This window comes from Larus michahellis, chromosome Z (genome assembly GCF_964199755.1).
Source record: "Larus michahellis chromosome Z, bLarMic1.1, whole genome shotgun sequence".
NCBI classification, from domain to species: Eukaryota; Metazoa; Chordata; class Aves; order Charadriiformes; family Laridae; genus Larus; species Larus michahellis.
Window position 1 is genome coordinate 51,055,789 of NC_133930.1, and position 60,948 is coordinate 51,116,736.

The following is a 60,948-nucleotide window of genomic DNA, read 5'->3' on the forward strand; positions in this document are numbered from 1 at the left end:
CCTCTGCTCCAGTTGTTATTTAAGCACCTTCTCTAATGTTTCTTTCATTTGTATTAAAACAACTGAGAATAGCTTTTGTTAAATTCTAAGCAGGAAGACCTACGAAATTTCTAAGGATAAGAAGTATGTTGTGCTTGAAAACAGCAGAAAATAAACAGAATATGTCGATATGATCAGTAGATTTCATACAGTGTTTAGTACTTCTGCAAGCGTAACCATGTCAGTGCCATATTCCTGCAAAATGATTTTTCTTTGTGTGTTATTTGTAAAAAAACTTTCTGTAACACTTTGCTTTGTTTATTTTTTAGCAAAGCCCTTCTTGTTCTTACTTTCAAAAAATTTAATGTGTAATTTTCTTCCTAAGCATGAATTTCAGAACGTATCAGTTTAAAAATATAATCATAAATTCTAGTAATGCAACCTCACATCTTTAAAAGGAAAAGGCAAAAGAAAAAAGAAAAAAACTTTGACAGACCAGCATATTGCTAGGTGAAGACAAGCTAATTGTAGTGGATTGTCAAGCTGAGGTAAAAGTCACACAACTATCTCTTTGTCTGAGATTTTTTTTTCCCAGTGAAATTCATGCCTTTCACTCTGGTTTCTATTACCTAAGTAATACACTTCAGCATATTGGATTTTTTTAGAGGTGGGATGGTTTTGTGATCTGAAAGAGCTCTGCATTTGTGACCAATCCTGGACAAACTGCTATTCTTTAGCCCAACTACCACATTTCTTGTTTACTACAACTACAGGAATAGGGAATATACAGGGAATAGGGAATATACAGGGAATAAGGAATATACTGCTGTTTTAGCCATTTATTAGTGCAAGGACTATAGAGTGTCAAGAATAATTTTACTGAGCACTATATGTATGTAAAAAATGTGAGCTCTCAGATCTGAAAATTTCATAAAATTGAACCGACGCTGCTTTTGAATTGCACTTGGGTTAATGTTATAACTTATTTTGTTAATGGCTTCTTTACATTTTGCTTGGCATTATTTTCCACAACAGATAATACCCTTGCCCATGTTTCTAAGGAGCACAACAAATATAGCTCTACTTCCTCTTTTTAATTTAATGACAAATAGAATGAATAACCCCTGCAGAATCCAATTATTTAAGGCTTGCTCATGGGAATTCAGCCAATAGAAGGAGCTTTAACTGAAAAGGACTGGTTTGAATATCAACTGCAAGAAGCTGATGTTGTTACTCTGTACAAAATGCTGGCTATTAGATATTGCAAATTGTGACAAAAAGGCCTTTCTCTTTCAAATGAGACAATGTACCTTTCAGAGGTAGTCGCTATGTATTACAAAGCAAATCTTACATTTCTGCCTACAGTGTCATAGTTATATGATTTTACTGATGTCCTCAGGAAGAGGGACAAATAGAAGAAAATGAAGGTACTTCTAAACAGCTATGTTCAGCTCAGTGGGTATACTCAGCTAATTGGTTCAGCTTCTGTGATAGAAACTTATCACCACTGAAGAGTTTCCACTTTTTTGCTAGCTGAATCTGTTTGTACGGTTTTCTGAAGGACCAGGCTAGAAAGCCCGCACCTCAGCTTATGCTGACAAAAGAAAATAATGGTTCTGGGGATGTTGCTATATAGTCCTCCTGAAATAACAGCTCCAGGAACAACAGCCTAATCCTAGGATTTAACCAAACATATGCTACCATTTCCTTCTCCACTTACGCCATTTTCTATGCCACATACTACATCTTTTCACTTTCATTTTTCCTTTCTTTCATTTTATTCATTTCCCTTTAGTTCCGTATATCTTAACAGTCACAAATCAGTAGATACCATGTTGAAGGTCATTTTGGAACAAAAGCAAAAATAAAAATGTACTTTAAGTTGTCATTTTACATGCTTCTTTGGATTATTTTCATTAAATTCAAAGGCTGTCTAGCATTTCCTGTTGAATTATTTATTTATGTATTACATAGTTTTACTTAATTTGTAAGTAGTCACTCACATAAGTAGACACGTTTAGCGCAATTGATTATCAGAGGTTTAAATGTGATGTTTGTGAATATACAGTTACAATTAGCCTGAGTGCAAATGCAATTAATGTGGTACCTTTATTTTTTAAAAGTACTTTTGTCTGTACAGCCTTAAAAATATGGGCAGAGCTTATGTCCCTGAGAACAGGATTTCTCTGTACTGTGTATATTTTAATTAAATATTCCTGTCTTGAGAGGGTATTATACACAAAGTATGTAGTGAAGAGAAGAGTGTGCATTCCATTTCCAAATGAAGAATGGAAACTCCTGTATTTCCAAATTACTTTTGTATATGATTAATCATACACAAACAACACAAAACCCCTCAACGGGAATTACTCCATTTACTAATCTGACTGTAACTTTTAGTAAAGAAAGCTTCAGTGTTTCAGATAGGAGTAAAGAAAGAGTAGCACAAATGAGCTTAGAGAATACCATCAGGTGTCTGGGCTCAGACAAGAATAGAGTGGTTTTACAGTACAACAGAAGTGGATGACGTATGGAAGTGGCGGTGTACTGCTGTGGGTCACACACACTGCGACACTTGTGGTTCCACAAGTTAGACTCGAGCTTCACTCCTAAAGCAGGGGATCAAGCATATGACTGCATTCAAATGTCATTGAAAGATAACATATTCAGAATTAAATTATTTACTGGTTTTACCAAAGGTTAAATCAAACAGATTTATTATGGAAAAGTAAAAGATTGGTTTCTATATGTTTATTTTAAACAGACATATGTCTTTGTGTGTGTATCTGCCTTAAGCTTTCTGGACCATTCCTTTGTTTCTTTTAGGAAAACAGGTACACGAATGTCCGTGAAATCTTTATAACGATCTTTTCCATGGAAAAGAGCACTTGGGAAGAGCTCTATCATGTTAGTTTGTTTAAAGTTTGAGTGATCTTTGTCTGTGTTTGTTTTTTCTTACATACAATGCAAAATTTAAAGAAAGGTCAGAGCCACAGATACGCCTTCATGCATGATTTTCACTGATCTGTTAATCCTGAGGCACTGGAGGCTTAATCAGAGGCAGGGGGAAATTAGGAATTATGAAACAGAAGGGGTTTCAGTAAAACACCCAGTTTCAGGTCACTTTCTTCTTTTGTCCAGCAATAGTCATCCTCGAGCTACAGAGTTGCTGGTGTCCTAAACTGGACAGTGGCAGAATCTCACAGTACTGACAAAATCTGTCTAACCACAGTCTTGTAAACCTATACAGGGGTGTCGAGGCAGCTTGGATTTCTAAGTTCTCTAGGTGCTTTTTTTAATGGTGAAGAGCCTCTATCTTGCTATGATTTCAGGAACCTTGTTACTTTTCAACAAGACACTCAGCAGTGTTTGAAAGCACTGCTGGTACATGTGATCTATGATTCAAACAATGGGCAGAGGAGAAGGTTCAGTTATTCATTTGCAATTAGTTTTGGCCAGAAGCTGTAAAGCTGACCTTGGGTCATGAGTTTCAAAGGAGCAAGAAAGGATGTTTGCACTGACTTTTACCTGAGTAGAGCACCAGCACTCAGAGCTGGGGGAGACCAAAGGCCTTTTTATTGTTTTTATCTCTCCAGTTACTTACTCTGGAGATATTTTGAGAAGAGTGTATTGAGATACTTTGACATATCCCTACTGGGCCTGGACAAATTCCAGAGTTGGGGATGCTTAAAAAATGAAGATTGATAGGGAATAAAAGTTAACCACAACTTTTCAGATCTCAGATATGATTAATTTTGAACCTGAGTCAAGGGTAGGGGACTTATTCTATTCAAGATTGCCTATCCTTTAATACTCCTCTACCTAGATTTATAGAGCTATACCTTGTAACAGTGTGATAATCTTTTAATGTTTCTTTTCTCGTCTTTGCCTTCCCTTCTCTTCTTCTCTAACAAAATATTAGCTGCCCATCTGTACTTTCTATATTTTAAAAACTGTGTCCAGAGATTTTACTCCATCATATAAATTGTCACTACATAGATGTGATGCTAGCTGACTTCAGTGATACTGCTTCAAGGTAAAACTTGTGCGAGGAAGAACAGTCATAGAATCATGGAATCATCAGTTCAGGTTGGAAAGGACCCTAAAGATCCTCTAGTTCCAACCCTTCTGCCATGGGTAGGGACACCTCCCACTAGACCAGACTGCTCAAAGCCCCATCCAGCTTGGTCTTGAACACCCAGGGATGGGGCATCCACATTTCTGGATCCCTGGGTCCCTGGGTAACCAGTTCCAGGGCCTCACCACCCTCCCAGTAAAGAATTTCTTCCTAATATCTCATCTAAATGTCCCCTCTTTCAGTTTAAAACCGTTAGCCCTCCTCCTATCATTCCACTCCCTGATAAAGAGTCCCTCCCCATCTCTCCTGTAGGCCCCCTTTAGGTACTGGAAGGCTGCTATAAGGTCTCCCCAGAGCCTTCCCTTCTCCAGGCAGAACAACCCCAACTCTCTCAGACTGTCCCTATAGCATAGGTGCTATAGATGCCCTCTGAACATCTTCGTGGCCCTGTGCTGGACCCTTTCCAACAGGTCCATGTCTTTCCTGTGGTGAGGACTTCAGCAGAACTCTTTCTTGTGCTGAAGAGAAACCTTCACTATCTCTTACACAGCAAAAGGCCTATACTGCCTCTTTTGTATTCCCAAAGCCTTCTGTATGACCAGATTTACATATTATCTTAACCAGACTATGTTGCACTTAGGAAAAAAACCAATAAAGTTGATCTGTATGGAAAATAATGTTGAGTAGAACTTGTCTTCCAGTAATGACTTTGCTGTATGGCTGACATGATTTCAATGAATTAAACCCGCTCGAATTTGTAGCTGGGATGTGACTTTATATGACAGTGTTCTCTGACATGGCCTTTTCTTATATTCTGGTTTATATCTTATCAGATTTTTGTACCTTAGCTGTTCAGGGGGACAGACTAGCACTGTTTAACTCAGAAAGCCTAATTAACTGTATCAACCCAAAGTCAGTGCTTATGACTTGTTAGAAGTGTTAGATGACAAGAATATACACACTGTCACTAAATATAAAACCTTGAGGAACAGTCTCTTTTTAGAGCACTGGTTCCCATGCAAAAAAATAGAGGAGAAGAATTTTCAGGAAAGAGGAGACAAAAAAGCCTGTTCACATTTCATGTTTTACATTTACAGTGTTTCTTTTAAGCAGAACTAAGGAAACGTTTCTTTGATCCCACCAACCCAAATACCTTAATGAAAAAAAAACCAAAGAACAAATGGGAAATTTTATAATATCTTGCAGCATCTTCAACCTGATTTATTTAATGCACTGTACAAAAAGCTCATTTATTCACAGGGAGAGGATTTGCTTTCAAGCTGCCTGGTATTTACATGCCTACCTTCAAACAATTTATCATTTGAAAATACCATTATGAAATTTGCCCAATAGGCAATGATTTAAATTATCTTTGCCTGTATGCAAAGTAGCTTACTCAATTGACGAGAGGAATCCTCTCAATGAGGCAATGTTTTCTTTTCTCTCTCTTTCTGAATAATGTTACAACTTAGAAATTTCAACTCACCTTCAGCTTTTGCAGTCATTTCCAGTATACATTAGGAAAGCAGACACTGTGCCCAGCAGGCAGGCATACAGCATGGATGCTGTTTTTGCTTCATGTTGGGGTTGTTCTCCCAGTAAGCATTCTCCAGAAGGAACTCTTTGACCATATGTTTAAAGGGAGTCACCAAAATGAGAAGGGCATCTTCCCTGGGAAAGCATTTTTGTAACTTGGAGTCTCTAAGAGGCATCTGTTTGAAGGACAGAAGGTTTAGGAGAAAAGAGGGTCCATGAGATCCCTGGAGGACCCGATATGACGAAATCTAAAAGATTTGTTATAGCGATGAGTGAACTGAGGCAGAGGCTGAGATATGGGAGCTTAATATAAAATGGTTCCCAGGCTGGTAAGCATGAACTAGGTAATTGTAAATTCTAGGGGGAATCCAGAGTCTCAACAGTTATGAGATTTCACCATAAGTGAGATAAAGAAACCATATGCCCAGAAAGCCAAACTGGAGGTAATGTTTAGGTTGCAATCAAACTCAATCCAATGGGTGGTTTTGGGCTATGAGTCCAAATGATCAGTGACAGTCCAGTGTTTGGATATGCTCCCTCTGCTCATGACCCATCAGAGTTCTTCGATTGACCTGACAGAGGCGCTTTGTGTGACAGAGGCATTTTTTGCCCTCTTCCCCTGTTCGGGATGCCTTGCCACACGCTTTAAGAGGTTCAGTCCCGATCCAGCCTCTCGGCCCCAGTGGGGCTGGGCATATCAGCTGCTTGCAGAACAACATACTGCTCTTCACAGACTTTGGTGCTTTTTTATGCCGGGAGTCCCACTTATATGGAAAGATCCCTTTCCTAAGCAGATAGACATAAATTTACTCCTTTAACAGAAGGGAGACGTCTAGAAAGGTAGGGACATGGCATTTGCAAATAAAACTGCCGTTTCTATTTGACTCTAAACTAGTCAAAATTGTCAACAGTATGCATTGACTGCAGCTATAACCATCACACTTACAATGTTTTTCTTACGGTCATAAAGCATTAGTGCTACTCAAATTAAAATGAAAAGTTACATGAAAGAACCACAAGCACTCTACCTCAAAGCTAGCATTTCTACGAGGATGCCATATGTCTACACCTTCTGCTCTTTCTAGGGCAAAAAAATAATCATTAGGATTTATATGGCATTTTAATCTTGCAGTATAAGGAAGGAAAATAGCTAGAAAGCTTCAGCTAGGATGATCTATTAGCTTGTGAAACTCCTTAAAAATACAACAACAAAAAAAAGACTTAATTAATGAGGCTGGATGATTATTTTTCATAATTCTGCTCTAAAAGCTTTGAGTCTGCTCAGCAAGAGATATTTTATTTATTTTTAATGATTTTTCCTAACCTTGTATCTCCTAGCCTGCATTTTTTAATAGTTCTTTCATAGAATAGTGTCCAGATTTGCCACATATTCTGAGTTCACTCATGTTTTCAAAGGATAATTAATGGTAATGATTGGCAATGAAACAAGGTACCTCTGAGTTTAAAAGCAGAAGGAAGCATAAAGAGAGAAAGTATTAACTTTTTGCTATATTTTAAGTAATTTTCATTGTTTTTATTGCTTTTATGTAGATTCCTATCCAAAATATTTAAAAAAAAATCATCTCTATCGATATTTCCGGTTTTCCTCTTCCACTTTCTTCTCTTCACATTTAACCTTTTCTTTTTTCTTGCAACTGAGGAGAAGATGAATACTTTTTTTCCAATTTAATCAATAAATGGTACTTTGAGAAATATGCTTGCCTTGTTTTCTGAGGAACAGAGCACCAGGGCCTTAGTTGCTGCAAGGAAGCACAGGGACATTTTTTAAACTCACAGCCACAGATCAGGGGGCATGCAGTTATAACTGCTGCTTTACAAAAGGGGACGGGAAAGATTAGAGAAAGAGTGTGAAAAAAGTAGAGGCAGAAGACGTCAGCAGCTGGGTTTAGAAGGAAATCTTTCAGCAGAGGCCACCCACAATTTTCCTGGCAGTGCCATGGGATGCTCCAGGTGGCACCAGCTGGGGCATTATCCCAAGGTCTGGGAGAGTGTTGCAAGAGTGGGTGTCTCCTCGAAAAAGGACACTGTGCATGGCCCCAGTCTGAGGAGAAAGAACTTTGTACAAACGTTTAATTTCAGTGGCATGAATTAACTTCAGAATTACCAAGTTTTCTTACTTTGGTTCTCTGTAAAATCTCACTAGGTAGAAACATTTTTTATGAAATAGTTGCTAAGCTGCAAAAAGCCCTTAGTCACCTGATATAAGTGCAAAGAGCAGAAAAAGATGTCGCTTTGCAAATGAAAATTATGCCAAAACATTGAACCCCAAGTTCCCCTTTTATAATACACATACTTATAAAACTTCCGAAATACAGATGACTCTTTTAGTAAATAGACACCAGCAACCTAATTTGGAACTGATAATGAAGTGAAACAGTAAAAACAGGACAGACTTCTCAAGCTGTCACTGATGTTGGTAGATATCCAGAATAAAACAAAATTGATATTTCAGGCAATTATTTAGTCTGTCTAAGAATTAGTAAAAAAAGGTCTTTTGTTTTTTATCTAAGGAGAAACAGTTTATTAGCTGGTGAACTTGTATCACTATGGTTGCAAGATTCCCAGGCACTCAAGTTAAAGATAGCAGCTGTTTCACCATTTGGGCTGCTTAAAATGTCATTCCTTAGTATTGCATCCAGTGTAAAGCAGAACAGTGGAAATGCTCTTCCCTTGTAGGGTAGCTACTACATAAAACGTTTGCAGCCTTAATACCATATAAAGAATGCAAAGAGTAAAGCGGCACTTACTAAAAAAAGAAGAAAGGAAATCATATGTTCAGTTTCACCAACCATTTCCCCCTCCATGATGCAGTGAACATTTTCTAATGTATGCAAAATGAATGTGTTCTCACTCTTATCAAACCTGAAGGCAACATTTAGCTTGGAAAAAGATATAAAATCAACAGCAAACAAAAATAAACATGAAACTAAAGAATTTCATATCGGGTAAAATAATATAGAGTATTTGATTTTGCTAGATTTAAATATAATTGAACTATTTTGTTACTAGAATATGTTTATTGTTCCACTCAGTAATTTATTCATTCTTTATCTCTTTAAGGACTTATTTCTTTTTATGGCAGCAAGACGTTCAGTGTTCCTCATAGAGTCAGCATAGCAAGTGTACAAAGTGGCATTTATTTGCAGGTCAGGGTAGTGATGTGTTCTCTAGATGGTGAAGCAGGACTACGTTATATTACCATACAAGCTTAATTGGACCTATTTGCTTTTTTCAAGTTTAAAGTGGATGGCTTCCTAAAGACACATTGTAGGAGCACCCCAGCAGCTCTGCTGTCAAAAGCAGAGCTTTTATGCTCCCTGTTCAGGTGGAATTTCTCTGTGGCTTTTCAGAAAAGCACAACAGAATAAGCAATGATGGACAGAAAACAACAGGGTAGGTTCTAGTCATATTAAAAAAAGAAAGTGCTCAGGAGCTGATGACATGCTACATAGAGAAAGTCTAACCACAATATATCAACGTGATTGTCCTGTCTTTCTGCTACGCACAAACTTTGTGCTCATAAGACTTAAGTTCACTTGAGATCATTAAGTATACCTGGCTAAGAATAACTGGATAACTTCCACTGTACAGTCAGAATAATTTGTCTGTTTCTTGTCTCATATTTTGCATAAATGTCCTGGTGTGGAACAGGGTTCACTTCAGATACAAACTGATGCTCACGTTGCATTTTAGATTAGATTATTTAATACTGCAAGAGTATTATACAGACGGGTTTGCCTAAAGACAATGAATGGAAAGGTTTGCCCTGAGAAGTTCTCTCTTTTACTCTCTTCAGAGTGATAAAATTGTTCTAAAACTTACAAGATTTTGGGCACAGAATGTATTTCTTCAGTTTGACGTCAGTTAACTGTTGTTAATGCTAAGGGTCAGGTTAAATCCAGTGGGAACTAACACCATGCTCTGCAACTCTTCTTTTTGGTTGGGTTTTTTTTTGTTGGTTTTTTTTTTTCCTTCTGAAAAAATAAAACCAAAATATTGTAAAAACTAGAAAAATAATAAGGGAAGCTTTCTTTAGAAATGATATCTTATCATATTATTCTAATATCCTGCAATCTTACATTCGCCTATTCATTATTGCTTTGATTATTTAAATGGAGATTTACAATGCTTCTCTGACACTTCATTATGCTAACTACTTCCCCCATGGAACTGAAATATCTCTCTGCACTTCACCACACAGTCTCATGACAAAAATTAAATCTTTCAAAATAATATTTCTTTGCTTATTGTCAGAGGTCTTCAGTAGTAATTTGGCAGAAGATTGTCTGATTGTTATATTTTGCCACATCCCTTTCTTTCTCTTTTTTAGACTGTTCCTACTTTACAGTTGGCTGGTTTGTACCAACTCATTTCTGAAATGCATGGTTCATATGCCAAAGTTTATCATGTTGTTCATTGAGTTGCTATGTTCCCCATAACATTGCTGCCTCAATAAAATTGGTATTGTCTTGATGGACTCTTGTCTCAAGTAAAAATTTTGTTGGCAAATGTAGATAACACCATGTTAATGCAAACATTGATATCTAATTTCCATGGCTGTTGATAGGGGTCTTAATTTATTTATTTATATTTAGATTCAGCTATTTAGTAGAGAATATGCTTTCATGAGTCCCAGAGATTAATTTTGTGTTTGGTTGGGGGTTTTTTGAGTCAGTATATTATAATGGCTATCATGTCCAAAAGCAGTTTAAGAATAGTTAAAATTTGATGCATACATTAAGAGTATGCAGGCAGTCGATACTGTGTTGTGTACATGACTAGAATCACAGAATTAGCTAAAAAGATCCTGTTTCCCTTTGCATTCTATTGTTGGCCTTAATACATTGAGATTTGGATACATCTGGTTTAGGCTTTTAGCATTCAATTGCACAACGTGCAAGTTCTTAGAGACTAATAACAAGTAATTCTGTTAGGTAAGAGTTCATCTGTTAGAAATGCTTAAGTAAAAAAAATTCTGGCTGAAACAGTCAATCAACGGATAATTGTGAGAGACAGTTGGGGGAAAATATAGATCTTAGTATGTGTAACTCATGGGGTTTTGGTAGGTAAAAGGAAATTAAAGCTGTTGCATTAAATGCTGGTGAGAGTCCTTTTGGTATGACGTACAATTCTGACAACCCATATTTTAGAAAGTTAAATTCAAAACAGAAGAAGGGCAAGTCAGGTAAGAAATATGGTGAATAACATTTAGTCTAGAAACTCGAAAACAGTTTAAGATCTCCGAACCTGGAGAGGAGAGGAGCAGAAAGGAAAAAGGAAACAGGAACAGGAAGGGGAAGGGGAAGAGGATGGGGAAGGGAAAGGGAAAGGGAAGAAGGAAGGGAACGAGGAAGGGAAGGGGAAAAGAAAGGGGAAAGGAAGGGCAGGACAGGCAAGGCCAAGGACAAAGGGAAGGGCAAGGGCAAGGGAAGGGCAAGGGCAAGGGAAGGGGAAGGGGAAAAGAGAAAGGGAAGGGGAAGGGGAAAAGAGAAGGGAAGGGGAAAGGGAACCACAAGTGCTAGGCCTTCCCTTTAAGATACTGACTTTGTTTTTCTGGAGATTCATTGGGAAACTGTCAGTTATTCCTATTTTCTTCTCATGCTACTTCATTGCAGTTAAATTCAAGGCAGCATAAGCACATTATAGGCACAATCTCATTAAGTGACATTTTGTTCTTCTGATACAGACACTTAGATAAAACCTTGAAGCACTGTTGCATTCATTAATAACAAATCAGTTAGTCAAGGTAACAATGGTCGGACAGATGGTGATGTGAGCAGGGATGTGAATGGAAAGACAGATACTCTTTGAGGAAACAGTTTCAAAATGTGAAAAGTGCAAACCAGATACAACAGTAGCAAAGTTCTAGCCTAGTAACAGCATTAAACAGAATTAACTACAAATTCGGGAGTATCAGCTAGACCAAAGAACAACAACCTTAAACATACTTGATGCTATAGGGCAAGGTATTTAGGGAATTTTCCACCTTTAGTGGGACTTATTAAAAAAGAATTATTGAGTAAACCCAGGTACTTCTCAGAAATATATTGGGTCAGTTATTGAATAGCAGAAAATTAACCTATCTGTATTTTTTTATTCTGGCTCCATGGCATTTTTGCATGCAAAGACTTCCAGCCATGGACCAAGCAGACTGAAATCCCTGGGGACCTTTGAACTTCTGTCTGTGCCTAGAAGCCAAGGGCTGTAGTTGGAAATTCCTGGTCTCCTCAAAACCCTTGCCTCACTTCCACGATTTTGGCTCCTGGGGCTACAGTGGGCTATCTGGAAGTCCTGAGTGACCTGGATCCTTCTTGTGTAACCAGAAGACTTGTATTCCTTAGTCAGAGCTTCCTTTCTAGGGTATTTTCCTGTACTACATAAAACACAAAAGATTATAATTTTCCACCAAATTGGATCAAACGGAACTGCAAAATGCTGAAATAAATCCCTTACAAACTAGAAACCCCATATTTCATCTAACTCTATCTCTAGGAAGACTATTTTAACAGATGAGTTATCCCACTGCTAGATTAAATTCAATTTCTGTTTTTCTAGTGATCTGTTACAGATTGCAGATAGGGAAAATAATGCTCTGTTTAACAATGAAAACCATTAACCCTGAAAAACATTCTAACCCAATCATTCTAGCAAAATGTGAAATGTATATGCCAACAGCATAGCCTAATTGGGCAAAATGAACTCATGTAAAATATTTTGAAATTAAACTGAGGGCAGTGATAGCCCAGGTTAAAAAGTGTAGACCATTAGGGCAAGATGCCCCATTCAGAGCATATGGTTTGCCCATAAGCAGCATTATTTGAAAAGAAAGAAAAGGCTGTGCATTGCACCTAATCTTGAAAAAAAAAAAATTAAAAATTCTATATTTTCAGGCATTGGGCTGGGCTTCAAGTGCAATTGAAGAAAGTCTAAAAATGATTATATGCTTTGTAAATGTTGTTCTCAAATACGTGGTGTGTCTTACTCTGAATTCTGTGCTGAAAATAAACCACCCAACAGTCAGGAGGTAAAAAAGGTAACACTTACAGGATGTGAGATCACTCTCCTTATGAAACCTCCACATGGACAAATAAAAATAATGGTCTCTTTGCGGCAACTGGAAAGGTGCAAGCTATAAATATCAGAATGACTTTTGTTATGTTTTAGTGAAGACCAAGTTCTTTCCAGCATTGAAAAGCGACATTTTAAATTCAAAATCCAAATAACCACTTCAATTATAGCCTAAATCCAGTTTGCATGAGCCAAACCATGTAACTTGGAAAAGTGATGTTTCTACCTAAATTGAAACAAGTACATACATACATGGGTGTATTAACCGGTGTGGACCTACTGGGCCCAAGGGGTGGACATTCACTCCCCTGCAGATGCCTTTGAGGGCGCCATATTCCCTGGCTGCTTGGCGCACCAAGCTATTGGCACACACTCAAAGCACACAGTTAGCTGACACATTAGAAGGAAATATCTGGGTGCCTGGATTTTAATGGTATGACCCACTGCATGCCCCCACAAAATATAGGCAGAGTCTCTATCTAAAAAGCGTACGTATCCAAAAAGAGCAAGGCTGGAAAGAGCCAGCCTGGATGTATGAAGGGCAGACTATGCTTGACCAAACTGACTGCCCTCTCTGCTGAGTTAGCTGACTCCATCAATGGGAGGAGAGCAACAGATATTTTTTATCTTCACTTTAGCCAGGCTTTCAGTACGGTCTCTCATAACATCCTCATAGCCAAGTTGGGGAGATACAGACTGGATGAGTGGACTACTAGGTGGGTTAAAAACTGGCTAGATGGACAACAAATTGAATATGGGTCAGCAATGTGTCCTTGAAGTAATGAAGGCTAACTCGGTATTGGGCTGCTTTGGCAAGGTGTAGGAAGCAGGATTATTTTCCTCTCTTCAGTATTCATAATCCCTGAACTGGACTATTGCCCTAAACTTCAGGTCTCCCAGTAAAAATAAGATATTGATAAACGGTAAGATGTCCACCAAGATGGCTGGGGAACTGAAGCACAGGGGTTACTAGAGAGTAACTAGACAATTGAATTTGTTCAGTCTTAAGAAAATTAATGGGGTGATTTGCTTACTATCTTCAACTGCTGTATTGGAGGGTGTAGAGCCAGCCTTTCCAAGAGGCAGCAGAACACAGCGACAGGATGAAAGGTAGCAGGCTCAAGTTGCAGCAAGGGAATTTCCAGTCATATACTAAGAAAAAAATCAAATTATCCACTGTGGCAGGTGCCACTGGGGAACTTCTAACCTAATAGATGTGGGCAATTTGACTGAACAATATTTTGAGCAACATGATATACCTTTGAATTTTTCCTTGCTTTTAGCAGGAGGTGGGACTGGATGACCTTGTGAAGCACCTTCTAACCTAAGTTTTCTGTGATTTTGCACTAGAGCACTGACAAACCACACTCCTGGTGTTACAGCCAGTGGCTGCCTGGGTGGACCAAAATTTTGATAGTGTCAGCATTTCTCCCTCACCGTCCATCATTTCCTTCTCAATGACTTTCACACTCCATGTGCCGTTACCACTTGCATATTGCTGCCTACTTCATCACTGCAACTGCAACCAGCTGCTCCTACCAGTGTGGTTCTCACATACAGACAGACCATAGATGATGTTATTTAATCCTTTGACATGTTCCATATACAGCTGAAGCCATCACCTGCCCAGCATATCACCCTTCTCTTCCACTTAGTAGAGGATAGCCATTTCTGAGTAGACACTTGTACAACTATGTGAATTTCCAGGCTTAAAACCAAAAAGCCCTAAGAATAGAAGTCTTCATTTACCACTAAATTGTACCTTGAATTGCAGCTGCAGTTTCCTTTCTCTTTTCTCTTAGCCCTAATAAATTTTTCTAGGCTTCTCCCTTTCCTCAAGTGTCAACAGGTACAAAAGGGCAGGTTGTGCATGACCCAGGCAGCTTGCACAGAATTAGCGTACTCTAAGGCTGTTGGCTAGTTAAATCTGTAGGTGCACCTCAGAAACACATCCCAAAACAGTCTACCTCCAGGTATCACATTTTTAGGGAGATAAAATATTTGTGATACCATAGTCCACCCAGAGCTGGAGCATGGCTGTAATATTCTTTTATCTTTTTATATAGCCTGGTAAAATCAAGTTCATTGTTCAGAGTACTAGCACAGTAGCTACATTATGTCGATAAAAGTCCTTCCTCTGTTATAGATTTTCAGATTTTCTGTGTTATCTGGTCCTCTGCCCTTCATAAGTGTTCACGAGGAAGGGTAATGTTTACATGCTGTTTACATGCAATAAAACATGCTAAATATGAGGGGGTAGTGTAGTAACATGCAATATATATGTCATTGGTATACACGCACTTGTGTTTTTGCTAACAAATGTTTACTAAATTTATTTTTTTTTACAAGTATGCTGATTTATATTTTAAAGTCTCTACTTTCTCCTCTCAGAATTGAATCAAAAGCCTGATTTTTTTCACTGCAGATTATTTCTTTGATCTCTGTTCTAGACATTTAAAGATAAAGATGATGTACCACCTCAAAATATAAACAAAAAGGTAGGAAAAAGGATTTAACACTCCACACACTCATACAGAAGATACTGCCCTATAAAGCAGTAGTAGTTTTTGTCTGGAAAACACTATGTTTCTGAAGTGTTTTCTTATCTTGTTAGATTGCTTGGATTCTTCTTCAGTTGGTAACTCTAGCAAAAAGCTAATCATCTTGTGGTGATTCAACACTAGAAGTCTACTGGCAATATTCATTACACACTTCCAAACTCTATGTAAAAATTGTTACCTACATTACTGTAGTTTTAAGGCTGTCCCTGGACAGTCAACAGCATCAACAAGTTGTGCTGTCACATATGCTAACATATTTTAATCTCAAAGACCTATGAGACAATAAAATTAATCTGAAATATATTAAAAGAGGTTATTTTTATTAAACATGTAGCTGATTTATTTGGTTTCAAAAATGTTACCTTAACATCTGTATTAAGTATTTAGAAATAAATTATTCTGAAATATAGCAAAAATTTAGACTAAGCTGATTATCATGTGATTTGTCACTGTGGATTTTACAGTGTTTTTATAAAAGAAATTGGTGAAGTAAGGCAGTAAACCCCCCATTTCAAGTGTAAGAGCAGTTTATTAGGCTGGCCTTGAAGCAGTGGTAAAAGCAAAGATTGTAAAATTAAAATCTTTTAAGTTGATCTGTCAGAACAACTTTTAAACATATTTTGGTGCACACAGAATAGCGTTATTAATAAAAAAATGTTCTCTGTCTTTTTCTTCATATTACATAATATTCTGTAGTCCACAATCATTAATAATCTGGGATTATATGTATGTTGGATCATCCAACAGGTTAACTGGGTATCAAAATTAATTTTGCTGTTAGATTCTTATGTCTCATTGACAAAGATGCTGTTAAGACCACATAAATTGGTTAGCATCATTGTGAAAACAGAAATTAAACTTGTTTTTTACTGAACAGTCGCTCCTGTTTAAGGATTGACAATTTTTAGTCTGATCCTTTAAGCACAACAGGAATACCATACACCTAAGGGAACTTTTAATGAGTTGTCTCATTTTCAGACTTTTAGACACAAATATATCTGATTTTACTACAGCAATTAATGTCTAGGATATCCTTATTCATTCTAAGTATCTTGATTATATATACATTTATTCATTGTAAAATGAACCTTTTGCAAGTACTGTCTAAAAGAAACGTTCTCTTTGCATTTCTTCACATTGTGAATTTGCTTTTGATTTTAAAGTCTGCAGTTAAAATATCATAAAGATATTAGCAGAAAAGAAACAAACCAGCATAATCCATCATGAGAAAAAAAACCTAAGCTTTTACCATGATACTTGAAAAGTGCTATTAGTGGTTTTCTAACTGCTCAGATAAAGTGAAAAATTCACAATAAGAACTAAAGGAACTAATCAAGTATCCTTTCATTGGTGAAAAGATTTTACAGATACCAACAACAACTCTTACCAATATTTGTGTTCAACAACTGCTTTTGATGTTTGTGCTGAGATTTCTACACAAAATTTCATGTACGAATTTATTTCTGAAACTAATAAAAAAATTTTATATCACTGACAACTTGACTGTGCAAGTCCATTGACTGAGAAGCAAGAATTGCACCCTTAGTAATATAATAAGGCAATGGTGAAAGTTACAGATTTTGCACTGTAGATCACCATGTTTCGTATAATCTCCACCATCAGCTTCAACTGTTTTACTATGTTGTCTATGGCAAAGAAAACATTTTAACTGATTGCCTGCTTTGCCACACAGAAATAACTGCTGCTGCCTTTCAAGAACAGCAGACACCACTATTTTGCCTTGGACATAGGAAATATGGATGAAAATTAAAGGAAAGGTATTAGTAATAATTGTATCACCTCAACCAACTAAGAACAGTTGGGTAAAAATAAATCTGTAAAAATAAACTTAGGTGCATGAGAACAGTTTTTTTCACACAGCATATTTCCCACAGATTTTGGAATAGCTAACTGGATGCCCATGAATGTTAATACTGCCATTCTGTGTGATACAACAGATTTCAGTTTTATTGCATCTTTTTCCTGACATTTAGCATTATATTTACAAGCCACTACCTTCTGCATATGTCAGATGTTGTCAGCTCTCTACTTGATTTGATGGTATATAATTGACTAGGACATGACTTGAAGTGACAATATTTTTCAGCCAAAGTTTTTATGAATGCACTTATTCATCGGGCAGTAAATGGGCTCTCATAAAATAGCTAGATATAAAGTTTTCACATATTGTGAATACCTTAAGTCTTATTTCTAGTGCAGCTGTGTCTCTTTTCTACTTCTTTGCTAAATACATCACCATCCACAACTCAGGCTGTGTGATGTTTTCCCAGCTAAAGTCTCTGTAAAGCCTATTGTACCAGAGCCTAACTAACATAAAGTAACATCACTGACCAGTGTAAGCAGGGTGCTAAACAACACAAATACTCACTTGCTTCTTACCAAGGTTGGATTGGTGTGATACTATGTGTTGTATTCCTAGCATGAAATTGGGATTTGTGTGTGAATCTGTGTTAAAACTAATATTTTAAAGGATTTCAGTGTAGCATTCTTCCAAGAGCTGTTGGTTAGCTGTTGGCTGTGACAGTTGCTGACTTGTGTCATTCACCCTGTGTGCAAATGACTTGCTTCCATGTGGTGGGACATGTCAACAACACGCCATGCTGGGCAGAAAGAAGAATCTAAATTTAGGAAGATAATTTATCTAGTCAGATACAATTACTCCATCTACAATTTGTCCCTAACCTGTCAGTGCAAAAAAAACCTTTTTATGTTAAGTGTCATAGGGTCTGGGTTGTTTTTTTCTGATTTTGTGAAAGATTTTTTTTGCATATGATCTGGAGAACAGTTCTGGCAATTCTGTGCTGCATCAGAGCCAGAACACCAAACCCATATTAACCTAGGCAGAAAATCGCCACCTAAGTTATCAATATTAGTTTTGATTATCAGTTAATGACCCTTAGAAAAATATTTATGAAACAACTCCTCAGTTAATTCAAAAATATTTTATATTTTTTATATTTATATTTTTCCCCTAAACACTCAAAAGACGATGAGTTGTATTGGATATTATATTGTTTTGCAGTCTGGATCATTGACCAGAAAGTCTGAATTAAATGACAGGTTTGACTTATACTTGAAGGTGACATCTCAAGCAGTAAGTATTTCAGCAAAGTCAGATATTACCAAACTTGGAAAAAACAATTTCTATTTTCTTAGACACTTAATTGTCAGTGAATAAGAAAGCAAGAAACTTTGAACTCTCAGAGAAGGTTCTGCACATTCATCTTCCTAAACATTCTCAGCTTTGTAGCTATATATGAATTTAAAATATGATCTGACCATCTACCCTTTAGGTAGGCAGAAGAACACTGTGGATGTTAGAAAACAACTATAGCTCTTCTAAAAAGAAATCAAACCAAAATTAAACAAAATTTGACATAAATATTCTCCTGCATCATTATATCCCATGTAATAAACATAGCAGGTTGCTATTGTTCCATGTATGTTGAAGGAATGATGGTACAGCTCTTGCTTTCTTCTAAAGTCTTAGACTGTACATTTAAACCTGTAGATAAAAAAAATGTCATTCTAATAGAAACATTACTTTTTCGTGGTGAACTGGCTTTCAAAGATATTAGATAATTACACTTGAAAGCCCACTGTAATTACATATGGGCCACAGAAAACTAATTTTAATAGGAATGGATAACAAATTTATGTACTCAACTTTTATCACTTTTCTATCACAAAATTGTCAGCCTTTAATCTGCAACAGTATACGCTGCATTGTTTAATATAGTCTCCAGTGACATGGTATACATCTGAAAGTATCACATTATGTGTTTGAATGCACATACTAATTCAAACATGGAAGTGCTGAACCAACTGCATTGCATTTAAGATTTGCACTTTTCAAGTTCAACAAGATTTTTTCTTTAAAGGAGAGAAAAAAAAAAAAAGTGTAAAACCAGCCAGTTAAATCAAATATTTATTTTTCCAGTCTACAGAAATAAAACTGAATTTAAAAGAAAAAAAAAAAATGAATGTCTTCCAATTCCATCGGGATCTTCCCCGTAGGCATAGTTCCCCTTCTCAGAATGTTTTAAAGATGGTAAGGAACAAATTTATATAAAAAAATAAAGCTCTAAGCCAACCAGTTGACAGATGATCAACTCTCTAGATAGGTTTCTTTGTTGTTTTTTCGGGGCTGGGTATTTTTTCAATGGATCTATCATGATTAATCTCTCTTTGAGATTGCTTGCTGTAGTAATCGTATTGTCCATATGGCATTAAAGTAATTTATAGAGTACTAAGATTCTTATTTAACCACGCTTCAGATTTTTCATAAAATAAATCTGCCATCATTTTTGCTGGCAAACACATTTGTGTTTCATAAAATGACTAAAGCCAGCCTATTTTTCCTCACATCTGGAAACAGAAAAGATAACCAAAAAATCCTGAAAAGTAATCCTGTGCCAGATACACTTCCTTTCTGTGCAGATGATGAACTGAAAGCTAAAAAATGCAGTGAAACATAATTCTTCCAGCACCACAGAGCTTTTTCTCCTACATCACAATAACTATGTCCAAATGCCAGAAAAAGTCCTTAATCAGTCTGGACTGAAATTTCAAGTGTATATCCTAATGTTTATAGGAAGCTAGTATTTTTTTTTTTAAAGTAGAGCACAGAATAAAACAAACAAGCCCTAATATTACAAAGTCCAAATGTTAATGTTTTGACTTTCTAGAATATGTTTTTATGTCAACTTTTAGATAAAAAGGGCTAGGATAAGAGAGAATAGGTTTTATTATTGATTACATTATGGTTGTAGCTTTTCTTGTTGGATCATATATTTTTAGCAGGATAAGTAAAAGAAATAATATTTAGAATGTTGACCTCACTTGATGAAACACAAAAACCCATGAGAAAATGTTAGATGATGAGTTTTTTCTGCCACGTATAAAGCAATAGAATGAGCACTAAACTGAGACAGAAAACCTGAATTACATCTGACCATTTACTAGTTCGTAATGTCTAACAAAGTCTTTGTGTGAGATTTTCCCTGTGTGCTAAATAGCACAAAGTTTCTTATTGGTCTGTTGATGTAAAAAGTCGTAAAAAGTATTATGCTGCACATATCTCATTCAATTATATCAAGAGAAATTGCTTATATCTGATCCTCTTATTATTCAAAAAGAAGAAAACAAATGGAAGAAGTTCAGAATATAATTTTCGTTGAAGGTCATTGGTCACTGTTATTCTTAGAAAGGTCACCCTTTCAGATCATTCATTGTCCTTCTTTGAAAGCTTTCTGGATGTGTCAAAAAACACTGACAGTTTTCCTAACAGATCTCAGAAATTCTACTTGTGCCATTTGGAAATATGGCATTCCAAAAGTCAGACAAGCTGAGCTCTCCCACTAATTTTTTGGATTTCTATATCTAACCCTGGCTAAAGTCATAAGATAGGAGAAGTGGAGTGGTACCTATTTATTTATTTATTTCAAATAACAAGTCTTGATCAAAGACCAAATGAGCTACTGGTCACTCAGTGCACATGTCCAGTCAGTGAACAAATCTAAGCCAAAGCTTACTGAACTTTACTTGTTCTATTTTCCCCCTGAAGTCTCTCAAGGGTTGAATATTTCTTCTTTAGATTTCAAAGATGTTAATGGAAATGTTGTCTCTTTTTCCACAGATGGGTGATTAAAAGCAAAATCAATAGACAAACTATCACCCCCTGTAGGTAACTTTTACTCTTCAATTGCTTGCTCCCTTTCTCACAGCATGATGCAATTAAGACGTTTTGTCATTTTAGTTTTTCCCCTAGTAAGCAAAAACGGTCACATCAGTGAAAGCAAAAATCACTAGTTTTATGGACCAAATTATTGTTCCTTTCAAGGCTGAGATGAAAACTCCAAAATTATTTCAGAGGAAAGCCGCTTTAAATGAATGCTCAAGAAAGCATTCTTAAGCATTTCCTCTTTAAATTTCAAAGACAAAACCAACCAACCACTGGAGAGCTTTTCTTTTAAAAAGAAAATATCCTGCAAAGAACACATAAATTATGTTACACATTACAGAGTAAACAAAATTTCACCTCCACAGCCTGAAACAATTTTTCTAACCTCTAGGTCAGTGTCTACGCTGGTACACACATTGATGAATCCCATTACCTTAGACCTGTGAAAATGAAGTTGCTTACAGCCTCCAAAAGAGCAGTGGGGTGGTAGTGTGTGATTTATGTTAGGGCGAAGACAGCGGCCAGAGGCATCTGGGATGGGAATGCTCTCCATGCGAGCTCTGGTGCACCTCGCAGTGCCTAGCATCCTCAGTGTGAGCTGCCAGCTAACTGCCTGTGCTTGTACAGGAGCTTGTGTGTACTGGAGGCCAACATATGTGACCTACAAGCAACCAAATTCAGAGGAACTGAGGAGGTACTGCAGATTTCTTCTCAAGCAAACTCAGAGGACTAGGAATGCAGAGACACCCCTTCCACAGACACCTCATCTCCTGTGGGTTTCTCTGTGGTGGTGTCATCACCATGGTGGAGCTGCAATCATTATCAACAGTCGAGGGGCTTAGCAAATGAAGTTGGAGGGACAGACTTATTTTATTTTGACACTGGAATATTGTGAAATGAGAGAATGATACCCAAGGGGGTAAATTCTCATGTGTCCAGAGGGAACAAATTTTCACCCTGTGTTGTAAGGCTGGGAGAGATGATAGGTTTTGAAAAATTGGCAGCTATTTTATAAAACTGCATTAAAACAACATAGAGAAATTAAATTTTCAGTTCATATGTTCCATAAGTTTCCTTCATCTTTGAGAAGAAAAAAGTTGTTCTGGTTTTGTACATAAGGAATTTCGACACATGGGTATTAGTCATTTTTCTAAAGACCAAAAAAGTTTCAGTTAGAAAAAGGAAAACATTTCCTAAAAGTCCCCTTTTGTAACTTACTTACAGGTTTATTTTTCTTTTGATTTGGTAGTTCTCCATACAAAAAACATCAACAATATAACACCCTAGAGCCCAAAAAACTGCTGTTTGTTACCACACCAATTTCATTGTTACCACACCAAATACAGTGTTCTTGAAAAAATGTTGAAAACAGAGAGACATATTTATTGCAAACTAAATCAAGACTAAGTTTGGTCTCTGACACTGAGAAAAAAATGAACTTGCACATACTTCCATCTATTTGAAAGTTTAAATACTAGCAGCTCAAGCTGTTCTTATTCAAGTTTCTGGTTTGTGTTCTAAAATACCCATTTTAGTGACATTTCAAACTGTAAAACATATTTGTGTGGGAAATGAATGACTAACAATATCTTTACAAATGAATGATAAATTTTTCTGTTGAACTTCATATTCTAATTACCATTGAATGCACTTTAAAAATCTGCTGAAAACAGTCCTAATAGGAAAGTTTCTTTTCCTAAACTAACTCAAATAAAAAGACCTAGTAGAAGAGCACACATTTCAAGTTTCTGAGGAAACACAACTGACAGGCTAAAAAAAATCACGATAAACAGAATACAGTTATAACTACTAACTTGCATTAAAAAATATTATCTCATATCTCATTGCTTTTTTGACTGCAATGCAACATTGATTTTTTTAAATGAGATAATCTAACTTCCACAAGTGTAAAGGGGTGGTGTGTAACCTAAATGACCCAATGATGTTTAGATTATGGTAACTCCTGCAGACGCAGAGATGCAGAGCTAAAAACACAGCCAACAGAGCTGAAGTGTATTACTTTCAAGTCACATCCTTTTTGAATCTCTTCATATTGCCTTACTAAGTCCACAATATACAAATTTCACTTATTTATACCCCTGGACTAACATACTTTGTATACCTATCCCATGTCATCAGCTCTACAGTTTTTGACCTGGCTAGTCCAGACTAGTGGGCGAAACAGTGGTGCTGTGGATCCACTGGTTTGGTTGGAAGAAGTGCCTTTTGTACTCAGGAAATATTTCATTTAAGCAAACACATATTCTTTACCTGTTAATTGTTGACCAGATATATTTTTGTTCTTTTTAGTAGCTTCTACTTTACTTCTCTGCACCTGTTGAGGTACCTGTTAGAACTGTATTCCCACAAATTTATAGCTAGGCCACAAATGTTAACCAGAGGCTTTCAGTGTTACCAGTAGCCTGAACAGTGTCTGCCAGCACAGAAATGGTTGCCTGTGCTCTCTGTCCTCATGGCCATCCACTGCACAGGAGGGAACCCCAAGCCCCATCTCTTGTGGCAGTGCTGGTCCCGGGGTCTGTTCTTCCTCCCTTTCTCAGACAAGACTGCCCATTTAGCAGTACCTACTTCTAGAGGAGGGGCAAAAGCACATCTTTGCCTCTGGCCAAGTGGTGCTTATGCTTTTTTTCTCTAATCTATAAACCTTTTCCAGCAGACAAGAGAGCTCTTTGGCTGCAGAGAAGGCTGCAGCCAGCCTGGCTGGCTGCTCTTCCTGAGGAGAGAAGCGGCAGGAAAAGCAGCCAAATAGAGGCACTGCTGCTTCTTTCCTCCCCTCCTCTCTGTCCCCCCATCCCCTTGTCCCAGTAATAAAATGTTGCATTTGCATCCATCTGGCTATGATGGTATTTTCCAGTTCTGCAATCTGGACACAATTTATGCACTATTACATAACTGACAGGATTTTATTATTATTATTATTATTATTATTATTTTTTGCATGGGAATGATTTAACAGAGTTACCATATCCCTCTGACTACTGGACTTGTCAAATTATTTTGAACCATTTGTTAGTAAGTAATCAATTAAAATGGTCCTCTACTATAGTGGAATTACATGGTGGCTTTTATTAAATGGCATTCAGTTTTGGCCACTAGATGAGCAAAAGACCATGAAACGATTAGGTGTTGCTCAAACTTTCAGAATGAGACTAACCTTAAATTCAGATTTGAGTTTGAAAAGAAAGAGGAGAGCAGCCATGGACAAATATGGTTTTGGCACCAAAAAGGGAGGGCAGAATTTGAGATCATTTCTTTTACCCCAACCTGTTCTTTAATGTTCATATTGACTGCTATTTGCTCTGAGTGTTTGCTCTGTGACCTAACAGATTTTATTATTAGTATAATTCCAAGTATATGTAGTTGACATTTTTCCTCCTCTATTTCATCCCTTCTAAATATTACCACTGAAATTATGCGTATTCACTTTCCTTCCATATTCAACGTCCCCAAATAAGCCACTGTCTATAATTCTGCCTTTTTTTCTCATACAGTCCCTCACCTTTTGTTGGTACGTGAACATGCTCTTCATAAAGCCATATATAAAGAGATTATTATTTGTACACTTACAGATTTCCTTCTATAAAACTACCTTGTTCTCCCTTGCTGCTGTATTAGACTTTGTTGCTCCAGTCAGTTCTTAATTTCTTTGTAAAAGACAAGTCTTGATCAGTGTCAAGTCTGTGGAAGGAGAGCGCCTGGTGTTAGTGGTGCAGGGTGATGAGGTCTGTAGAGATCATCTCCTATCATTAAGAAGATCTGCTTCTTGCCACACAGTGGGAAAGAGGACCACACTTGCCCTTCTCTGGTCTACTGCTTGCTTCTCAGCTGAGGTAACTGCTTAGTCACTTTTCTGCTTTTTGCAGATGCTTTCCATAGGGACCTATCTGCTTAACCTGGGGAAGGGCTGGATGGTGTTATTGAACATCTGTCAGAAGTTTCTGCTTTTGAAGAACTGAGACCCCCCTGGCCTAAAGAGGACAGCAAAGAGAGCTAAAATCTTGTGCTAGAGAGTGTGTTCTCCTACACAAACATATAAATTAGCCATTCAGTGTAGAGTTGTTTTATAAGGAGTTACAGATTTGACGAGATCGGTGAGTGAGTGGCAATCACTCTTCCTGGGTAATCTACTGTTGTGATGTCCATAGCAGCAGCGTTCATTAGTGCAGCTCAGTATGGCCACTGAATTTTGATTTTTCCTTTGAAAATACACTTTCAGGAGTCCTCACTTATCTCAGAATTTCCTGAGAAATACGAAGTTCTTGTAAAATCTTCTGACACTCCCATTTCTGCCCCCTCATGACAAATTATATTCCTCTTACCTCTTTATTAAAACGATACAACATGCACAGGACAGGTGGCCCACAGGTAAAATCTCAAATTAAATTCATATGCCTAAGCATACAATGTCATTGTATTGTGATTTTAAGAGTGCCTAACCTTGAATAAATTAGTAAATAGGCTGACAGTATATTTTTGAGGACCAAGCTGAACAGCAGCAGGACTGAGACAAATAAGGAAGGGAAGTACCAGGGGCAAAGCATCTTTACAACACCACAGAGCAAAAGCTGCTGTAAAGCAGATATGTGTTAGAGTGATTGGTGCCTCAGTGCTCTCCCCATCTCTAGCTAACGAAAAATGATCCTTTTCTTCTCATATATGGAAAAACATGTTTACCATTCATGCCTTACAGAAAAGCACATCTTCTGTTTCTTTATTTCCTGCTTTTTCTACTGAAATGAATACAAATACAATGGCAGCTTCCATGTGACAGCCACTGTCATCCACAGCTTTCAGGGCATCAGAATAGAGATGCGCTTGTAGGATCCATTGTGAGCCATTTCTTGGCATCTGAATGATGAATAAATACATCTGACTGAACAACAAATGCTCCTTTGCACTTCAGTTCCATTATGATTTTCAGTAAGTCCACCATGACTCGTGATAAAAATTAGTGCTCAACCAAGGTAAACTGTATCAAACAGAAGAGGCTTAAAACCCATACTCCTCTAGTTAATTTAAAGAAGAGTCTGTATTTTTCACAGGGAGTATCTTGTGAATGAACTTTCAAAGCCGCTCAAGGTCTGCTCTCCCTCTCTTTGCAGTTTTAGTGGAGTTGGACTTTAGGCACCACCAACTATATGAAATAAACTTGTGGATTAATCAGAAAATGTACATAGAAGGTGGGTGGGACATGCCAGTTAAAATTCCAGTTAAAATACCAGTGAACTAAATGTGACAAGTATGTATTCACAACTTTGAATGAGTGTGTTAACAATTAAAATATTTTCCAGTGGGAAATAGGAGTAGTAACCAATGACAAAAAATTTAGAGGCAGACAAATTTTGTAATGTTTGTGGTGTTTCTATGATAGGGCAAACATCTATAAAACAATTACTGAATACATTGTGCAAACCCCGGGACACTAACTCGGCACATCCATTATTCCACACTAGGCTGTGTCAGGATCGGCACTGAGAATAGTAAGCGATGGTGCATTAGGAAAAAAAAAAAACTAATACTAGGAATTATTAAGGAGTTCTGGAGCGTATTTTACTAAAAATAAAATCTTTGTGGACCGCAATGTCCAATTACTTCACAGTTATATGAAATTTGCATTCTATACTCAATATTTCATCACTGGTTCAAATGCCTACCAATGTGTCTAAGTATTCAAGTTTGTTTGTTGATCCCTCCTTCAATTGAGTATGAATTATTGCTTACATAGAGAAATTCTTATTTAACCGAACAGCTGTTAACACATGTTCTGAGTTGCAAGAATTGTTAAAGTACTATATTTGACTTTTTTTGCAACAGGTGGTAATAAAATATGCAGGGGTAGAAAATTTAGTAAAAACATCAGGAAGTTGGTAGAAATGAGGAGGAATAGCAAGATCCATATAGTAATTTTCTATTTTGCACAAGCATCAATTTTTATCTGTCATTATTTTCAAGTAAATAATAAAATATAGACTATCTTCCAGAATTATTTTGCTTTTTGATGGCCAAAAGAAACAACCACTGATAATCTGTGTTTCTTGAAGGTAGATTGCTTTGGAAGTGTAGGTGTTTGCCACGGTACAATAAAAGAAAGGCAAGCATTAGGTAAGATAAAACTGCACCAGGTCTCTTAGGACTTTTTGGGAGTCTGGTTTGTATAGCTGAAGGCTTTAGGACACTGCCTAACATATAAGAACCTGTATTCATTTACAGAATTGCCTTTACAACTTCTAAAGAATGCATACTTGGTGTGGTTATGAAAAAAACACAATGCAGGCACCAACAAGGCTTCTTCCAAACTTGCGTTTCCATTTAAAACTTTATTTCTTATGTTCAGAACATCACCAAAACCATAGAAACTTGTAGGCACAAATGACTTCAAATCCAGAGTTTCTGAATAAAATATTTTCTAATGAAATCTCAACAACACATTTCATGATAACTATATATCTTAGTATTTCATATATACATACAAAAGTCATGCGTTGTAAAGACTGATTATGTCTAGATCATGTTTTCTGGGTGCTAAAATTAACTGTAGATCTTACATTTTTTAAATATGTCATATTTTTTTCTATACATTTTAAAGACTTTGTTATACTAATATCACATTCCCAAATAAAACACAAAATGTAATAAAGCTATATATATTCTCTATTTATGTTCGTTTTTAACCTGTATTAAAAAAAAAAAAAAGTAAGAGTAATAGCAAAACAACTATTTTAAACTAGCTTACAATTATGTAAGATATCTAAAATCTAGTAGTATAAACTAGGATGACAATGCAAGGGTATAAAATATGTTCTCTTTTGAGTCTGTGGTCCGTGAGTAATATTGCTTCTGTACTGGCCTTGCTTTGATCCATGCAAGTCCATGAAACAATTAATGGCTTATTATGTAGCAGGTAAGAAATCAACTGGGAATTAAAGGAAATGGTCCTGAAGCCTAGCATCTGGCAGCTAGTTGTTTTATTTCCACCTCTGCTATACAATTACTCTTTTCTTGCTGAGGCACAATCCAAAAAACTCCAGGGCCAAATTTCCTTGTAGTTATAACCCTTTCAGTTTAGTTCAGATCCCCTATATTGTACTTCTGCAAGATTGCTTACTATCTAAATAATTCCACCAGTGAAAGCAGTAATGTCAAAAGGATCTTTGTCTTTATATGACCTTTTCTCTTTGAGTTTCTATCACTATTCTGTGCTGGCTGCTTAGGCGTGTGCCATGCATGATGACCTCTATACTGCTGACCTCTTTATGTGACCCATTACTTCTTAAGTGTGATCATTCTTTTGATTTTCCAGTTTGTCGTGGTTTAGCCTCAGATGGCAACAAAGAACCACGTGCCCCTCGCACGTGCCTTCCTAATACAGGAAGGATCGTAAGAAAAGGCAAGACTCTTGGGTTGGGACAAAGGCAGTGTAACAGAACAGCAAAGGGAACAGGCAAACAACAACAACAACACGGACAGGGGAATATACAAACGTGATTACGCAACGGCCGCTCCCCGCCGCTCGCCGACCGGCCGGACCCGGGACGCCCCAGCCCGCTTTTAAGCAGCAACTTCCTGCCCCCTCCCCCGGCAGCTCAGGGTGGGCGTGGCTCACATGGCATGGAATACCAGGAAAAGTTAACCCTATCCCCACCGGAACCAGGACACAGTTTCATTAGTGGAATTCGATGCTGTGAAGATGAGTATTGTCAGCCATTTGCTTACAAAGTAGATGTGCAAACATGTATAAAAGTCTTACTAAACACAGTGCTTTTAAATGTTTTGCATCCCCGACTTGGAAATACTGTTTGATCTATTGACAGACAGACAAGAAAAAGATGCACTTAGCTGTATAAGCCATACCAGGTTTCTATTGTGTTTTAGAAACTATTTAAGAATGTGAAGAGACAGTCTAACCAGACACAGTTCCACTGGACTGGGACTGAGTTGATCTGCTTTTGTTGCTAGGTCTGCCACTGGCTGGGAACTAGTGGCAGACTGCCTGCTGGGTAACCTATGTGCATTTCCTCTCTTCGTGTCTCTGTTTCACCACCTGGGAAGTAAGATAATGATGCTGTCCTTTTTGTAAAGTGCTTTGAGATCTATGGAGAGAAAGCATCGTATAAGAGCCAGAAATTTATTGCTAAGGAGGAGCCTTAGCTTTTTTTCATGCTCTCTCCAATTTTCCCTTCTAACACAATGAAGTAAATACAATGAATTCTGATTTTGTTTAATCAGTAGGAGATTTACACTTGATTTTAATGGTGCCAGAATTTCTTCTCAGTCAATGGCAAAAGTTGTGCTCCTTTCTAGACAGTGCGAATAGCAATTCTTGCTCAAAGAAATGTGTACTATCAATCTACCTGTGAAATGCCTGCACTTTTTTTTTTTTGAAGGGTGGAAGGGAAGCAAGCAATAGTGCTGAGAGCAAAAAGGTAACAACTTTTAATGCAGTACTGCATCTGAACAGCCCCTAGAAGATATTTATAATGCAACAGCATGCATACTAATAATACTAGTACTTGACTGCATTTTCCCGTAGTATGATTTTGACATACATATTTACCAAAAATATGGTGGTTTGTTTTTATTATTTCAAAGCAGTTCCAAAAGTGCAAATTGTAGTTTATTCACTTTGATGTGTCCTTTAAAAAATGTATGTGCTTCTTTTAGCTTAGACAGTCTTTTTTATCAGTAGGATACATACTTTACTCATTCATATTAGTTTTTTTTTAAAGTTTTGCAGAGATCCAGAAAAGCTCACATTTTGTATACTTTTTCCCCATCCAAAAGTTTTGAGAAGAGCTGTTTGCCCTGACAGAGTGGTTTAAACCATTTTTTTTTCTATTCTGAACTTTGTATTGCATTGTAACGTAGTACTGACTAGAACTCTTAACATGCCAAATCCTGTAATACTTGTCCCGACAAGCCTTCTCTTAGAGACTTGTGGGCCCTAATGCCAGATATAGGATTTGGTTCTATAAATAGTCACAGCAGTTCAAATCATTAGTTTAAATGGTAAATATAAAACCCTTCAGACAATATAAAGGCAATAGATCCGGTAGTGCATGAATGCAAAACCATTCTAATTGGAACATAGTAATGTAAAGAAGTTTCACTCAGCTAATCTGGTAACTTGAATAAAAAGTTTGTATACTATAATAACCCCTCTCCAAGGGTACCACCAGTTCAATAGACTCTCTGTTCATTCACTAATCACACATGTTCATTTAACCATCAGCAGCATCTCAACCGAGCCTTCCCCATAGAGAATTTTGTAGGGGACTCCCCAGCCAGTCCTCCCTGGCAAAGCTTTCTGTTTGTGTACGTACAACATTTCTATACAATCTGACATTCTCCACAGGCAAACATCTGCTCTTCTGAAATACACTGGTGGCAGAAGCACATGTCATTCTTGAAGCCATGGGTCCAGAAAAGGAGATCATTTCCATCTCTCCTACAAGGGCTGGCTTTTCCTTCAGTTCAAACACCGCATTGTATTAGAAAGAAATCTCATGCCAGTGGGTAGATAGATTATCTGTTCCTTTTAGCTGCACTACCCCCACACTTCATTTTAGTGTGAAAGAGTTCATTTATTTGGCAGATCCAGACTACCTTATGCACACTGCCCCACCAGCCAGTAATGAAAATTGCACATTTGTCCACACTGTGATAACGCCACCCACCATGCATATATATGTTCTAGGTTCTTTCATGGACACTTCTTTGTTTTTCTTCTAACATTATACGTTGCCTTCTCTTGCTGTTATATGCAAATGTAAATAATATTATGTTGTCTTCCCAAATCTGCCACATTATGCTAAGGACGAAATTTCTTTTCTTTTGTAAATTGCAAAATTAGATATCCTAGCCCAACTTTCTTTTACTTCCAGATTTTATTTGCTGGTAACTGCGGTACACGATTTTTTAATTGTTGGCTTTTTCACAGTAACCACAGTAACTTGTTTTTTCAAATTCCAAATATTTATTTTAAACTAGATACTAATAAATAGGTGTGGTTGATTGCTGTCTATAGGTTTTACATGAGTATTGTCAGACAGGTGAGACTGCATGACTGACTCCTGACAATGAAATTTCACATCACCACACATTTGCCTTTCAGCTTCTCTTTCCTTTTTTGCTGCTTGCTTTTTTTGCCATCAATCTGTAAACTCACAGTCCTGCGTTTCTCTAGGTTTAGCAACTCCTGGAATAACTCTTTCACATTGTGGTTCAGCTTGGCAGAGGTCTCCATGAAGGCACATTTCCACTTCTTAGCCATGGCTTCTCCTTCACTGCTGTCCACCTCTCGATTTTGGTTCTCATCATTTTTGTTCCCCACCAGCATTATTGGAATACTTTCTACGTCTCCTTTAATCTGACATATCTGCTCATAGATCAGTTTGAGTTCCTCCAAGGACTGTCGGCTGGTGATAGAGTAAACCAAAATGAAAGCATGTCCTTTAGAAATAGAAAGACGTTGCATAGCTGGAAATTGATGGCTCCCTGTAGTGTCAGTTATCTGCAAAGTGCATATGCTTTTATCACAGCTGATCACCTGCCGATAGGTGTCTTCAATGGTAGGGATGTAGCTCTCTCTGAAAGTGCCCTTCACAAATCTCAAAACCAAAGAACTTTTGCCCACTCCTCCAGCTCCAAACACAACAACCCTGTAATCATTGCTTTGCTCAGGCATGTTTCTCAGTGTGTCTGTTGCTCAGCTAGAGGGAAAAATCTAGGAAAGAAAATGACAAAAACAAGACAGACGTTAATATATGTACAGGTGCAGAGTGCACTTTTTGATGTCTTTCCTAATAAGAGATATGAATGTGACATAAGTGATGGCATACTAGTTGTAGTAATTTAAGAAGACTTGCAGTGGATTGCAGATTGATTTATTTCAGTAGTAAATTTAGGATTTGCAATCCAGCCTGAACTGGTAACAAAAGAGCAACTTCGTCACTTTGTGAATTATTTTAAATTAACATTGTGAGTTTAAGTACGCTTCCTACTGGACTAAAATCTCCAGAAATAAAAAGCTGCATCTGGGAAATGGTATTTCAGCAAGGCCAAGGCCTGAGCAAATTGTAGAAACTGAATTATTGTTCCGTCTCTAAAACAAGCCTCCTCAAATCTTTGTTGAAACACAATGGTATACACATGTATGACAGTTAATTATTCAAAACACGCCATCTCTTCAGTAGTTAGGGAATTTATCTCCACTACTACTGGACAACACTCTTGAGTGACATCTAAGGTGTATTTGTAGCTTATTCAGCAATAACACCAAGTATGCTTTGCTTCAAAATCTTTGGGAGCATATGCCCCATTATGATGTGTTTTTCTACTTGCGCTTCAGGTCAAAGAGTACATTTTGGTAAGCTGAGATTGTTCATGTTCAGTCTGCCTTTTCATTGTAACTTTTATTTTACAGCAGATGGTATTTGACTGGAAACATACTACCCTTATCAGAATGGTCGTGCAGGTATCTTTGCAATATTTTTAAGTGGATTATATTGCAAAGGTTGGCAATTGCGTATGTCAAAGGTGACAAAACTCCGCAATGCCTGAAGTCAGTACCCCTTGAAAAAACCTATCTGTAAATGGTAGGACCACAGATATTCTCGTCATTATTAAGTAATAGAATTGGTAAAGCTTTCACAGGGTTGCAAGCTGTAGTTGTTTTAGAATTCACTGAATTAAATGTGACGATTAATTTGGCCTCCCATCAGTAGCAGCTTATTAGGTACACAACATGTACAAGTGTCATTCTATATTTAGTGAGATTTAAGCAAATAAACACTAAAAAATTGAACCCTAAAAGTCTAGGATATTGTTACTTTTCAGACCAAAGCTAGATATATAAAAAATACATATGGAACAAACTGCAAAATTTGCTGCACCTATATTGGTTGTTAGGAAAATGAGCTGATTTGATAAAGAACCTTGTCCAAGTGCCTTAACTGTGCCAGGTGATTGAATTTGTCTGTTGCAATGTTGCCAGGGTAGCAGTTAATCCAGAACAACCCAAAGGGATTTCTTACAGAATAAGAAATTCTTCAAGCTATTTCTTCGCTGCAGCAGCAGGAGTGATTGCATTGTGAGGCAGGATTTTAAGTTACCATTTACCTGTCTAGCACGGGAAGAATAGCAGTGATGTTGTAGAGATATGGATGTGAGTGGAGCTCCCATGACCTTTTCCTACTTGTCAGCCCACAATGAATTTTTCACTTCTACATCTTTGATGCTGTTGCTGCCTGTGCCAGCTAGATTAAAGCTATGGCTATCCATGCTGCACTAATGTCTTCGTCTTGCTGTTCAAGCATACCCTGATTTTGCAATCCTTCTTGTCCAGGACGATCTATTCTGTCCTAATTCTAATGTCTGAACAAGCTGAAAACATCTGTCTTTACATTATGTGTTGGATGAAGGAGTTGTACTTCCTCATCTGCCACATTGTAGGCAGTGCAACTGGGGACGCTGATCCTGCAGCAAAGTGGAGAGCTGTCACAGCTCTGCCTATCCAGCCTGGCTTCAGGCGGATGGCAGCCTCACCCCTTCCATCTCTCCTACGCTGCAGTCACTGTCATTCTCAGGGACCTGTTTAAATATAGAAAAGATTGATAAATAAGAGTGTTCATCCTGAGGCACTGAAGCAAAATTGTTTCTCTCTGACAGGAGAATTCAAGGAATGGAAAGAAGACTAGTCTCAGAAAACACGGGTCTATGTTCTTATATAAGAGAGAAAACTCTCTGAGGAACAAGGAAAACGGGTGAGCCGCTCATGCTGCTGAGAAAACAAAAAAGACCAAAGTAGCTAGCAAGAAATAAGAACAGAGGAAGCTAGCAGGATGCTATTCCACCGAGAATAAACTCATACCTAAAAGCTGCAAACAAGCAAATTCAGAACAGCCACAGAGCTTAGAGTCATGGGTGACTGCAGCAAATGGACTATCATAAGAATTATAGTTTAATTTTTTTTTTGAGCAAAAAGGCAAGAGAGAAAACCATGGTTATTTCACATGAAAAGCAGCTTAAGCATTGCACAATCAGATAATACGTAGCCTAGGAACTATGGGATAATGAGAGAAAATGCACTATGAAAATTTTTACTATGAAAACTAGTGAAATACGGAGTAGAGGAATAAAATTTTAAAATCTAGCTAAGTGTATTTCTGCTATATTAAACTTCATGCTTTAAGCATACTCAGAAAATTCAAAGAAAACTGGCACATATGGCTGCTCCAAAATTAGAACAAATTGAAATGTGGTACTTAATGGCATGAATTGTTATGCAACTGAAAAGCTTCAAAGGGAACCTGAAATGGCATGGTAACAGTCTTCAAATACATAGTAAGTTGCAAAGACAGCGAGTGTATGGGAAGAAAATAGAATTGATGGGCTTACATTGTAGAAGAGATCCACATTAGACAATAGGAAAACTTTACAGTGGTAAGAAGAGCACACCAATTGCCTAGGGAGATTTTGCAGACTGTCTTTAGAAATGACCATAGAATCACATGATAATTCAGGCTGGAAGGGACCTGAAGAGGTCTCTGGTCCACCCTGCAGGTCACAGTAGTGTCAGCCACGAGACCAGACAAAGTTATTCTGTTCTGTCAGGGTTTGGAAACCTCCAACATTTCCCACAGCCTCTCCAGACAACCTGCCCCACTGCTAAATTGTCCTCAGCATGATCTTTTCCCCCTTATATCTAATCTGAACTACTTGTGTTCCAATTCATACCTGTTGTCTCTCCTTCTCCCACTGTACATTGCTGTTAAGAATTTTACTCCATCTTCTTTGTGGCTTTTCTGTAGGATTTTTGGGGGGCTGCTGTTTAGTGTCCCCCAAACTGTGCCTTCTCCAGGCTGAACCAGGCCTGGCCCCTCAGCCTGCGGGGCAGAACAGTGCTGCAGCCCTGGACACCTCGGTGACTTTGGTGCCCTCATCTGAACTTGCTCCTCTCATTACAAATTATGAACTTCATAGTTCAAACTCTTAGTGTTCTTTGGGTTTCCAATTACACGTGGTTGTGTTAACATTTGCTAAATCTGTGTCACTGTCGCTGGATTTAGCCACTGGATCTCCATAGTTATCTCCTATCTCTAATAGTTTTTTATGGCCTAACTTTTTTATCAATTGTATTTATGACTTGCGTCTTATGTTTGTATTTAAGCCATGAATAACATATGCAATAATGGGTAAAAAGTATAAGAAGGCTGAAAAATAACTTCTGAAAATTAATTTACTTGAATAACATGAGAGTAACATGAGATTAGAATGTCACAGCTGCTGAGCCCTTCCAGTTTGTACTTGAAAGTAGTTATAGAAAAAGTTGCTCACTCTCCAGTCTTTCCACAGTTTTGGTTTTGTTGCAAAGGATTTTCATCATGTTTGTATTGATAGATTTCCATGAAATGTCACAGGTTGCGATTTTTTTTAAAATCATAGATGGTGTCTTTTGGGGTAGCATTCGTTTTATAAAACATCCTGATACCGCCTTTGTTGTCTGGAGTCTGAGGCTTTGATTGTGTCTTAACTGATCCAGTTCTTGAGGTTTTATGATGTTCTACTGAGATGTCAGTCTGATATGCAATATAGGAATTTTAAGATGCTGTGTATTAATTTCCTGAAAGCTCTTTTTCCTCAGGTAAAATCATCTCATGTCAGTCACTGATATTTTCTTTTGTTTTTTTTTTTTTTAAAGTCTAAGGAGATGTCTCTGTTTATATTGACATTGTTATGATGAAAATCCAATAAAGTACAAGCAATGCATTTAGTTCAAAAGCTTGCATCAATTTAAATTAGCAGTCCATGAGGCCATCTGGTGATTGCATCACTATGCAAAGATATAAGGTGCAAGGTGCAGAATAACACCAAATGTAGTTATAGATAAGATGGATTTCAGCATGGTTGTAAGGTTAATGGCCAACATATCACTGGTGAAAAAGGTACATATTATTTACTTGCAGAAGGGTAAAAGAGCTCTGTAAGGAGTTTTTACTTATTGTCCATTATGCATATAAACAGGCATTTCTCTGGGAGCATTTTCACCATATCTGCCAATGAACATGGACTTAAAGAATGGGGATTTTCCTGCTTCCGATGCCTTCGTCCTTTACTACCAGACTCGATTTTTCATTTTTTTTCTTTCTTTTCCTTTGCTTGTTTTGCTTTGGTCTTTTCAAATCAGTGGAAATTTGGGTATATTTGAAGAAAAAATGATAACAGCTAAAACAGCTTTTTCTTGCAACATGAGGTTCTAGTCCATGTGGAAAGCACTTTTTTTATTCTCATGATGAACAAAATGTTCTATGAAAGTCTGCTTCTTAATGATCAGCTAGTGTAAATTGTGACTTCTTCACTGCATAAATGCTGTACCACTTTCGATTTCTGTCACCTCTGGCTTTTAAGCAGGTGTTGTTCTTGCCATCTTTGTTAACAGAGAAGAATATTTTCATACTGTTAATGTCTGTGTCACTGATATTTGGGCAAAGCATTGGGCAGAGATAAATATCCATTCAAAATACCTCCTCTTTTTGCTTTGCAAGTTTACATAGAATAGGGGGATGATTGACCAAGTCACATCAACATGAGTAGCTATGCATAGATTGACAATACTAATCAAGGTAATTAAAATTATTTGATGCTTTTAGACAACTACATCCTGAATTTGCTTTGCCATATCAAAATTTCAGTTTGATAAGTTATTGCAACATCATGCCTTGTTCTCAAAATGTTTATCTGTTTATTGGTGACCTTCTTGCACTTGAATTTAAGTCTTTGGTACTTTTGTTAGCAGATACTATCCAAGGATATTAGTTTAAATAGTATTTATTCATAATTGTTATAACTTTTTAGATCTCTTTGCAAGCCAAAAATATAGGGATGTGTGTCAGATATTTTTGATCATACCTTTCCCTATAGAAAAACCCAGGAAGTCTTGAAAAGCAAAAAAGTTGAAGATAGCAATTGACTGTATTTTGCTCAAGGTATTTTTGCAGTGTCAAAGATCACTAAGCCACTTGACCTAAGGTTTCTCTGAGTTTTTTCACTGTGTCCCGTGCAGTTTGAACAAAGTATCTTGTTTTATTCCTAAAAATAATTATTTGCCTACAGCTGTTCCACTTAATGATAACTCTCTGAAAAGAGTTTTATTGCTTTAGGAAAGATGATTATGCTGCTGATGATTAAATGCTGATAAATAGTTAAATTGGTTGCTTCCAGAAATTTCTCAAACTCCAGCAACAGCTTTGCTGGTGTTTCAAAGTGATAGCTTGGTTTTTGCATTAGTCTAAAAGCTTATGAAAGAAGTCCCTCCAAACCCAAAGTTTATGCAATTGGTCACTGAATCTTAACCAGCGTTAACATTGATTTCAATTAATGCTGGAGGATGGCAAAGAATGGTGTTTCAAAATAACGGCAATACTGCATGATCAGTGAAGATTAAACCTACTCAAGACTTCCAGCACTGAATGGCCAAGAACTAATATACTAGTCTACCGAAAGAAAGCTAAGTTAGCGTCACGTAAAGTACTGTTATTGTGAAAAGGAAGACAGGCTCTGTTCATGTGACATGTAGGTCCCAGTTCAGCAAAGTCCTTAAGAAAGTGCTAAAATTGTGTACATTTTTCTCATCTGTTTTTTTAAAGCCAGAAGGAAGCAGACCAGACTAAGCTACAGAGAAAATGGCATCTTCTATGTAAACAAAAAATAAATGAAGTTGCATGTCATAAACCTGCTGTTTCCTGTGGCACACTGTCCTTGTTGTAATATTTATTTGATCTTCTGAAAGTAAGAGGCAAAATCAGACGTTCTTCTTATCCAACATATTCATAGAAGCACAAATTCAAACTACAAATTCAATTTCTTTTGACTTAAACAGTTTCCGTTTTAGAGCTAGACTTTCTACAGTGTTTGAATTGTTTGAATTTTCATAGAAAATTCATCATTTAGAGACTTCTAACTGAAATGAAAGTAGTGGCTCAGGCTGTACAAAACTGGATGGGACTGAGATAGAGCAGAAAGCTAAAACTGCCCTGCATGACCAGAATGACAGCAAAAAAAGTGTGTGCTTTGAGGGAGGGGCATTTGGCCTTAGGGACTGCAGTGTTTGCTTTCAAATATCTAAAAAAGAAAAAGGGAAGAAAAATTAAAATTGCTCCACTTTTTCAATGTTGGCTAAAGTGTTTCTTGGTTTTTGGGACAGTTTCTTCACTACATTACAAATGCATATACTACACTACAGATACAATCTGTGCAGTATGTATTAAGCCAGGATATCAATTTTAGAAAGTTTTTTCAGAGAGGTTCTCCAAAATGTTTTGCGGATTCCCTTCATGCTGTTGGCCCAACATAGAAGAGTAATAGAAAGGACAAAAGTCTTTCTGAATAATTTGTTGCAGTTTTGTTCTGTATTTACAGAAGTAGAATATTACCCTAACAACATCGGTAGGTAAAGGAGGTAGAATCCAGCCCCTGTGCTGTTCTGTGGTCACAGAACGCTGTGCTCTGCTTTAGCAAATTGTCATATTTTCATCACACAGATGTTGAAAATCTCATTCCCAAAAACAATGCCTTTTCAAAATTGTTTGAAGCCCTACAAATTATCATATCAAACTGATCCCTTAATAGAACGAAACCCCAAACAGATCGTTGTCATAGTAAGAAAACCTTTACTAGCTCTTGGGCTAAGATACAGCCAGCAGAGATCGTGGCAGAAATAGTTTTGCTAGGCAAGAACTGGAAAAAGAAAGGGGAGAGAATTAGATGAGTTTTCTACAGGAGCAGTATGTATCATGGGTTTCCAAAACCAGGTTTAACTAAAGTGGCATCACTTGGTGACAGAGAAGGCACACTGGTGACAAAAGAATGGATGATGCAGAAGGGTCCATTGATTCCCTTCTCTATTAATGGTTCATGTGCAGAAAATGCAGAAGGTGCTGGACCTGATCCAACAAAGAGCTTTAGAATTAGGAGCACATTTAAATTATTTGATGTGTTGTTGCCCAAGAGCTTTCAGAACTAACCCCTGAGTAACAGCTATGTATTAATGAACCCTTACCATAAAACAAGATTCAGCACCATTGAATATACTTAGCACATGAAAAAAAACAAACACTTCCTTTCATGCAGAAACAGCGACAATATACTAGTTTAACCAGGGTGGACAGGTGTCCTACTGGTTGTCACTTCCTATTTAGTGGATTGGCTAACCTTAAAATTAAAAAAGAAGAATTTCATGACTCAGGTCCTGTTTAAATTCAGGCTTTGCTTTAGGCATGTTAGACATTTAATTGACTTAAGAGGAGCTACTCTTATACTTGTGTATATATCTACTCAAGCATTTGGTAAACCAGTATCTTAATATTTTAAGCACTTAGGGTCAAAACTCTGTGGGAAACAACTCAGAAGCTTTTGCGTATGTGTAGTTAGGTATTCGTAAAAATGTCAAGATAACAGCATTGTATTCAACTCCCTGTGTGACTGATTTTTTGGGGGTTTCTCCTCAGGTTAACAGACCAATTACTGTAGTTTTTTGCTCAGTTTTCAGTAAATTTAATTTACCTGAATAAAGACAGAAAGATCAACTTACAGTGCTGTATGTTCACTTTTCAACATGTAGGACATTATGACATTGGGTAGAGGAGTAGGGTTATTAACTGGAATTTGTCACTCATAAATGGAGAATCAAAGACTCAGTCTGACCTTTCAGCACCTCTGTTTTTTGGTAGCAGAATACTCTCTTTGGCAATTGGCTATGACTTTCCATGCTGTAGTGAACTTCTTCTTCTCCAGATATCCACTAGCTGAAATAGGTGACTTTTTATTCTGTATTTCATGGAAAAAAGGTGTGGCTTTTAAGTTTTCCTTAATGGAGCAAGTTAGAAACATTCGAAACACTAAAAAAAAAACAAAACCAAAACCAAAAAAACCCAAACGAAAATTTCCCAAATAATCATTTGGATCTATAGGCTTTGGATATTAAATTCCATACTTTGTGAGATTCATGATAAAAATCCTAGCATAGGCAACAAGCTAGCTCCATGTAAATGTGTGTATTTACACAGAAGAACCATGTGTCTGTGGAAGACTGGTTTCCACTCAGCAGAGGAAACTGTACAATGACCAGTGGCCTTTTGCCTTTCCACTGTAGTTCTCTGTATTCTCTAATATTAATTAAGACTATTTAAGCAAGTCTTCTATAGAAGAAAAATTATTAAAGGTTAAGGACCTCTGATGAATATATTCTGATGAATATAACTCCTATCTTTATTTTTCTTTGCTGGGCTGGAAAGGATAGCTTTATTGCTACCCTGACCATTGGAGCACTTCTCATACTCTTCCACAGTCCAAATAACACCCCATTGAAAACAATGTGGCTTAAAGTGAGAATGTCAGTATCTGTCTTGCTGTCCTAGATGTGCATGGTAAGTCCTCCAAAAACCCTAACAGCCAATATAACATATTTTGCAACTGGTGTGTTGGGCAATAACAATAAAGATAATGTAGCAGGTTTCAGGACCCAGAAGGATCCCTGGCAAGTACTTAAGTAACGCAATCCACTGTTGATATCCTTCCAGGCACTAGTGAGAATCCTGAACTTCAACCGAAAATTTTCTCCAAATCAGACAGGGCTGGAAACCAGCAATTAAAGTATAACTGTGGGGGCATGGTATCATTCCTGACAGCTTTCTTATAGACATTTCTAAATGTTCAGAAGAAGCTATTTGCTGTCTATGGTGTGCAATTTGTCATAAGGTGGTTTGGAAAATTTTATTTATATTTATTTTTATGCTAAAGCGTATTTTCTTTAAGAATTAAAGATGCAAATGTGCATCTCAGGACTTTGACAAAACTGAATACTTGCCTTACTGAATTTTTTTTCATTTTTAAACAGAAATGCGATTTAATACTAGTCTTCATCACTGTCCCAGCTTTCAGTACTTTCTACTCTGAAGTAAGAAAGGTAGGTTTAGTCTTTAGAGTAGTTTATTCTCAATTAATGTTTCTTTTCCTTGTAGCAGTAGACAAATTTCTTATAAAAACTATATTCTAAACATTAAAAAATACTTTCTCAATAATATTTGGTACCATTTCAATGTTTGAGTGAACAAACTAGGAAAACTAATGGTTTTTAGTTGGGTTTACAGCAATATTTTAGCTATTGGTGGTAGGTAATATTTGATTATTTCAATTAGTAACTTTTTGAGAACAGATAAAAGCTGTCAGTCTAGATTTTCAAGGAACAATATAAAATATATAAAAGAGGGTAAAGTCTCCTTTTCTTAGCTTCATAATATTTTTAAGTTAGAACTACTGGACATTTTGGGAAGGAAACATCTTCAGTCCAGCATTGGATTTGCTCTTTTCATGGATCTGCTTTGCTACATAGATACTTTTAATGAGGATCCTAAAGACTGTCATAACTTCATTGACACTTATTCAGATTCAACTAAAACCAGTTCCATTACCCGCAGTCAGGGTGAGGGTGATTGCATTTTGTTGCCATAGGATACCGCAGCCCCGCACAGTCAGAGGAAACAGAGGCAGATTTTCATCTCAGAAACAGAAATCTAACTTTCACCTCAAACTTATTTGCTCCCAAGGAGGTGCTCCTGACCTCAGTGTGAGTGGAAAAGTGGGACTGCCACAGACTTGACATACCCTTTTTAACATTTTGCTCTTGTCTTCTTTTGATACTAATTTCAAAAATTATACAGTAATCAATATTTCATTGTCAAAACAAATCAATATTTGCTTTCTCAAACAGGCAAAATAAAGTGTGTTCTGTTTTAATTCACACAGTTACATTGTCGCTTGGCAGGTCTTTTCTACTGTCTTTCCAGCAGTAAGATAAGATAATTCAATGCATATTTTAATTTTAATGCAACAATAAGAATGTAGTGAAAATATCTGTTTGTTGATACTTAAAAACCTTTGTTTAGGTGGAAAGCAAAGGAAAAAAAATTTCCACTGATGCTACTGATGTTTCACAAAATTGCCATTTTTCTATTTTTCTTCTCGTATCTAATACTGCCTAGTAATACAAAGTATTAACGGGAAACAAGCATTTGGAATCAGCTCTACATACCAAACCAAATCTCCCACAGTGAATACTGTTCCAGTTTAAGTATACAAATGGTCTGATACTCACGTGCAGGGTGGGAGCTGGAACATTCAAATGCAGCTTATTATATATTACAGAATAGTTTACTGAGGAACACTGTGAACTGAAAGGAATCCAATGTAGCATGTAAATCAAAACCATAAAAAAAAGTAAGAGGAGGATCAGGTTATAAAGAGAAAGAAGTAGAGGAAAAGGACCGTGGAATTGAAAGCTGTCATTCTGCAGGAGCATCTCTGAACCAGAATACTGTTTATTGCAGGTTTTTAAAATAAGGTAAGTATGACGCAATAGTGCACCCTCTGTCACAATGAAAAGGGGAGTCTTTTTTTTTTTCACACACGATGGTGGGATCTCTTCATGGGCAGGTGTGCTGTTTAGCACAAAAGACAGTCATGTGATCCTCAAAGGAAACTAGAACCAGCATTAGTAACGACTTCAGGAGCACCACTATCATTTTATATATTATCCACGATTTTTTCTGGTACTACAGACACTGTAGTGTGTATAGTACAGACACTGCTGGAGTAATATAACCTTGACCACTTGGCCAGAAGGAGCCATGCCTCTGAATTCCAATCGTCTTCCAAAGACCTCTGCTCTGCGTGAGAAGGGGCGTACTATTCAGCCTGATGACCATCAGGGCTATGTGTCTGCTCGTGTTAACCACAGCACAGCACAACCTAGAAGAGAAATATGCTTTCATTTGGCTCTTATGTGAGACGTGTGGAAAACTGTGTTTCCAAAGACCTCGACCTATTTGCAAAGAGACTTTTCAAAGCACACAACTTCTGATGAAAAGTATGAATGCTATTTAGTACTGAAAGAGACCTTCTGGATTATCAAATCCAATCCTTTGCCATTGCAGACAACCATTTCACATAATCTGTTCCATCAAGTCCCAACTGAAAAGCATTTAGAGCCTTTTCTTTCTATTACTTCAACGAGAAGGTAATTTCAGAAACTTGCTTCTCTAATGGCTTGAAACCTTCCAGCCTAAGTGTATTCACAACCCATTTATACCCATTCATTCTTCACTCTTCCCAGGGATGAAGATAAATAACTGTACATTGCAATCATTCCCTCAGTTCCATGAGGGAATTTCATTGATTTGCAGCCTTGTGTTTGAACCTGTTCCATGTTCGGACAGTTCTTCATGCAAAAGCCTCAGAATTGTGTCGTGCAGTGTGAGAGAGAGCATGAAACCTGCAGGGATACCATATTTCATAGCCCCTGAATGATGGTATAGATATTCTGAGAGAATTGGGCACTACTGCATTTAGTAAGTATGGCTGGACCCTGGGGGACAGTAGTGCATCAATCAGAAAAGATAAAAAAAAAAAAAAAAACAAACAAAAAAACACAGGGGCAGACAGGGGAAGACAAAATAGCCCTTTAACACAGAATTAAAAATTGTGAGACCTGCAGACATTCCAGCTACAGTAAAATGCAAACCCTGGCAAAGGTATAAAAGCAATCAGTTGCAACAGCTTCATTTTCATGGAAAGGTATGAGGATGCACCTATTACATACCTATATGTGTGTGCATTTATGTGATTTATGTGCAGGCATATATGTATTCATGCATGACTAAGTACTCATGAAAACAAGATATTCAGAAAATGCTTTTAAAATAAAATACATCAAATCTTATTGCTCCGTGCCGGGCTCACTCAGTTGTGACTGAGTGCTGCAGCATACAGAGCATCCCACATTTCACAGGGAAGATAGCAAGAGAGGAAGTATTATCAAATTCGAATTCAGTCACTCACAGACACTTGAAAATGGTCTTTCATTACTTACTTTCTTTCATTCAATTGAGAGGGGGACAATATACTGAACACCGTCTGCCTGTCAGTGGAATAGGCTAAAGTTTTATTTGTTTCAAAGAAAGCAACACCTGGTGTTATTTAAGTCAGATTCAACATTTTCGTATTATTCCATCACATAAATTAAAATGTAGCTCTCATTTAAAAAAATTGACTCTCTCCTTAAACCACTGCAGTGGCTGCGGTATAAACTGGGGCAAAATTCAGCACATCAAGTTTTAATGAATAACAGTTTCTTTAAAAGGTTATGAAGCTATTACTAGCACCCCAGCACATAGAAAAATGATATTGTTTAACTAGTCAGTGTGCATATGACCAGTTTCTGGCTTCCTCTTCAGCCTCATCTTATAGCATGACATGTTCTCTACGTAAGATACACACTTAGATCAAATCTTGCGGTCGTAACTCACGCAAAACTCTATTGACTTTGGTGGAAATTTTGCCTGAGTGAGCACTGTGGATTTTGGCCAAAGGAAATAAAGACCTCGAATCTCAGTGCAAACCTACATTTATTGTATGAGTCGAGGTAGAAAAACAAATGGAAATATATTTACCTGTGTAGGAACAGAAAGCTCCAAATGTTCTTCAGTTTCTGCCTGTCATGGCACCAGCTGTTCACCCTCTCTGCCCTGGGTTTCCTCCACCGGCAAGTCCCCGTCTCAACCAAGGGGGCTGCAGCTCGGTCGCCTGATGCTTTCCCTGCGGTGGCTGCTGCCTGGCGTGTGCTCGCAGGCTCGGCGCTCCGGCGGCTCTGCTCCTCTCCCGCTTTCTCCCCAGTGCCGGGGCCGTGGCTAATGCTTTTGTTGGCTTGATCGCAGCCTCTCTCTTTCTTTCTGCTTTTAGGGATGGACTGACTCCAGCCCCTGCTGGTGCTACTGCCTAAATGGCGACTGCAAAGCTCATACAGGCTTTTAACTGCCACCTACTGAATAATTGTGGAATATATATATATATATGTATACGTATACAGGCTGTAATTTTCTGTCTTTCTCAACAAACATATTAGATTTTTACAATCATTCTTTAAGCCCTCCAAATTTTCTGTAGTTTACATTAATCTGTGTTCATAATTCTCCCTTTCTTTCAGCACCTAAACCCAGAACAAGCCTGTTCCCTTCACTTTAAAATGCTTACAAAGCCTGTGGCGAGGTTAATCCACAGTGGCAATAAACCAGACTAGCTCTGTTCAAATCAATGGAGCTCTGCTGATTTATACTGGCTGAGAAATTAATCCTTTAGGTCTAATATTTACTCACAAAAATACACTAGATAGCAAGTATGAAAAATATGCCATAAAAATAGATTTAACCTGAGACAGCCGTCAAAATCTCACTCATCTGAAACATTTTTTTTTCTTTTCTTTTCTTTTTTTTTTCTGACAGCAGCGTAAAATAAGATTCTTGAGTTTTATGGGCAATTGTAAATTAAGAAAGTACCTTGCTTTTTCCACCTTTAATGGTGATTTTTTAGGTGAAAAATCCAAAAGCAAGAACTAATGTCTCCTTCTGCTGTTTATTTTTAAAACAACAACTAGAAATACTCAGGGCTTTTCTTTCTAGACTAGAAGTGGGGTCCAATGGAGAGGTTTGAACTCCAGCTGCAGAAAGGAAGTCTAAGTACAGGGTCTCTCTATGAATCCCCAGGGGATGCGCAGGGAGATGTTACCCTCATAACCCAGTAGCTGGGTTTCTATACTTTCTCTGAGCTCACATAGCTGGGTTGAGTCATGACATAAAAAGGCTCTGTGCTCGTTCCTGCAGCGGTCAGGTGGTACCCAACACCCCGGCACAGCAGCATGGTAAGTGTTCAATTTTTAGGCTTGCTGTGACTGCTGAGAGAAGCACGGGTTGAGCACCTAGCTCCTAACAGCTGGTATGATTTCTTAAATGCCACTCTCAGTAAAGGATGGTTTTGTTTTTCTTGTTTTTATGAAAGATTCGTTCATCATGTTAACGCTTTTGTTGAACAAGAAATGAAATTTTTCTCCTCTGCATGTGTGTCTTACAGAAGTGTAAGTGTCTTAGGATACAGGATGACCTGGCCAATATGCCCTGAGGAAGTAATTTGCAATAGTCTGCAGTTCTGGTACAGAATAATCCTGAGCCCTGTTTCTACAGGCTCCCAAGCAGCAAACTGTGAATCAAACCTCCCAGCCACAGACCTGCTCCTACAGCCTGGGAGCAAAGCCCTGCCTTTAGTTTTGTCACCACTTCTCGGCAATATCTTAATCCTGTGTGCTTGGAGAATTGGTTAATTATTATCTTGAAACCAAAAAGTCAAGGTATTATAATTACTGCAACACAGCAAAGCTTAGTCTATAAGGTTTATAATATTACATAGGGATTTAGCCTGTGTTTTTTCCTGGTACTGCCTGATAGTATCATGAGTGCAGAATCTGGCCCCACTTATTCAAGGGGTCTACAAAGCGCTTCTGTAGTTACAATGTGGCTTCTCACTAATTTTCAAAGGTAACAGATCTCAGTCCTCAGTGAGTATGTCCTGATTGCAAACGTGCCTTAAAAATAGCAGAAATACCTGATAAGATTTAAAGTTATGATTTTCCGTAATGTATACTCACTCAGTTTACATTAGAAGTCTGGGAGATTTTAGTTTTTGAACCCTATTCCAACGTGATGGTTGTTCAAACTTTTAAAAACATACCATTTCAAAATCCTGATTCTTTCCAAAACTGAATTTACTTCCGTTACAAGTATCAGTATAGACTGTTGTAATTCTTTCCTTACCTGTCCAAAGAACTGAAATCTTTCATTTCTAGGTTGCAGATATGTACCTACACCAGCAGACACAAGGTCCAGTTCTACAGCTTCAATGGGTCTCTCTCCCGTTGAAATCACTGTGAGATATTTCTGAGCAGAAGCATAGATCGCCAGACCACAATGCACTCACTCTAAAGGATACTTGTTAGGGATTTCCCTTACTATCTCTGCTGAAAACTAACATGACAGTTCCTAACCTCAGCAATGATTTTGTAATGCTGCTGCTTTAAATGGTGTTGTTCAAGTGTGCCAGGCAAGGCCGACTTCCAAAATCCCAGAAGTGCCTCAACCTCATCATAAATACAGATCATTCACACCTAAACAGCAGATCCCACAGACCTAAACACAGGTCAGTCCCAAGCAGGTCATCAGCAGCACAGCAGGGTAAAGATTTTCCTGCCCTAAGCTTCAGGGAGGTTGCATTGCTCTGAATGCTGGTGTTAACGTGGGGCAGAGTGGACAGGGTCTGTTGACAGTGAAGAATTGCCCTTCTCCCAGGGGCACCAAGGACCTCCACTGTGCAACTCCAAAATATGTACCAGTATGTGTTGCCAAGTGGAAGGGAAAGTTCAGAGGGCAAGCGCACAAACCTCTATGAAACTATTTCTATTACAAGCTTCCCTCACAAAAAAAAGTCTTAGGCAAGCTACATGATTGTTATGTTTCCGTGCCGTGTCCTGAGCTAGAGAGTGTGTTTAAAGAACAAGAAACCTCCTCAGTTAGCAAAACATGAGCTACCTAAAGCTTGAATGAACATTTAGTACAAACCAGCATGTACACTGAAAGTACAGCTTCTGAGTCAAAATTCAATCCATGGCCCACATACAGCGTGGAAAAATGAGAAAGTCTTCAATTCCCCTGTAAAAGTTTAAGATGTAAAACACTTGCTCACTTGTAAAGATTTTCTCTCTGTAAGGTTGAATATGGTCTTGACAAAGAGCACAGAGCAGAGAGCAAGGACTAAGCTCAGTTTGATCTTTTCTGGGACGGTTTTCCTCCTGTTAACCTCTGTTTCTTGGGAATGCTTTTACTAAACCACATCCTGGCTAAAATACATCCCTCTTCTCTTGCATGCTTGCAAAGCTACTGTCTTAGCTATCCAATGTCTTAAAGAAATATAACTCCTCCCTACAACTACCCTTAAAAATGGCTAATATTTACCATAAATCTGTAAAAATACCTTGTTATCTTCCCATACTGTATTTCCAAGTTGTGCTCAAAAATGAACTAATGAATTGTCTTCATCGGCAGTATGTAGCACATGACAAAAGATCTTAGCACACTATTTTTTTCGGAAAGATTCACTCGAGTTCTTGTCCAATAGGAAGAAATTAACCTTAAGAAAAAAAAAAATATTAAGAGTGTTTTTCCAGGACAGCTGATGGTCAGCAGTGGATCTTTTAACGTCTGTACTTGGTGCAGTAATTAGATTCCTACTCTGTGAATATGATACTACTGTAGCTAAAGGAAAGGACACACAAAGGCTGTATTTTGTATTTGTGCACCTCATTTGAATCTTAGGCAATTTCCACCATTTTGTAAATGAAGTATAAAATTTCAATGACCTTTTTAGTGCCTGGACATGGCTTAGAACCTGAAAAACTCAAAAAAAATTAAATAACTAACAAGTCACTACTGCATATAATTTTGAAAATGTAATAATCAAATTATTTACTGTACTTTTACTATTTGGCTAAGAGCATCCTAGACCATTTACAATGGACTAGACAATGTGAATATCTCTGGTAGAATCACGTCTTATATATAAAGCAAATGTGATTAAAACTCATACGCTGTGTATCAGGCAGTTAGTGGTCCACACAATGTCATGAGATGATGGGGCCAAATTCTCCCTGGGTGTAATTAACATTCTCATTTATGTTGAAGTGACTCCAGACTACCTCTTGATTTAATTGGGGTTAGAATATGTTTTAACAGTAAACCTCTGTGAAATCTTGTGGACAATTCTATGATTCTATGAAAGCTAAAAGTGCAATTCTTCTGGAGAGGGACATCTTACGCTGTAATATTTTCAGGCTCTGTGGGTAGATAGATGAAATTTTTAGGTCATCACTTCGCAAGGTAATGTGTTGCACACAAAAGTTGAAAATAAATAAAAAAATTAAATTATAGTTGCAATAAAACCCTGCCTAGCTCTTAGCTTGCAGTAAAAGAAAGCAGATACTCCAGCAAAATTGCAAGGTGTCACTCCTGTAGACTGTAGATGGAATCGATAGCTTGGAGAAAATATTGTCAGATCCCATAGAGTACAATTTTCTTCTCCTTTAGATTACAATGGATTTCAGCCCAGGCTTTCTCACTCAAACCTGCAATATGATGAACACAGTTGCCTTTAGACACCCTCTTGACCTGCAATTTCCATTATCGGTTGTATTACTCTGAACCAAAAGTTTCCAAGTTTTTACCTGACTCCTGGTGAAGTGAATGGCATAAAAAGACATTTTTGCCTTATTGTCTATGTGAGGGTCATTAAGGCCAGTGCTTGCTTCTGAACACTTGAGAGAAAATGGGGGGCTGCTGTTTATTTACAGGGAAAGTAAGACAGGCTTAATCCTCACTAGGTTCTGGGGTGTCAGATACCATAAAGGTGTTTGAAGGAGATGATAGGCTATTGAATCCATTCTCTAGTATCTGTCCAGGTACACAGGGGAGAGTATTATTATCACTGAAAATTTGTAGATAACTGCATTTAACCTGATTTTCTGGGAAATGGAAAGAGAGTGTAACATTATTCAGTATTTAACATGATCATTTCCAAAAAAAATATACTGACAATATTTATAATAACCAAAGAATAATAGAAAAACAAAATTTCTTTGTTGTGAAGAGCAAAAAAGGGTCACATTTAACCAGACTTTTTTCCTTTTTCTTCATAGACACACCTCACTAACACATGCACACACAAAATAGTGATTTGACATCAATAAATTGCATAGAAATGTAAATACAGAAAGTGACTATGCTGTGTTACAAATCCATAAACAATATTTAATATTATTAAGACGACTGTGAAATTTCTAAACTGTTAAGAACCCTTTATAGCAAAACAGAGTAGTTCTGTCTTCATTAATTTGTATGAGCACCCATCACACAATACACTGGATATAAATTAGTATGTTAATAACGGTCTTTCCATCTGCTGATCAATATTCACACTAAACCCCACACTTTGTTTGACCCATGGTCATCCAGGTGTACTGAAGGAAACTTCTGTGAAGGAAGCAAGTTAAGCAACTTGTGACTTGATAAAGGTAGGTGAATTACATTAATCAGAAGAGCCATTCATTGATCTTACCTCTGCTATTCATGGGTGCCATTATATTACTATACATAAATGCTTTCTACACCAAGCATTTAGACACCAGTGAAAACAAAGAAGAAGCAGAATTTCAGAACTGGGGTTACTCTTTTCCTCAACACTTACATGGGACTGAGAATCAGGAAAGACAGCTCAGCTATTGCAAATGCAATTACAGTTCATAGGAGGACAAATGGTATTTTAGGTAGTTAAAGACTTTAATTCATATGAGCATAATGCCTTAAAAATTCAAACATTATGTGAGCTACTTGCATTGCACCTGAAAATAAGATTTTAAAAAACAAAAAAACCACCACACCATAACTGTGCAGCCCTTCATTTTTTAATGCATCCATTTGTCTTGTACCCCTTAAAAGGAAGACACCCCATTCAGGTTTTACAACAGGTCTTAGACATAAACCACTATAGGGCTCACAAAGACTGAATGATTGGTGAAAGAGTTATAACTGCTTTACTCAGTATCATCCAAAAAACCCCTTCATTCACCATTACCATATAGAAACTGTCACACTGTACAACAAAATATCATTATTTACCATTGATATATTAATTAATTTTACAGCACTGTAAATATACAAAAATATTAAAAAATATAACCTGTTATTATTCATATCACTTATCTGAATCCAGAAGATGGGGACAGGCTGGATTGATGAGCCAAGGCCAACTGTATGAGGTTCAACAAGGCCAAGTGCCAGGTGGGTCCTGCACTTGCATCACAACAATCCCATGTGGCGCTACAAGCCTGGTGAAGAGTGTCTGGAGAACTGCCTGGTGGAACAGGACCTCGGGTTTTTGGTTGACAGCTGGGTGGATATCAGTCAGCAGTGTGCCCAGGTGGCCAAGAAGGCCAACAGCATTCTGGCTTGTATCAGAAATAATGTGGCCAGCAGGACTAGGGAAGTGATTGTACCTCTGTACTCAGCACTGGTGAGGCCCCACCTCGAGTACTGTGTTCAGTTTTGTCCCCCCACTACAAGAAAGACATTGAGGTGCTGGAGCATGTCTAAAGAAGGGCAACAAAGCTGGTGAGGGTTTTAGTGCGCAAGTGTTACAAGGAGCAGCTGAGGGAACTCTGGTTGTTTAGCCTGGAGAAAAAGAAGGCTCAGGGGAGACCTTATCAGTCTCTACAACTACCTGAAAGGAGGTTGTAATGAGCTGGGTGTTGGTCTCTTCTCCCAAGTTACAAGCAATAGGACAAGAGGAAATGGCCTCAAGTTGCACCAGGGGAGGTTTAGATTGGGTATTAGGAAAAACTTCTTTACGCAAAGGGTTAAGCATTGGAACAGGCTGCCCCGGGAAGTGGTTGAGCCACCATGCCTGGAGATATTAAAAGACAGGTAGATGTAGTGCTGAGGGACTTGGTTTAGTGGTGGACTTGGCAGCATTAGGTTAATGGTTGCACTCTATGATCTTAATGGTCTTTTCCAATATAAACGATTCTATGACTCCATATAGTCATTATATTACTTTTGCACTTTCAATGCCACATAACATCCCCATTCATGAACTGCTCATCTGTTGATAAAAAACAGTTTCTGAAACTTGCTATTACTTTCTGTGTTTAAGGTTAACTAGTTGAAATGTTAGCTATATGTATGCTGTATCAAACATTTGGATTACATCAAATATTTCAAGAAAAGTCTTGTCTTTTTAGTTGTGACAGTGTATTGCACCCTTTGCAAACGACATTAGTTTTATTTATGCAGTTGCAATTCCCAATTTTCTCTTCAGACCTTATTGTTGTCCATTTGAAATGGAAACTTTCATCATAGGTTGTCTTGACATCACAGATCTAATTGGTACTAAAATCCCTCAGTTGCAACAATAATTAGATGATAGTAGTGAGGGGAAAAAAGCCCTCTATGGTTTCCTAGATTGCTGCTGCAAATTGCTGTTGAACTTAAACAGTAGAATCAAGGCAACAATACAGAAAACAATAGAAAGTTGTTAATTAGACATGAATTCTACTAATTTGAAACTGGTTTAATCTTGTGCCTTTGCAGAAATATCCATGGGCAAGAATGGTGTTTGGCTTAGAAGCCCTATACTGTATGTGCACAAAATTTGCACATAGAATCATAGAATCATAGGATGTGTTGGGTTGGAAGGGACCTTTAAAGGTTGTCTAGTCCAACCCCCCTGCAGTAAGCAGGGACATCTTTAACTAGATCGGATTGCTCAGAGCCTCATCAAGCCTGGCCTTGAACGTCTTCAGGGATGGGGCCACCACCACCTCTCTGGGCAACCTGTTCCAGTGTCTCACCAACCTCATTGTAAAGAACTTCTTCCTAATGTCTAATCTAAACCTACCCTGCTCTAGTTTAAAACCATTGCCCCTCCTCCTATCGCTACATGCCCTTGCAAACAGCCCCTCCCCAGCTTTCCTGTAGGCCCCCTTCAGGTACTGGAGGGCCGCTATAAGGCCTCTCTGGAGCCTTCTCTTCTCCAGGTTGAACAACCCCAGCTCCCTCAGCCTGTCTTCATAGGAGAGGTGCTCCAGCCTTCTGATCATCTTCGTTGCCCTCCTTTGGACCTGCTCCAACAGGTCCACGTCCTTCTAGTGCTGAGGGCTCCAGAGGGTTCCATTGTTAGCAGTGTTATCAATTCTCCAGATTCAGCAGTATATGCAGAATATCAGCAGGACTTTTTCATGCTCTCCTTTTGACGCTGTGTTAAGTCTATTATCACCTCCCGCTTCTACCAAGTAGATTTGAAGCAGACGGTTTGGGTGGCAAGAATCCTTTCCACTACTCTCCACTGCTGCTGCATGCAGAGGCGTGCACTGTTGTTACTCACCTCTTTCTTGAAGATGTTCACAGTGGGAAGTAGAGCCATTTATCTGTCAATGGTATGTGCTGAGTTGAGCTCTATGGTCTTAAGGTGCCTGACCACCAACTGGTTTGCCCTCCTAACGCTGTCATGAAATGTAAATACTACAGCAGTATCTGACACAGCATACAAACCTTTTGGTACCAATATCAGTCAGAATCTAATTCCTGAATGAGACATCTGGTGTGAAGCAAGTTTAAGAACATGTCTATTTATTTTTCATTGTCATGTAATACAGTGATAAACTGATCTGTTTCACTTTCCCTGTCCCACTGTGTCAGCCCTTTACTCCATTGATTCAATTCTCTCATCAGCATTTTGGTGGTTACAGAGATCTTGTGTGTCTCTGGCAATGTTTTAACAAGCAGGGTTCCATTTTCTTACCAAGAATAGGTGAGGATTTAACAGATTTCTCCCTCTCAGATGGGAGAAAAGTTGCCTTTTACCTGATTAACACTGAAATTAATCTTTACCTGTCAAGGTTAAAAGAGGAGCACTGGATTCTACAGCCACCTGCCTGTGGTCCAGCAAGGCTGGCTGAGTCTGCTAAAATTTCCCCAGGGTGACCAGGACATGCAGGCTAGGATGGTAGCTCTGACAACCTTGTGCAGAAACCAGGTTGTGTTCTCCTCTGCTTCTGTGCTTGGCTGACAAGGCTTGTCAGAGTGAAAGCTGAGCACACTGCCCTTTCCACACATCCTCTTCCTGGCATTGATCAGGAAGGCTTGTACCAGCAATGGCAGCAGCCTAGCACAGCAGCCTAGTTCCACCTTGTGTTACAGGGATCCACCTCCTCCCCTCTAAGATATCCTGTGTCAACTAACTGAAGTCAGGCAAAAAGGTTGCACTCATTTTCAGATGTGAAAAATGAGTAAATAATGGGAATAAGAAAGGCTGTTGATAATATTACTGTCAGATTCCTCCTTGTCACCACTTTGCCAAATTCTCATTGAGGTTTCACATACCTGATGGGAATATGTCTATCTGCCCTTTACTTTTTGGTAAGTTTTCAATTCTCTCTATGGTTCTTGTTACATATTTCTCTATTAAATATCTTAACATTTTAAGGCCTTTGCTGGTATCTGTACAATTATTCATATCTGCAGAACTATATAAAATGTCATGGCATCAACGAAACCTGAGCCTTCTCACCAATTGTCCTTGCTTCACATTCATCCTGTCATTGTGGACTCACTGCAGAAGCCAGTAGGTCAGACATACTGATCCTCCTTACAAGGACAACCTCTTTTCCCAATGGCCCTGCATGTCCTTAAAAATACACAGTCTTGAATGGAACTTGTTAGCCACGCTAAAATTTGGAATTGCCACAGTGAAAAACCCAACATGATAGACTTAATTTCTTTCATCTGAATTATCATATTAAATAGCCTGATGAGGCAAAAAAAATAAATAAATTCCTTACTTACTTCTCTTCATTAGTTATTAATTGTCTTAGAGAATGTAAAGTGAAGGTCGTTTATTGGAGATTACAAAATTCAAAGTCACTTTGGAAAACAATGTTAGCCAAGGTATCAGGAACAATCTTTCAAAGGACAGTTTTGGGTAAGCAAAATTTCTTGGCAGAAATTCTATTCATTTGGAGGAAGACAGAAGTTATTTACTCTTCTGAACTTCATTCCAAGTAACTGAACCTATAGACCTTCAGTTTCTAGAATACAGTTCATGCTTGAAGACATTATAGGCACAATTTGCATGTTCTTCACTTACCCTCAAACATGACCTAAGTACATGTCAGATCGTAATACAAGGGCACATAGTTATCAGTGTACTTCAGTGAGTAAAGCTGAGGTTTGGAGAGGTGAATACATGCATCCAAGGTCATCTAGTCTACTGGTAACAAGGCTATGAATAGACTCTGCTGAGTCTTAGCAGAGCTTTCTGGTCACTAGTCCCTTCTGCTAGTTCCTTATGTGCACTATGAGAACATGGCTGTGGGCTCATGGATCAGGGTATTTAAAAACACTTGGATCACTTGCAGGCATAGATTTAACTGATTTTCACTGGATTCTGATGGTACATCTTTACTGTTGGTCAAGGGGTAGAAGCAGTCTTACTGCAGCTGCATGGGCAAAGAAAAATTTGCTTGCACAGAACTTCAACTAGACAGCTTCTAGAATTACAGCAGGTTATGGACAGCAATCTTGGATATCTGTATGTTGCACATTAGTGGGCAATAAAGACACAATCTGAGTCACATGAAATGATTAACAAAAATGTTTATGTTCCCATTTAAATACCTAGGCATCTACACTCCCTTGTGTTTTTACATTTCATATATTTCATACATTTCATACATTTCATAAAAATGTATGCATTTTTATGAATCCCCTGATGTGCTTGTTTCCCTTTTTTAGATAATAGAGATCTTTCAAAAATGTCATTTGAATACTGCAAAACTCCATTTTTTTAGCTCTCTTTATTTGGGTCGCAGCTCTTTGATGAAGAATTTCCATGGTTGGGAGAGCACCACTAATGAAGCATTATAATGAACTACAGCTTCTGTAGCCATGAAATTGAATGAGATAGTGAGGATGAGGAAGTAGGAAGCTAGTGAGGTGAGAAAACAAACATAGTTTAAAGTAGGACTACCGTCAGTTGGAGTCCTAGGTAGAGGAAAAATGGCCAGGCTCTTTCCAAAGCAAGAGGGAAGCAGTCAAGGCTGTATCAAGGTCCAAAGCACGACAAAAGGTCAAACACAAACAGAAAATACTGAGCTGTTGCCTCCCTTCACTGCTGCCTTTATACTTTTGGGAAGCCCTGTTACACAAATCCCTGCTCGCTGGGCTGGATAATGCCATTAGTATCTGTCTGCTCTGAATGCAACTGTGGATCGTTGATTGTGTAAGATGAGGCTGCCCTCATGCAATTCATGCTACAGTTCCTAAGTACAAAATACATTTTTCCCTCAGTACAAAATATTCCAGCGTCAAAAAGGTGAGGTAACCATTTTATAACTGTTCCTGAGTATCTCAGAGATGACCACTTATCCCAGCTGGTTGCCTGTTGGTCTGAGATCATGAAAGAAAAAAAAAAAAAGTGTATGCATCATGCATCCCGTAGGATGTCAGGAATGTGACTGTAATAAAAGTGTTCCCTGCTCGAAACATAACAGCCCTTTTAGTGTAATTTGAAGGCCTGCTGTTCATTTAAATTACCCACTGTGTGGCCTGTGTGTTATTATACTGCGCAACATAAAAGGAATATATAGCATTTGCTTTCCCTAAAAGAAATAAGGAATGCTAATCTAGAACATTTTCAGAGTAGCATTATCACATTTATTTAAGAAAGTTAGTACTTAAAAAATGAAGAAAAACTTAAAAAATTATAACATTTGTGCAAGCTAATTCTACCTTTTTCTCTGCCAGTTTTACTGTACCATAGGTTATTAATATGCAACAACATGACTTTGTTTGGAGCATTACAGGCCTCAGAAGACATGGACTGTAACTGTCATCATGTGATTCTTTGTGCACACAACCAGCTAAGCACCTGCTAAATCAAAATATGAGTCCCCTGAACATTCTCTTGAGGAAAAGGGGTAGAATTGGATGGAAGAAGGTGTATGACTTCTGTTAATAGGCTCTGAGTCACTTAGACTATGTGTGCTGTGCAGAGATACTTGAGCCTATGCCAGCTAAACTACCTTCAAAATTGAAAACAGCACAACCATCTTGGCTCAGCAGTTCTCTCAAAATAATGGGTTCTACAAAAAAGTGCAGTGTGATGCCTTCAATAACATGATGATTGTACATCTCGTACCTCTGCTAGTACCTGCATCCTGTGCTGCAAAGATGTACACTGCATGTAGACACGTCCAAAGAGTCCACAGTCTATAGTGGCCAAAAGATTAGAGGTTTGCATTGGCATAGGTAAGACTTTAAACAGCTTTTCTTACTGTGCAGCAATGCAATCACTAACACTACCGCATTCATGCTGAGACAGTCATTCAGGTGTATAAATGGTGTGCCTAAGAACATAATTTTCCTGAGAAGTCCACCTAAATATTAGACAGTTATGACATGGCCATAACAATAATCCTTGTGGGGTCAGATTTTTGTTGTTTTCACATTTGGGCTTTGCAGACTTCAGTTGAAGATAGAACTTGGCTAGTAGACTTCTTTTTTTTTCTGTAATAACACCTACTGAAGAAATGGGATTTCTCAGAATAAACTGAAGTTTTATGCAGATTATTCTTATGTAGGATAGCAAAACATGTTTGCCTTATCTCTTGCCAGTTTTATAAAATATCCCAGGGCTAGTTCAAAGAAGGCTGCTGTTGCCCTTTCTAGGGGAGATTTTTTTTGTAAGAAGTAAGCAGCCTTAAGTGAAATACTCAGTGGGCGAAAGCCTAGCTTCATTGAAATGAGACTTCAAGATGTGCCAGTTTACAGAGCTGAGAACTAGGACCTTTCTGTATAAGTGGGTTCTAAATAAATGAGCCCTTTCCATTCTCTAACACTGATGCAGTCCTGGAACAAGGATGAATGCAGGTATATTCTGCCCAAATCAATTGTGCTGGCATAGACAGAGAGAATGCACTTGCATTAACTTCATCATTCTGTGAGTAATACAATATCACTAAATGTAGTAAATGTTCTTTCTCTGCTAAATTTGCTGACATTTCACTGATAAACTTCATCATTCCAATTTATTCCTGTGTGGACATTAAACATTTCATTTTATAAAATATTCTTAGTATAATTTCTGAGAGAATTATGTTGATGCACGCAAATTGGAAATAGGCGAACAGTCAATCAAATCCAAATTCCATCAAATTTTGGATGGAAACATAATGGATAGAAAACATCTGCTTAGAGATTTTTGCTAATCTGAAAAATATGCCCTTAATTTCAGTCAGTTAGAAGAAGCTTAATTGAAAAGTAAAATTGTTGAAAAGAAAATTGATTCTGTTCTACCCCAAATCAGGACATCTGGTTAACCATGAAGGATTCTCCCTAGGGAAGACAGCTACAAGAGAAAGCAAGAAGGAGAGACACAGTTTGAAAAATTTCATTAAAGTCTTTTTCTATTTCTAAGCAAGAGAGAAGCTGTTTGATCCTTTCCATAGTTTGTATTCCACTGCAAGAGGCCTCTGTGTTGAGATCCATGTAGTTCTTTAAAAAGATCTTGATTTCAGTGAACTTTACAAGTATTACCAATGAACGTGACAACCATGGCATTTCCTCTGGGCAGAGACCAACACTTCTTATTACCAGAAGGTCCCAGGTTGAGCTGCACTAAATCCAGTTCAAGGCTGGACATCCATTTATGTAGACCATATAGGTGTACAATAGTAGGTTCATTATGGCTAACTACATAGGTGTGTAAACTGTTACTTCAATTAACCCAGAACTTTACATCTACCTGCCTGTTTGGTTTGGGGAATTTGATGAAATGCAGTATCCCAGCTTCTTTTTTTGTTGGTTTTGGGTGTACTATTATCACCTTGCAAAACATCAGCATGACCTTCTGATCTTCAACATACTACTTTATATGTATTAATATGTAATATGTACATACTATGTATTACTACAAAATAACCCAAAGTACAACAGCTGAGTCCCTCACAAAGTCTGTATTGACAAAGGGTTACCAGGATATTGCCAGTGTTCTCCCTTCCTAATGATTTCAGTAATCTTACACGACTGGATTTTTTTTCAATAAATATTAGCCCAGTAGTGTCAGATTCGGAGACCCTGTCACTGTGTCAACAGTCAGAAGGTGCTGGCATTGCTCTTATTCCACACAGCAAGATCTACAGCTCAGTTCCGGAGTTCACATTTGATTTCTTGTCAGCAAGGCACAGGACTTCCACCCTCACTCAGATGAGGCATTAACACTGAAAAAGCATCAGTACAAATAGCCATATCCTGGGCCAGTACAAAGATACATTTTTTTTGTCTGACATTTCATAGTGACCAAAATAAGAGGTTACATTAACTAAATAAGAGTTTACACTGATCACAACAAGTTGCACATTGCATTCCAGTCTTTAACCAGCCAGCATCTTTTACCAAGGTATTCTATGTGTTCATGCTGTGGCTTCACATTACTAATGGTAGGCTACCCTGTGCTCACTACCTTTGCCCTCACTGATGAGTTTTGGATTGGTCTGTGCATCCGACATTATGTCCCTGACCTCATTAGCATCCATAAGTCTGAAGTCTGCAAAAGAACATGCACCTTTGACGTACAGTTCCCCAAAGTCCTGCATCAATCACTACTTCAGTGAAGCTTTTACATGATCCGTGTTCTGATGAGGTCTGTAGTGACCATCATTCCACTACAAAGGAAAGAAGCTACACCACAAATGGCCTGAGCTCTTTACAGCTGCCTTCAACATCTGAAAACACAGATTTGAGCCACAGCTTCTACAATTAAATCCACCAAACTTCTTGTACCCTCAGTACAAGAGTAGCATAAACTCAGCAGATTGAAGGCTTTCCCTCACCGCCTGTTGGTCTTTCAGGATATGAATGTTACACCATGAATGGCCTGGATGATCCCTAATGTTATTTAAAAATGATACACTTCTTTTTACAACAGGGAAAAGCTGACCCCAGCAACTGACTGATGTCCTGCTCCCTCATGGAGAGCTGCCTTCAAAGTGATGGTCAAGACCGTCTCACTTGACTGATTCCTTGAATCTTTTAGACAGGTTTCACAGAATAACACGATTCAACACAAGTTACTCTAACTTTTTTGTTAAAGGAATTTCCAGAAATAGAGTGTCCGGGCATTTATCTCAGGAATCAGAAAGAGAAAGCTTCTCAATGAGATTCACAACATTACTTTTTCAGATGCTCTCTTCAAGTTCATCAGTCTGGCTGGAAATTCAGTACAGAAAGATATACTGAGAGGCTACAGGCACCAGAATAGATTCCCCTCTTATCAGACCCAAAAAAAAGCTGTGAAGGAGGGTTTATACCGTATTTTACATTACACCTTCTTAGGAGTTCAAAGAGTGAAACTTTGCCGTCTGTTCCATTTTCTGCAGTTCTTCAGTGCCTGACTAGCCAATAATAGCAACCTAGTGTGTCCCCTGCTGCTGCAGCTGTGGAAAAAATTGTATTTGAAAATATCTCACCCTGAAACAACATAAGCCTAGGGGAGAATATTTTTTTTTAATTGCTAAATTATATGTGGGAAGATGTTCACTTTGGTTCTAATTCTCCAAGGAATAATTAAAAAGGCAATGTACAGAGCAGTTTGGTTGCAGCTATGCTGAAACCAAATGTGTTAAAATGATTTACTCAGCAACAAATTTATCCTATAGGATATATTACATAAATAGATTTTTAAAAATATATACCATTATCCAAAGAAGTAATGAGAATTGGAGAGGCAAATATGGATCATTTTGCAGTCTATCTTTTTATCAAGCTTTCAGTATCTGTAAGACTAACTTCTGGTGGCTTAAAAAAAATAATATTTTTTTTAAAAATTCCACCTTGTATACACTCAAATGAAAGCACTGAGACTGTCTTAGAAAAATATCAGACAAATTCATGTTTAACCAGGAGTACACTGAAGAAAATGAAATTGAATTAGAAAAGCACAGAAATATATTGCTGGAAATTACATATTTTTAGATCTCCTTTGATTGTGCTACGTGGTATAGCAGTGTACCAAACAGTTGTCATTATTAAAAATATTTCTCCATTGCCTCTTGATGACCTAAAAGTGTCTATTAGTACTGAGCAAAGTCATATTAACAATGTACTATCACAGTATGCTGGTGAATGCTTGTGAAAGTTTGAGAAAAGGAATTTGAGTAGCCAGCAGAAATGATAAAATAAAAATCTACTGATTAAAATAACTAAGAGATGCTTTAAAATTTTATTCATGAGGTAGGTTAAATGAGATATAGAAAATACTTAAGGGAATAGTTCCTTCAATCTTTCCCCAAGATGGTATTTCTATACACCAGGCCACCATACTACCATCAGGACTTGTGCCATGTTAATATGCCTTGATTTAGTCAGTAGATAATTTTTTCTCCTTTTGTTCTGCCTTTTAATTGCTCTGTAAATTAACCTGCAGTTAATAACCGTCTGACTAAT

General features: G+C 37.7%; 1 protein-coding gene across 3 annotated transcripts; it reads right to left on the bottom strand.

Annotated features, from left to right (window-relative positions):
• Positions 1-29,354: 29,354 nt before the first annotated feature.
• DIRAS2 (DIRAS family GTPase 2) lies at positions 29,355-44,803 on the bottom strand. 3 transcript variants are annotated; one of them, XM_074570538.1, is made up of 3 exons: positions 44,470-44,803; positions 42,117-42,769; positions 29,355-31,691 (listed from the first exon to the last, which is right to left on the bottom strand). In XM_074570538.1, the coding sequence occupies exon 3, from the start codon at positions 31,650-31,652 to the stop codon at positions 31,053-31,055; it is 600 nt and encodes a 199-aa protein (XP_074426639.1). In that variant the 5' UTR covers positions 31,653-31,691; positions 42,117-42,769; positions 44,470-44,803; the 3' UTR covers positions 29,355-31,052. The 3 variants fall into 3 exon arrangements, with proteins under 3 accessions (XP_074426639.1, XP_074426637.1, XP_074426638.1); XM_074570536.1 differs by lacking the exon at positions 42,117-42,769 and having other exon boundaries at positions 44,470-44,608; XM_074570537.1 differs by lacking the exons at positions 42,117-42,769; positions 44,470-44,803 and adding an exon at positions 39,668-39,757.
• Between the last annotated feature and the right edge of the window lie 16,145 nt (positions 44,804-60,948).

Bases quoted from the DNA above. Each gene is read 5' to 3' on its own strand.
- DIRAS2 (XM_074570538.1), bottom strand. From the start codon at position 31,652: ATGCCTGAGCAAAGCAATGATTACAGGGTTGTTGTGTTTGGAGCTGGA.